The following is a 67,043-nucleotide window of genomic DNA, read 5'->3' on the forward strand; positions in this document are numbered from 1 at the left end:
CCTTATATTGATGTCAATTATATATATATATATATATATATATATATATAGCAAATATAAATATTCTCATTTTTTATAAATGCTAGACTCTTGTAAAAATAGGTTACATAATTATATTATTGGACATACAATAATAAAAAAAAAATATCACTTTACTTTATTTCTTCTATTGATTCCCCTTGCTTTCCATTCGTTGCTACCGACTTTTCAAATCTTATATCTCTTTTAGCACAAAAAAAAAAAATCACCTTGATTTGGGTGAAAGATGCGAGAGTGGTGGAATTTTGGGTTTCACATGTTTTTCCTGGTATGTAAATAAAAAATTGACATAGACATTGATTTGGGTGAAGATAAGAAGAGGAATTTTTTTCTTTTTTTATTTTTTTATTTTTTTATTTCCTTCTAATTTTTACCATTTTTTATTTTTTAAAAATTTATTTATTTTTCAAACACCAAATTCGTGAACTGTGTAGACAGATTTTCTTCCAAGCCACACCAATGAGCTTCATCTTCACCGGCACAACACTATCCATTGCCGGAGCAGCATAATAGAAATCCAGGTATGGTTCTACATCGCCAAATAATATCTCCATCCCCTTGCAACTAGGGTTAGGTCTAAGATGCTCCTCGACCTCTTCAGCGGTGGAGGTGGCGGCCGTGGTCATCGGAGGGCTTTAACAGGGGGTATTTATTTTCTTTTGGTTTACCTTTGTCCTTTTATTTGATGCTAATCACTGACTTCCATGGTTAATGGGAGCTTAGAGTGAGCGTGAATGAGGGAGCTTTCATTCTCATCGAAGGCATCACCTTAGCTACCTAAGGTATTGTGGACCCCGCCCATGATTAGATCTTGCTTAAGTTGCTAAACATGCTTACCCTTCCCCTTAATCCATTTTTTGGCTGGTTGCTTTGAAAATCTTGCAAAGGAGGAAAACATGGAGGGATTCTAGGATTTTAGTCCCATCTTTGTCTCCTAGCATTATTTCCTCATCCCATGCATTATCACTACCCTTCCTTGCTTCCTTCCACCCTCTAACCTCACTCCCCTCTCCATTAAAGCCTTAAGAGTGAAGAACCTCACTGGATCACTGTAGCGGTGACAATCAAACCGGGGAGGAGCTCTTCATTTCGTCATCAACCTAGAGGTATTTGTTGTAGGTTGCTCTTGTTGTCCGGAAGATAACTTCTCTTTCTTGAATGATGGTTTTTAGCTTGCTTCTTGTGTTTGCATGAGGTTGTTGTTTGGATTTTTTTTTTTGTGTGCTTATCCTTGCATGAAAACTCTCTCTTTATGCATGCTAAAACTTGCTCTTGTGCCTCTTAAATATCCTTAGTTCTTGGCCTCCAAGCTACATAAGTTTTTACTCATGGAACCATCTATATGTTTATGCATGGATGCTTGAAAACCCAAGCCAAAATTCCAGGTGTTTGCTTGCCAAATGAATGTTCAGTTTTGTAGTTTTGGCATGTGTGTTGGGCCTTAAAATTCCTGCACCCTTGGCATGAACTTCTAAGGCATTTGTATTTTTTTTTGTTACCAGAAATACCAGTAAACTTGATCCCTCTCTTGAGCTTTGCATCCCTACTTGTTTGCATGGAAAACAAAAGACTAGAAGCCTCCAAGATGTGGCCTGGTTGCATGTCATGCTTTGATTATTTAAGCATCAAGTATAGTATATATATTTGCATACACATTGACTCTTTGGCAGCCTTCTTAATATGGTAGCATATATATATCCACACATGTTGGTCCTACTACCTTAATTAATGTGATAATATATATATATATATATATATATATATATATGCATGCATGCATTGATTTGTTACTTGTGCTAGAAAACTTATTAATTTCCATCCTTGTTTCTCCCACATCCTATTCTTGTTCTTGTTAAAAATCATTCTATGTGCTTGTCTCACATCATTGTTATTACCACTAGTATTAGTATTATGTTAGGTCTATTTGTAGACACTTTCAAACTATTGTTGCTTTAATTAGGTATTTAGACTTAGTTCGATGTCTTTATTATAGGACCACCATGAGGAATTTATTTGGATCCCAATTGGGATTAGACTATTGTCAAGTAAGTAATCCCTTGAACTCTTGTGTTTAAAATTTTATTATTTTGAGTTTATTTTATATAAATGTTCGGAAAATTCATTATGATTATTCTTTGAAATTATTTTGGAAATGCCATCACATTTTATTACTTATGTTTTGCATAAATAAGCCTTAGACTTAGTTGAAAGCATGGTTTTTATCTTAGCAATATTTATATTTATTTATTATTATCTTACCATTATTATTTTTCTTATGAAATGTTTGTTTTAGTAAAAGCTTGGAATTTCTTATGTCTTAATGGTTGAATCCGACCAAAGCTGGAAGTTGGCATTTTCATATATATATATATATACATATGTGTGTGTGTATATTAATTATTATTCATTTATTTATTCTGTATTCTTGACTTGAAAATGGGTATATTCTTATACATATAATTTATTTATATTTTTTATTTTATTATTATTATTATTTTAATTTGAATACTTGGAAAATATCTGTGAATATTCTATTTTCTGGGCTTTGAATCTGTCTAAATATTTTGGTCTCCAAATGAACGATATGCAACCTTGTCAGTGGGGGGTTAAACCCTGACCTTGTCGACAAGTAAATTTGGTAAAATGAGACTGCAGTTTCGCACCGTGTCCGTTCGGTGAAATAATCAACGGCCACCTGGTATTCAGTCTCGGGTCACCGAGGGTAAATAAATGATTTTTGTTATATTTTGGCTCGGGTCTGTCATCGAGGATAAATAAATGACCTTTGGCACTTATAGTGAATTTGGAGACGTATTCTGGATTTTGCTATCTATGTCTTATACTTTGGTTTTGATAATTCTTTTTGGCGTTATTGATTTTCGTACAAATTTGATATTTGAACTTTTGCTTTCAGTTTGTTTTGGATTACTTACTGGGCTAGTGAGCTCATGGATTTATTTTAAATCCTTTTCAGATCAGGAGCAGTAAACCCAGGGAGCTTAGAAGGCTTCCAGTAGACGTCTTCTTTAGAATTATGTTTTGTGGCTTATGTCTTTTGCATTTGTTGTATTATTGTTTAAGAACCTCCTTGTAGGTCGTGTTGTATTTCATTTGCCTTGTAGTTGGGTTTGGTTGTAAACCTTAAGTTGTACTCTTATTTAGTATTTTGTCAGTTATTTTCTACTCCTAGTCTGTGTTTAGGTTTTGAGGCCTTGCAGGTTCACTGGGCCCCGCCCTGTGGGTCTGCGGCTGTTTGTCAGCGCACCATGGTCGGGGCGTGACAGGTATGCATTGTTTAGCATTGAGTGTGTGCAAATACTAAAGTTATAAAATGCTTGAAGCTGCAACATGCTCTGTAAGCTCACCAATTGGACAGAACATGTTTAGAAGAGTTTTACCTTTCTTTCCTAGGTCGCATCAGACTTTACCTTTATTTATTGCATGATTTTTATAATGCAAACATTTAGAAGAGTTTTGCTTGTGTTGCAACAAGTGAAGTGGACGCTGCTTGATTATTAGTGTACATTCGAAGAAGATACATAAGAGCAAATGCTAAGGAACTCATGCCTCTTCTTACCTGTTCAATCCTTCATGATGTGTTTATTTACTTTAAAATTTTTTATGGGCCTATTTTCATGTTTCTTTTTTAGGTTGAAAAGATGCTGTAATTTCATCCTATACCATCTTGATATCATTTATGAATTATATAATGACAGACGTTGGAGCTCCTTCAACAAGAAAAAAAACTTTACGTTACAGCAAACTTTGAAGATAAAATGTATTCGTCAGGGGAATTACTCTTATATTGTCATTGACACATTTCATTTTTTGTCTTAAGCTATAAATAGGAACTATTACACAAAAACCTTGGAGGATTTAGATGCCAAAGTACAGGAACAATAGTCAACAAGTCAGGGTGTTTTCCAATTTTATGACCTCTTGATTTATTTGCACTAAATGAAAAATTACATGGGTAGTTTTGGATGCAAGGCTGGCCCAATAATCTTAAACTTTCAATTACCCAATAGGTAAGCTTGCAGAGCATGTTGGAGCTTCAAGCATTTTATAAGCATGTTGCTTCCAAATGATGAATGTGTGCCACTTATTTGGCAAAATTTGGAGTGAATTGTATTTCTTGAAGTAATTTATAGATTTCATGCATATGCTTTGATTAATACATGTTGCATTAAAGTAGGCAAATAGACATAATTTAATGGTCTACTCATGGTGTATTATAATGATCCATGCATATAAATGACGTTTCAATTATTAAATTTTATTTTTGTTGTGTTGTTTTACCAACCAATGCGGATCCTTTTCTTCCATTGGGAGTGTTATAGATATCTGTGAATTTTAGCTTAGGTGTGATCATCTTTAATTTGATGCTACCTCATTCCTTTCATTGGTTGCTTATATGTGATAACCAGTTTGTTATGATGCCCAACAACAATTCAGACAGTACATACATCAAGAGAATGCTTGCAAGTTTTATACAACGTTCAAATTTTTCTATCAACTGATCAACCATTTTGTTATGATGCCCATAACATCATCAGTTCTTATTGTTGACAGATCTCCAATTCAAATCGTGATGTTTTGGATGGCAATCTTTTATTGGATGCTCTATTACTGATTTTTAAGAACATTAATATTTGGAGATCGTGAGTATTTCAATTACTAATTCTAACACCAGGAATAAAACCTATATATTGAGGGAACAGGAACTTGATTAATTAGAATAATAGGTTTAAGATCTATAATGTTATGGGCCAATTTTTGTTATATCCACTTACCTGATTAGGTATGAAGAAATAAGTTGGCTTATAAAAGGATAGATTTATCTAACTAATTAGGAAAAAGGAGTCTGCGCCTAATAAGAGCTTTTCATATTTTTTGCTTAGTAAATAATTACAGTGCAATGCTCTCTATGAAATAAGTTGGGATCCTATTTTATCCATAAATGTTTCACTGATTTGGTTATATCTTTCTTGTAATTTAGTTTCTCTTCAAGTGTTTTTTATTTATAAACGTTGGATATACACCTAAAACCAATTGCTTAGGCCTAGCTATTGGAATTTTTGTTCAGTTCATGGTTGATTTTAAATGGAACTTTTTTTTTCAAATAACTTTTTGTGAAGAAGGATGTTATAATGCAACCATATCTCTTTCAACTTCATATTAACAGTTGAAACAGAATTGACTAGTTATAGTTCTGCTTTGTTTGAATACTATCTATAATACCTCTTTGATTTCACTCTGTAGATTAGGCTTATTTTATTGTCCATTTTAATAATTTCATATTGGATTGAAAAAGTTTCATTGTCTAGAAGAGGGTGATGATAGCTCTGTCTTGTGATTGGTTGGTGGACTTAGAAATGTTAAAATATATTTACCATTTATCTTATAAAAACATCAAGTGAAACATGCATGTTTCATCTGTTTTCTAGCATTCCATTTTAATATTTTCAATTGTTTTCATCGGGGGCACACACATCTTTGGACCTTGCAGTGAAAATCACCTTAAGGTTATGAATTTCAAGATCTCCATGATCTCCTTCATCCCTTATATCTTCCTAGAGAAATACAAAGTTCTTTGTTTTCAAAACATGAAAGTTGCTTTTTTTTTCACTCTCCATGGTGCGAAAGTTGCAACTTGCAGCCAGAAATCTCACTCATGTGGTCTTACTGGCACCTTCCATGTCAGATATGGCCATCATTCTGATTGCTTTATCTGTTAGTTTGTATTAAAAGATACCTACTCAATAATATATGTTCTCATTGCCCTGCTTCAACACATACATGAAAGTTCCTAGTTTAGGGGTTGTACCTCCATGAGTGAGATTTCTAGCTGTTTTTCTTTCAACTGAGTTATCTTCTTTAATAATTTTGTTGCCTTGCTAATCTTATAACTTGACGTACAATTTGGAGAACAAGAGCCTGGAACAGGACAACCTCTGCCTATGTTCATCTGACCATTGTTTCACCGTCTCATCTTTGTCTCCAACCTGTTAAAACCCAATTTAAATGGTGTTAAAATTCATAAAGAGAAAAGGAAAAGAATGAAAAAATATATATATCTTTATATATATATATATATATCTTTTGGTGTGCAAAACATAGAGGGTTCACTAGAAACATGTGTCTGTGTTTAATTTCCGCAGAAATTCTAAGCACTAGTGGTGTTATGAGAAAAGAAGAAAGTGGCTTAGTGGGTAAATCAAGCAATGACAACTCCTCTTCTATATTAATTTGTATAATGTAAAATTTTAATAATTATCTAATCAATTGCTTCTTTTATGCATTTTGATTAGTCCAATTAAATATATGAATACATTGAATTTATTGATTAATTCATCATTTGTATGTAGATGGATATTCAACATATATTAATGAGTAGGTATCCTTTAATATCAATCCAAAGACTTATTTTGTTCTTAAACATCAAGGTATTATTCTCTTCCATTACCTTTCCTCTCTACGCAAAACACACACACAGATAATTAATGAATAAATAAATAGATTAGATAAAGGGTGGCAATTGGATTCATATATTTTTTTTATTTAATTTTGATTTCCTTATACCTTATGTTAGTTATTGCATATATACTTTAAAATTAATGTTGCACATACCATCTTGAAAATCTTTTTCTTTTGTCAGTTTTATATACCTCGCCTAATCAATTCTTGATCCTTTTTTATTATTTTTAATAAAACCTATATATATATATATATATATATATATATATATATATATATTAAATTCCCTATGCTAGTTAAGAATATCGGTTAGGAGCTTAATGAAGAGTTTGTGGATAATAATTTAAAGTGTGAAAAGCAGGAAGAATGTGCCACTGCTTTCCCTATGCTAGTTAAGAATATCGGTTAGGAGCTTAATGAAGAGTTTGTGGATAATAATTTAAAGTATGAAAAGCAGGAAGAATGCGCCATTGCTTTCTTTAATTGTTGCCCCATTAATTATTGATGGGGCAGGTGCTATATATATATATATATATATATAAATATATGTAAAAACCATTTTTAAAGATATATTGATATTTTACTATCAGGATATACATGTACGTATAAAATTATTTTTATATATCAATTAATATTTGATATATTCTCAATCAGGTTAAATGTAGCTAAATTTGATTCACATATGTCATTTTACTATCAGGATATAATAAAAATAGTGAAGCTCTTCTGTTATTTTCCATTATAAGTGATTGGTTGTTTCACATTGTTTGTACTAAAAGGAGCTGATGAGACCATTGTTCTAGCAATATTTGTCTTTTAGTGTGAAACATATTTTGCTTGAGAATTTATTACATGTAATTTTTGTTTCATTGAGCAGGTTCTCATGGGGAAGTGTATCGTGCATATTGGAATGGCATGGTGAGTTGTTAATTGTGATAACACTTGCACTCTTTGTTATTAGAAACCTTCCGAGTTAAATAAAAACTATTTGACTTTTTCCAATTATGTTTTTAGAGTTATTTCCTGCCTTTTTTTGCCCCAATACTTAATTGGTTTTAAGACTTTTGTCTTGTGGTTAACAATCTTCCAACTTTATTGTATAATGGATTTATGACATTTTATGAGCTACTTTCAGGAAAACTGGTCAATGGTTTGCAATTGAAATTGTAGTAGATGTGCAATGTGAGGAATTTCATAATAGGGCCTGATAGTTCGAGTTGAGGATATTGATCACCAAACTGTGCAACACGACTAACAAATAATTTTTGCTGTTAATTATATATATATATATATTATTGATTGATCGTGTTATGTTCCTATTTTCCATGTACGACAATAGGGATAGAGTCCTATTGTTTGAGAGTATCAGTCATGAAAGTTGTTTGATTATAGCTTGTATGAGGAAGTACTACCTAACTGACTTATTTAGAGATGAGAGAGAATTTTTTTTATATAGGTTTGAATCTTCTATAGTGCATCTATCCGAAAGGAATATTTTGCTCTAGTATAGAAATTGATGCAAGAGATTGATACAGGTGATGATATGGGTTGTGGGCAAATGTTCATTCGAGTTTGGCATATGTTGGTTTATGACTGGTAATGGAGTACACTTGATGTAATCATTAAAATAGGATGGAGGCTTCTTGATTATGATTATTTTAATAGTTCAATTCTTGCATACTTTTTTTTCCCTATATGTTGTTCTTGGTCTGTATTCTTCATAGTGTATGTCCTTTGGCACTGATCACAAGTGATCCCATAAAACAAGAGAGCTTGTCATAGTGAGAAGAGGTCACTTAATAGGTCATAGAAACAACTATCTATAGAATACCGTTTTGTTATTCATGTTATCCATTGCATAGCTGCTTTACGAAATGCTTTGGGCTTTGTGTTTAAAAGATGTTCTAGGTGATCCGGCTAAGTTTTATGTGAAGGATCTTTGCTTTATTATGCTATTTGATATATCTATAGTGTTCTTATCTTGTTTGCTTTGTAAATCTGGACATAGGATATGGCAGTTGGTTCCAATTCTCCAAACTTGCCTCTACTGCTGGTTTTCTAATCTCCTTCCCCCTTTGCTATGGCGAGTAGGGGACAAACTTCCCATCCCCCGCTTACTCATCCCCCTCCTCCTTCTTGGGCTCAGGTAGCTTCCTTAGCCACTCGCTTCTTTGAATTTTCTTCGCTCCATAATCCTTAGCTGCTGGACAAGTTGAAAAGTTCATCTTCCTCTTTCATCAAACTTGATGCTAAGTCTCTTTCTCTTACTCATCAAAAGTTTCAGAATGCCTTGTTTGGTAAGTTCTTTGGTAAACCTTCCCTATTTAACCAGATGAAGAAGTATCTGATGGAAAAATGGGTGATGATTCATGATCTTCAAATTTTGGACCTTCCTAATGGATTTCTGTTAATCCGATGTGCCTCCCATGATGATTTGCAACATCTTCTCACTGAGGGGCCGTGGACTCTTAATGGTTTAACCCTTCAGTTGACCCCCTGGCAACCATTCTTTGAGCCGGTGTTTGCCAAACTCTCCATAGCTGCTGTTTGGGTGCAACTGCATAACCTGCTGGCTGAACTGTGGGATGGCGAATCCCTTGACACTATCACTGCTCACTTGGGTAATCTTTTGAAAGTCGATGAGCTTACTATATCTTTATCTAGATCTAAGTTCACCAGGGTTTGTATTGAAACCGACCTCTCTAAACCTCTTTGCCAGGGTTTTTAGGTCGGCGACGATACTCATCGGTTGTTTGTTGTGGTTCTGTATAAGAGGCTGCCTATGTTCTGTTACACTTGTGGGATCATCGGTCACGGAACCAATTCTTGTTCCCATGCGACAATAACCGGGGAGGATCAGACTTCTCCACCTCTCCGTGTTCCATGGAGACCGGCGGTACGTCCAATTCAGACTGAGGATGTTGCTGCTATGAGAATGGAGATGGATTCCACTGTTGTTGATCCCCAAGAATTGATTAATCCTATTAATTCTACTCCAGATCCTGAGTTCGGTTCTTGGATGCTAGTCTCTCGTTGGCGCGGTCATGCCCGGGGCCGTGGAGCTGTCCCTCGCCCTGATCCGGCATCCGTTGGTGCTACAGACGAGGAGAACAGTGTTCTTTCCATTCCCAAGGCGTTCTATCCTGAGGTACTTGGGTAGGTGTGAAAAGTCATAGTAAAGGTGGAATTCTCTTTTCTCGGGCTTCTCATTTTCAATATTATAATACTGACCAAATTTCGATGGAGGATACTCTGGTCCCTCGAGACCCGAACGTTGAGCTCTCTAATTCCCTGACTCCTCGAAGCAATAGCCTCGATGTTTCCCCTGAGAAATGGGCTCATGTTCCTATGCAAGCTAAAGTTCCTAGTGCCCCTGTAGTTCTAAAGTCTTCTTCTTTCTCTAGCACACCTGTCGCTCTTGATTTCCTAAATACAACCCCTCCTATTACCCGCTCATGGTCTCCTCCACCTATCATTCGCTGCTCGATCTCGAATCCATCTAATTTGGACTCTTTCTTCTCGAAGAACCTTCATTCCATGGCTATAGATCAAGTTATCTCGGCCCTTGATGGAGGTAACTCGGAAGGAAGTGGTCAAGAAGACGATGACTTAGATGACTCGACGGATGCTATGATTGATGATGAAGGTCTAGGTGACTCCATGACGCATGTTCAATATCAGGAAGAAGTTTTGCAAAGAAACCTTGGTTAGAAAAGGTTCACACGTGATGGGTTCTTCCTTGAAGAAAGGAAGAATGGACATCGGAGATTTTGGTTCTTGAATCTTGATCTTTACAACTTCTGTCTTCTCTATTTTCCCTTACTATGGAAGTGCTCCTTCTTAAGTTCTTTGCTACCTTTATTTTAATCTATTATATGGCTAGCCCTAAGATTTTATGTTGGAATTGCAGGGGGATTTCCTCCAAAGAAACTTTTGATCGTGTTCTTAACTTGATAAAGACTCACCATCCTAAGATTATCTGCCTGGTAGAAACGAGAGCTAATGTGGATAGAGCAGATCATTTTTGTTCAAAAATTTCTAGAAACTGGGAGTGGGCTACTTTGCTAGCAGAAGGATTTTCTGGAGGTATCATTGTCCTTTGGGCTAAGGCCCTTGGTCAGGTTACCCTCATCGCAGTTTCTCGTCGTGCGTTTCATCTTGTCATTTCTTTGAATAACTCTTCTAATTGGGTTCTTTCAGTGATCTATAATTCTAATCGAGCTACTTCTCAGCGCCCCCTTGGATGGAGCTTTCCAGAATGACAACTTTAGGTCTCCCTTGGATCCTTTTGGGTGACTTCAACTCCATTGTCAACAGTTCTGAGCATTGTGGAGGGTCTTTTTACTACTACTCACGCAAGGCCACTGGTTTTTCTAATTTCATTGATAAAAATAATCTTTTTATCTTAATTTTTTAGGTTTCCATTTTACCTGGTGCGATAACTAGTCCGGGTCTTCCCGACGTTGGGCTCGTTTGGACCGATGCTTGGTAAACCTTGCTTGGTTATCGGCCTTCTCTTCTTACTCTTTAATTCACTTACCCGGTATCTTTTTAGACCAAGCCCCTCTTCTTCTTTACGGTTCTCCTAATCCTCATTGTGGTAAATATATTTTCTGCATTTTAATAACTTTTGCCTTGATTACATTGGGTGCCCTGATGCAGTCAGAGATGCCTGTTCTGTTTCCCTTCATGGAAATCCCATACACACTTTTGCCCACCTTTTATTCCATGCTCGATTTAAAGTTATTTCTTGGAGTAATGCAAGTTTGACTCCTTTAGATATCACTATCAATGAGATTGAGGTTGCTATTAAATCTCTTAAAGAAGTTGATGATTTTGACCCGGACAAAACCTCCTCGCTCTTGGAGTGTTATTCCAGGTTTGCTTCTCTTTAACACTGTAATCCCATTAAATGGGCTCAGAGAGCACATTTACTTTGGCTCAAGGATGGTGATCACAATTCCACATTCTTTCATAATACTGTTCATATTTGTTCCCATTACAATGCCATTTCTCAAATTTATGATTCGAATGGTTCTTCTGTTACTAACCAAGCCCGATATTTAGTGCGAGTTTATTAGCTTTTTATACCAATTTGTGGACTGATAATTCTAATATTAATTTTCTAGATGCTTTGTGCTCTTCCCCAAGGACTTTCCAGCCTCCTTTGATCTGGAATGGTTCCGGGCCTTACTCGGACAAGTGTTTCTCCTGACGAGGTTTGTGTTGCTCTTTAGGAGCTCTTCCCGTAAGTCTCCTGACTATATGGTTTTAATGTAGAATTTTATGTGTTTCTAGTTTGATTTAGGTGATCGCCTCAGCTTGTATCTGCTATTTCTTTTGACCACCCCACTATGTTGATCTCCTAGGGCAGGGCTTAGTCGCTTCTTATTCAAAAAGATATAATCCCTGTGCTCATAATGATTAACACCGGCTCACAGTAATGTCTCATGGTAAATTGTTTCAAAATCCTTGTGAATCGGCTTAAGAGTGTTCTTCCTAAATTTATCAATGTGAGTGTTGATTTGGTTTCTAGTCGCTGTAATTTTGATAACATTATCGCTTTTACAAGAGATTGTTCATTCACTGAGCACGCTTTCACACGACTTCTAGGATGTTAATTCAAATTGATATAGAAAAAGCATATGATACGCTTTAGTAGGAGTGCAATTTGCCACTTTAGCTAAAATGAATTTTCCTAACACTTGATTTCTTGGATTGCTACTTGGTCTTAAGTTCAGTTTTTCTATTCCTACTACTGATCCCTTCCTCACCGGATTTCCTCTTCCCGAGAGGTTTGCCGAGGAGATCCTATCTCCTCTTATCTTTTTATTTTGGTGTCTCAAAACCTCTCCTCTTTACTTAATTGGGCTATGAATTCTGGCATGCCTCCAGGTTTTGATTTAAATCTGTCTTATAAGTTTAATCATCTTATGTATGCTGACGATTTGGTCATTATCACTAAAGCTTCTAGATCACCTTGCTAGAAACATCAAACTTTGTTTGAAATTTATACCTCCTTAACTGGTCAAAATGCTCAATTCTTCTAAATCTACTATCTATTTACCTTCTTGGTTTAATTCGAGAGTAACTAGAAGTATTATTGCTATTCTGAACTTCCCTCTAGCCTCTTTCCCCCTCACTTACCTTGGTGTTCTGATATCCCCTTATAAGTTGAACACCTCATATTTCAAGCCTATGGTTGATCGGATCAATCGTACCTTTTCTAGGTAAAAAATTTTCAAACTTTCTTTGGCAGCAAAATCTACCTTGATTAATTCCTCCCTTCTAGCTATTCCTATTTATTATCTGTTTGTCTATCCTATTCCCGATTACATCCTTAAGGAAATCACTAAAATTGTTAGGAACTTTTTTTGGCACAAAGTGGCAATGGAAAGGGCATCCATGTAGTTTCTGGAGACGTATAACCTGAACAAAAAGTTGAGGAAGGTCTTGCTCTTCACAATCTTTTGATTGTCAAACATTCTCTTAAGGCTAAACATGTATTCAACTATCTGAATTCAGTTGATACCATTTGGGTAAGTATTGCTCATCTTAAATATGGGCGGCTTAATTTCGGGAAGGATGCTATTCTAAATTGCTCTTGGTTTTTTAAAAGGGTCCTGTATCAAACTACTCACTGTTATTAAGCCTTTTTGCTGGATTAAAACTGTTAACCCTTCTATTACTTCTTTGTTATATGATCCTTGGTGTGATGAGATTTCTCTCGCATTTAAACCTACTTTTTTTAACATGCATCTTAATTATGTTTCTCCCACATGCTCTGATCTGTGTAATGATAATAGTTGGGATCAAGATTGTCTTTATACTCTTTTTGGCCCCCATGCTTATGAGATTATTTCTAGAATGGGTCGTATTGATCATACCTTTTTCAATGAATGGGTTTGGGCTCCTAAATCGACTACTCATAAGATTGCTTCAACTGTTTATCATTTTTTGAATCACAATGTTTCTGAGCCTTCTCCTTGGGCTGGTTGGAATAAAATTTGGTCTCTTAAAGTCATGCCCAAAGTTAAAACATTTTTTGTGGTTGTTGTTTAATGGTGGAATTGCCACTGCTGAATTTCTCCATTCCATTAATTTGGGCCCAAGAAGGATGTGTATCCTTTGTAATCTTGACTATGAATCGTCTGAGCATCTTTTTCATTTTTGCTTCAAAACACAAGTTTTTTGGGCTCTCATCTTCACTTTACTTTCTAAGCAAATACAATTTCCTGATGGATTTGTCATGGGCAGATGGCTTACTCAACTCAATTATTCTTTACGGGTGAAATCTATCATTGCTTTATCTGCCTGGTTTCTTTGGAATGCTAGGTGTGATGCCATCTTCCGAGATGTTAAACCTAACTTCCACATTATTGCTCATAAAGCCATTTCCCGAGCTAAAGATATTTATTGTGATGGTATTGCATCTTGCAAGAAGTTGATCATTAGTAACTTTTACAATCTTGATGGTCCATTCCTCTTCTCTACCTCAGTATGGAATAGCATCAATCAGGTTTGCAAAGGTGGCTTTTTCATTTCCTCTTCTAATTTGTCCATTTCGATTGCAGGCTGCCATGTTTTTACTGTTGATGCTCATTCTGATGCTGAATTGAGTACCTTGATTACTGCTCTTCAACTTGCTATCAATCATCATTTGAGAATTCAGATCATCTTCGTCTGTGACTCCAACATTTTGGGCTTACTTAAGTCTTCGAATAATGCTTGCTCCTGATGTCTTCTCTCCTTGATCAATGACTTCAATCGCCTTTTGACTGCTGCGGGATCTCCACGTTTATGCATCATTCCTCGAGCTTGGTTGAAGATTGTCACTAAGCTTGCTACATTTGGCCATAGCCTCCACCAATTATCCTTATTTCATTTTGGGCATGACTTTCCTCATAGGCTTATGAAATCTTTCTTGGAAGCTGGCTTTGTCTTCTAGCTTTTAGATAGTTTAGACTTTAGTTCTCTTCTCTCTTTGTACTGGTTTTCTTCCTTTGTTTTTCTTTGTATTTTATCTTTCCTTTGTTTCTTTCTTTTTATTAATAAAAGCCTTTGGGCTCTTTTTCACAAAAAAATCTAGACATCTTTTTGGCAAAAGGGATGTTATAATTTACCTGAACTGTATATGAATAATAGGAAGTGGCTGTGATGAAATTCCTGGACCAGGATTTTGATGGAGATGCTTTGGATGAATTTCGGAGTGAAGTAAGTTACTTGTTTTCTAGAGTAATCATTACATGATTTTATATTGCCACTTTATGTTTTGATGAGGGAGCTTTAATTTTTATGTGCCATTAGGTGGAAATAATGCAAAGGTTGTGACATCCAAATGTTGTTCTATTTGTGGGTGCTGTGACTCGCCCTCCCAACCCATCAACTGTTTCCGAGTGTATTCCGAGGTAGGAAGAGAATCCCCTTTTCCTTTAAATTGAACCACTGATTAAGATGAATGAAATCAATTTCCATATTCTTACTTTGAAAAGATTATTAATATCTTAAATTGGTTTCAATGTAGTCATTGGCATGAACTCAGATTTAATATATTCCAACATTGTTTGCATGCCTACTAATTGATTGCAAAGCATCTGTTGGACTGTCTTTTGGTTTTTTATAAACTTTGTCCAAAATGGTCCTTATCTCACAAGTGCACTGATAATTTGAAAGAAGTGGTGGTTGTACCATTTTCTTGAAAGTTCTAGTAGAACAATCCCACCTCCACATTTTATATTTCATGGCAGAATCTAGCAATGAACTTGAAGCAAAGTTGTATTCAACATCTATTTGTGTTATGTAACAAGAATTGAACATTAGGGAAGCCATCTGATGTCCATGGGCTTATCCACTTAAGATTGGGGGAGCAAATAAAGGAGGATTTGAAGGGATATAAAGTTTAATGCAATGTTTTAAAGGATATATAGGTATTTATGGAGTTTTGAGAGATATTAGCTAAAAAAGCACTTATTATTTGTTGATTTTACTTTTAGAATTTCAAATTGTGCCAACACTATTTTTTTGATTTCGGTAAAGTTTCATCACTTGACTGACCTGGAACTTAATCTATCAGAGGAAGTTCGCACATAATTGTTCACTGTCCAAATAGTCAAATTGAGGAGAAGTGAAGAATCAAAATGGCCTTTGATGTGATATGTTAAATTTTTTTTAATAATTTCTTGGGAAGTCTTGTGTAAATTGAACTTCTATGTGCTATGCCACAGGCCAAGGGCATGAACTGTTTGCACACTAGCATACCAACAATTGTCCATCGTGATGTGAAATCACCAAATCTATTGGTTGACTAGAATTGGACCGTGAAGGTATTTAATTCTTGCTAACCTCGAATACATGGAAAGGTTTTAAAACTTGTTTTGCTTTTAATATCAAGAAAAGATTCTAATGTAATTCAAAAAGTAATAACAAAACCTTCCTTATCCAAAATTAAAACTTTGTATGAAACTAATTGAGTTGTGCACTTTCATCCTTAGTTGGTAGAATAATTAAAAACAAAAAAGATGATAATTTCCATCACTTTGGTTCCTACTACTGTTTTGGGAGCAGTTCTCCTTGGATTCGTGTGGGATGTTTGTTTATTGTTTTATCTTAGATTGATTGCTGGTAATGTTTTCAGCCTGGAGAAAGTGGACTTGGTGGGTTTTTGTTGAAATTATAGTAAGGGAAACTAGTGTTTAAGTGGAAAATTTGGATTGATTCTACCTTTCTATTATAGTGGCAGACTGAGTGGTGGAGTTTGACTGCTTTGGCATCCCAATGTCTGGGATGTATTGAAGTCTTGGAATTTGAACAGATATTAACTTGTTTTGGAAGAAATTATTTGTAAGTTGCCTACTAAGGCATTTGAACCTCTGATGGATAAGGCAGTAGGAAGTTTTATATATCCTATACTTGAACACGTATATATATATATATATATATATAACACATTCAAATGCAGTACCAAGAAACATAAAATCAATTAAAGTATAGCAATTTGACATTGTAGAATGTTGTTCGAGAAATATAAATGTTAACTATTAATTATATACACACTACTGGATCAACTTATAATAAGTTTAAAATATTAGAAGTAAGTTTACCTGAATTTTTTTTTTTATCATTATCATGCCTATTAGGCCCAATCAAAATGAGTCTTGCTTTGTTTCAAAAATGTATTGGAATGTGTTGCTATCTGAATAAGCTTGAATAATTACACTGTAGGATATTCGCATCCTCCTTCTCATTCTAAACTTGTTTGTCTAATGTTTATGTGTATATGCATGTTTTTCTTTGTGGTTTTTTTGTTAGTGTTGTCACTATGTTGCCTTCTTCATTGGGATTGATTACTTGTGTTGATTTGTTGGATATGCTTCCAGTTAGAATAAGAGGCCCTATGATTCAAAAGTAAGCACACTATATATTAATAATAATATGAACTGTTTCTACATAACACCTAAGTTTTATTAATATATTTATGTATAGATAGGTATTGCAGAATTGCGCTAACTCTGTTTTGTTCTCAACTTTTGCTTTTTGTGAAATGAACATGTAGAGATTCAAACTTGCGGCCTTCCGTTGCAGATGTCTGGAAAGCTCTCAAGTCTTTACAATGGCTTGTTGTCCCTGTATATTAGGATGTGCAAAACCCATCTTTGGAGAAAGAAACACCAGTAAACACAACAGTTTGAACATACCAAACGGTAAATAAGCAATAAGAGTATCCATCCATTTATTTCTTTTGCAGTGCTCAGTGGTGCCCTCAAATAAGGAGATGTGAAGTGAAATGCTTGTAAATGGAGTTTCTTAAGTTGTTTTCTTTGCTTTGTGCCCAATTGAAAACCAGTGACGTTATATAGACGAAAAATGGGAAGACCCTATGGCTGATTGTGATGGTACTTTGACTTATTGAAGAATTGTGTAAACCATTTCCTGTTGAATGAATGAATAAATGGAGGAAATGAAAAAGAGAATATGACATTGATATATTAAGTGCCAGTAGTACTGTTGCTGGAATTATATCTATACATATTAACGTGTTAATGTTTTTGCTATGTCATTTGATTTGTGAATATCTTCATCTGACAACGGTTTCTATTAAGCTTCATGCAAATTTATGCACTGTCTACTCTGTTTTCATTGTTGTGTTTTGTCAAAATGTTTGTACCGTCAAGTCTTCAAGGAAAATTAAAAATAGGAAAATCTGCCAAGTAATGGAGAGTAGAGGTGGGCACGGGCTGTCCGGCAACCCGGCCCGGCCCGGAACCGGCATGTCATAGAGACGAGCCGGTTACGGGTTGGGCCAAGCCCAACTCGTGACCCAGCAGGTTGGCCTGTCGGGTCAACCCGCCGAGCCAGACCTGGGTTGTAACCCGGCCCGGCCTGGACCACCGGGCCCAATCCGTTTTCTGAATTTTTTTTATTTTTTTCCTATTTTTTTAAAATTTTTCTGAATTTTTAAATTTTTTTATTGTGTGGGCCAACCCGACCCGGCCCGCCGGGTTAACCCTTGGGCTAGCCCGACCCGCCGGGTCCACATGGAAGCCAGGCCGGCCCGGCTTCCTGTGACTCGGACCCATTGGGTTTGACGAGCCAACCTGGCCCGGCTGGTTCTACACCTATCCGGGCGGGGTCCGGGTCAGTGGGCCGATGAACCGCAATCCAGCGGGTCAGACCCGCCAGACCGGTTAACCGGCCCATGCCCACCTCTAAGTGAGGTCTCATAAATTTATCATCTATCTAAAAGGAGCAATAGTGTTACAAATGAAAAACACTAGGTAAATACACTGCACCATTTTTAATTTTTAGCAGTGGATTTATTGAGGGGTTTTTAAAAACCCGCCTCGTTAACTGTATAAAATTTTTTTTGTAGTAATCTATCTAGCCGGTTAACAAAAACCCTTCTACTTTAAAAAAGTCACTCACTCACACACACTTTCTCTATCACTCACTCACACTCAAATTTCTCTCTCTCTCTCTCTCTCTCTCTCTCTCTGTCTGTCTCTCTCTCTCCAGCCAGCACTCACTCACATTCTCTAAAAACCTCCGTTCAACTCCCGATCGCCTCCCAGCTGTCAGAATCCAGAGCATGCATTGGATCTCCTCTCTGATCGCCTCCCAGCCGTTGGTTGCTAATCTTCGCCGCACCGCCACCGGAGACCCTCCTGTCATTCTCTGGTTGCTGATCTTCGCCCCAATCAAATTGGTGTTGAAAGTTCCATTCAAATTGGTGTTCTTTAACCTTTCAAACCTACTATTAGTGATTCAATCCCTCATTCGTTGCCCTAATCCGCTTCCCCAAATCGAGGTATCTAACTTCTGAGTTCTTGTTCTACAGAGAGCCTGTTTTCTTCGCTTCTCATCAATCTAGGGTTTGTTAGGTTTTTGAGCTCTGGATCAAAAATTCCTTGCTGGATAGTTGTTCAACTTGTTTCTGTTTGCTTGAATTATGGTCACAATTCTTGTCACAAATATTAGCTCCTAAATCAGGTATTTGATTTATTGGCATAGTCTTGAAGCATATGGAAACTTAAAGAGTTCAGCAGTAGTGTTGAGGGCAAAGGTACACATTACTGGTGGTTGTTCTTATTTCTGTCGATGAATGTGTAATCTGTTCAATCTTTGATATCTGTTTGAATTCTAACCTAGATTAAAAAAAGAAAGAAAAATCTGGGAAAGGTAGTAATTTAACTAGGATAGGCCCATTTCTGTTCAGGATTAGCTGCAAACATGAATTGTTATTAGTAAAATGAGCTCAGCAAGGGATGTTAGTGTAGTGTGTTACAGTCATGGTGTGTGATATTTATTTGGTAATACTGAATCCTCCTATAAGCATTTCTCTTTTTCCATCTAGGCTGGTGCACTTGATAAACTGGAGGCATTTACAAGTTTTCAATGGGCCAGATTTTTACGGTCTTCCAAGAAACTTATCAAAGATAAACCTAAGAAAGAATCCATGGAGAGTACCAGACTCATATTCATTTGCATCTGGAGAAATAATTCCCATGTTTGCAGGTGAAACACTTGATTGGCTTCCCTTAAACAATTGAACAACAATGAAGCATGGAAGGAGATAATAACCCCTCCTAAATTATTGTTAATCAAATAAACCTTTGTAGCTATTTCCAATTTTCCTCTCTTGTATTACACCAAATTCTTGGTGGTGATCAAATGCTTCATTAAATAACATGTCAAACCAAGAATGCTGATGAGTAATGTTAAGGAACTCATTGAGGCAAAACTACATATTCTTTGTGCATTTATCTGTTACTCATTTGTTTGCAGGCTGGAGACTTTGAAAAAGCTTTAGATGACTTTACTCAAACAGTGCTGTTTGATCCTGAAAATGGACATGCTTGGAACAATATTGCCTGCTTGTAAGTCCCCTTGTTATTTGACTTTTTTGGTGTTTCTAGTGTGTGTGCATAATTAAAATCTCATCTCCATCATGTAATTTTGACATTTGCAAAGAGCCTCATTTGCTTCCAGTTTTTGGAGTTGTTATTTGTCATTCTTTCAGGGATAATTGGAAGAATGTTTTATTTTATTTTATTTTTTAATTTATTTGTTTGAGGCTTTTTTTTCGAAGCATGGTTTATTTGCAACTTTTGATCATGCTCATTGAACATATTTTTGAAGCTTTATATGTTCATTGTACAACAGCTGGCTCAGTCCTCCAGTAACAGTTCAGTGACTGTCTTTAGACAAATCTTTTGCTCGATTTATTTAGTGTATTAGATGTTTAGGAGTTCTTGTTTCTTCTAACTTTTCAGATATAACTTATGAATGGCATGAACTGGCAGGCACTTGAAGAAGAAGACAAAAAAAGCTTACATCGCTTTCAATGAAGCACTGAAATTCAGGTATTTGTTGTTAATATTTTATTTTAACCTTTTGTTGATAGCAATCCTTCCATAATTGATGATGGATGTTTGTGTACAGGAGGAATTGCTGGGAGCTTTGGGCAAATTATAGCAAGGTTGCTTTTGACATAGGTAACATCGGGTAGGTATTTCTTCTTTTTTCATTCCAAACTTACACATGAATAATCTGTTTATTGCTTTCTTTTTTGCTTGCTATCTAAGTAGAAGGGTGTGTGAACTAATTATAAACTATGCCATACATGAGGGGTAATTTGCATCGTTTAGAGGATGCAATTTGCTTGACCAACAAAAGTGCTCCTTGATTTATTGAGAAGAGTTTCAGATACATTTTCTTTATAATGGTGTGATGTTCTTTCTGTCACTTGTTTATTCTCTTTTTGCATCCAGATAAATCGTTAGTTTATAACATGGGTATCTCATCATTGTTTGTGCTTGTGTTGTAGTTTATCACTGTACTTTCTGTATTGGCAAAATTGTCTTATGTCTTCAACAAGCATTTTTTTTAATGTCCTAATTGTTGTTAATCCAAGCCTTTCATGTTTCCTTGCCATGGCTTTGTTCATGTGTTTCTCTCATGTTCTTTTTTATCCTAATATAAGTTTTCCTGTCCACAACCCATAAGAATATGTGGGGAAATCTATAAGAATGTTTTTGACAGTTAGGTTATTTTGTAAAAGATTTCACTTCTAAATCTGTTAAACCCTTGATTTGAATATATTGTGCTTCTCGTTCAAACTATTCTAACCATATGCTCTCTTTGGAATTGTAAGTATAAATTCTGCAGTAGTTATTTATTTTTTTTTTTTTACATTCAGACCTGGAGGCTGTAAGGAGGCATTATGTGTATGAAATGTGCCTGGGAATAGTGAGCTTGTTGGTTGGTTAATCAGTCACATTTTAATTCATTAAATGGGTAAAAAAAAATGAATATCTTTATAGAAATTATATGACTATTTGAAAGACTGGTCACTTGAGTTTATTCATGCTAAAGCATTAATAACTTTGTAAGGCAGTTTAATTTCACAAGGCTGAAAAATTAGTTATTATGAGTTTATAATTTTTACGGGTATTAGGCAAGATGAATTTGGGTTCACTCTTGTAAATTTTTCTCACCTACCATATGTAGGGCCATATATCTGTAAGTTTGTTAACAAGTTAGAAAGCATAATCAGCAATGGACCAATGTTTTAGTGGGAACTTACGTCATGAAATTCATTCGGTGTGGCAACACAAGTAGCACTAATGATAATTTTTGCATTTCTTAACAACTCTGTGTTGAGCTTTCTCCACTTCCCGAGGAATGCCCGTAGGAACTTCCCTCTAAACATGTATATTTCAGATAAGGAAAAAGAAGGTTGAATTTGAAAGAACAAATTAAAGGGATAGGTGCTGTGTGATGGCCAGTCTTTGTGCTTTTTTTATATTGTTGGATGGAGTGATAAGCTGCAGAATTGGAACATTAAATGGATAATATGGAGGATTAACTTTATTTTACCATTCTTTTTATCTCGCTGATCTCTGTAGGGCCTGCCCATACAAATCCACAGTTGTGTTTCAATAATTTTAGATAAAAAGTTTGGCAGTAGTAATCTCAATACATTACACAGCACAACAGTGAATTTCTTTGATTATTAGTCATTAAGAAAATGTCACAAAGAAATCAATGACCGTGAGATATCTAGTTTGGCCAATGTTTTTTTTTCTCTTACTTTTCCTTTTTCTTCAAAAAATAGTTATGATGAGGTGCATGAGAATAAGTACAGTTCTGTGCCGCCAAGTGGTGTGTTATGATCAGCTTGGGAAAGGTAATCATTTGCTTTTGTTTTGATTGATTATGTGAGTAGGTATTGTCTTAACAACTTGGCGAATGTGAAAGCTTGTTCTAAGTCAATGGTTTTGGGGCTTACATTGCCTTATCACTGACATCTATATGTACTATTTGCTGTAATCATGAAATCGAACCTACGTCCTTTACAATGCCATCTCTATTTTAAAAAATATCTGTGTGATATTATTTTGCCATCCCTAGTATGTATCTAGATTTAAAATTTTTGTGTTACAAACTTGTGGTCTGTTACAATGCTTGTCTAAACAATAATGTAGTTATTTCTCACTGATTCATTAATTTGTGGTTAATGCTCTTTCATATAAGAAATAGATCAAAACATAGTTGTAGGTATATATAGGAATTGATATAATACATAGTGCCATAACAATGAGTAACATTAGCTCATTACGTAAATTCTTTTTGTGCTATGGAATGGGTTTATTGTGTAGCATTTGCTTGAGTTTAAACTGACAACATTGATGAACTGCAACAATCTAATCAAACAGTTTCTATACACACCATGTGATATGGAAAGTCGTAATAGAATATTAGAGTTGTTTGATGGCTAAGATTTCCATTATGAACTATCAAAGCGCTGACGAAGGTACTTTGTATTGAGTCCAGACTCACAGATCAGCGCAGGCCGGTTCATGCTACCTGGATAAACATGAACAAGAATTACTAATAATAACGGAAGTGAAGAATGTAGTTGTTATATTCAAGACCAATTGTGCTTTTATATGAACCCTTAAATAACTTGGTCATAGCATAAGTTTATACGAACACTAATTATTCATCTAGTTTGCATGTAGACTGATTTAATTTGGTATGTCAAGAGTTATCATAAAGTTTCAAATTTACAATGTCTGCACATTAACTCTAACTGACCTCCTAATACCATAATTATCTTATTTAAATCTCAAGTTATCATTTCCATGTACAAGTAAAAAAAGAATTAATATAAACCTTTCAAAAGCTTGTCAACATTGAATAGGGTTATGGAAACAGAGCCATTGAGACTGAAAAGAGTTTCAGTCTCAATGGCTCTGTTATGTATATTAAGTTCACATCGACATTAAACTTCAAATATTCATGTTTCACAAAAATCCAAGCTTTGCAAGTCATTTAGTAGGTTATGCTTGGACATATGAAATGCATTAGTATTTGCAAGTGAATGGATGGAACCACTATAAGCAGAGAAAATAAAATAAGACTGAACTGAAGTTTAAAAATGAATTTTCATACTTGACAATTTTATTGAGAACCAAAAGTCAATCACTAGCAAAACCTTAATTTTTGGACTTAGCATGTAAAAGTCTTCAGATACTTTCTATAGCAGCTATGCCTGATATGACTAAGTGGAGTGAATGTGTATGCCTCACAACATAAGTTATTGAGAAATTTTAACCTTGTACTTGCATGTATATGCCTACCAAACTTAAATCTGCCTCTCTCTCGGTGGAAATGAAATGTTGTATGGTCATGGATTTAAATCCTCAACTTTTGGTTTGGGAAAAGAATGAAATGTAAACCTTTTGTTATAGATGGTTGGATTATATTTCAAAGTATGCATGGTATGGGGTTTATAATTTAGCATTTAATAGTTTTTTATTTGATTTTAATTACAATTATAACTCTTTATTTGATAATTGTTTGTTTACTTATGTAGGAGAATTCATGGTTAAAGATTGAGAGGGTTGAAGATAAAGAGGATACATGAAGCTTTTTTACTTTGTGTAATTAAACCAAAAATTTTTTGTAATAAAAGTAGACAAATAGTGTAAAACTCTTTACTTGTCAATAAAAGTCAATGAAATTGAATGTAGGATACTTTTGAATGTATTGAAAGATTCATGTTTTTTATTTTCAGGTTAAACTTATTTATTTATTATTAGTATGAAAATAAATTAAAATTTAATTCAATTAATGAACAAATTTAGAGGTGGTTATAACTACCTCTAAAAGTATAAACATGTAAGAAATTATTAGCTATAGAGGTGGTTATAATTGTCTCTAAAACTTTTAATGAGTAATAACTATAGAGGAAAACTTTTGATGAGTAATAAAAATTATTAGCTATGGATACGGTTATAATCACCTTTAAAACTATTAAGGTAGCAATAGAGGCGGTTAAAATCATCTCTATAAGGTTTGAAAATCGTCTCAAAAATGCTCTTTTGGTGTAGTGATAGTTAAATAAAGATTTGGAGAATGGAGGTGACATTTGACAACATGGAGCTGTTTGGTTATGTAACTAAATAAATCATTTTTTAATGATCGGACAACAAGTGAAGAATTATGTTTGAAGAAAGTTACTCAATGTGTGATGAGCAATTCAATAATATAATAAATATTGATAAGTATGGCATACTAACAAATTCAGTTGTCCAAATTTTGCCTTATTGGATTGTTCACTCGATCAAAGTTATGCCTTGCCAAACTTATCCTTTTGTGTTCCCGAATCTGAATTCAACTTGAGAATTTGTTGGATCTTCGAAAAGGTAGATGACCTTGTTCGTGTTATCTTCATATTGTTGAATACTTGCTATCCTCAAGGAAGCTCCATGCACTTCATTTCCACTGCCATGCTTGCAAAATATTTGCCTACACCGGCTGAAAATGAAAATAAATTAATAACATAAGAAAAATAAATAAATAATATATCATAACACCCTTGTTAGAAATATGTGTCATAAATATATAGACAAAATAATTCAACCCTAAACAGACAAAACAACATAAAATTATGACAAAAGCATCACCTTATTATAAGCTGTTGTAATAAAAGACCCAATGCTTCTTTAGTATTAAAGATATTAAACTTTGGATCCTTCAACAGGTTTGCTTTGGCTTGATAAGTAGGTTCTTGCTATCACACTTAATACATTGGGACCCTCCACGCATCTTGATCTCAATGAAAATTCTTTTGTGACATGCCAAAGCTTACCTTTCGATATATAGTTTTACTAACAACAATTACACATCTACCAAATTAATACCTGCTTTGCCTTTGTTTTGCTCTTTAACCTGCTAAAACAAGAAAAGAGAAAAAGAAAATACAAAAAGCAAAAAAACAAAAATCACAACATTAGCACAAATACAAAGCAGGTCTGAAAGCCCCCTCATTTTAGACCATTCTGGACATTAACAAAACTAAGGCTTTCAAAGTTAGACAAAGTCCACAAGTAATCCTTAGCAATATGTAAGTGAAAATAACAAATAAGCAATATTTTACAGATATACATATACATATATATATATATATATATATATATATATATATATATGCTTCCAAATAAATCCAATACGCTAATAAAGCACAACTTATTTGAAAATATAGTTTGAATGAAAGATACAATCCAACTATTAATGTCTTCAATTGATCAACTTTCAAGCCAAACTTAACTTAGAATAATAATGGTAAACAGACCTCAAACTTGGAAACCAAATAATAATATTTCTTCACACCGGCATAAATAAGAATTCAATCCAAGTGTTCAAATTTGAGAAGAAACACCAGAAACAACACAAGAACAATCCAAGATGATATGCCAATCTTTGTGACGCGGCATGGCAAGACATAGTGACATAGCAAGGAGTCTTGGATTGGAGTCAAATATTTTGAAGATCTTGGTGAAATTATTTTTAGTATGTGTCACAACTTGAAGACAAAGATCATATCAAAACTATATTTATGGGATTTGATTGGAGACTAAATATGGATGTAGCTTAATTGAAGAAATATCTATCAATGGTATGATTGACGGCTATAGAAGGTATGATTTGAAAAAACCTTAATAGGTATGATTGAAGACTATTAAGGGTAAGATTCGAAGATATGCCTATTGTTAGTATGATTGACATGATTGATTGAAGATCTTTCTTGGGAAGATTTGAAAGCCAAACTTGGATGAATTGAAAATCAAGTTTGGTAAGTTTCGTGAAAACGCAAAAAAGACGTGTGCCCCTTGCGAAGGGACTGCATGGTGAGGAATTGAGGAGGTAGGCTAGTTGCTGATAGTCGGGATTTGGAGATCGGGTTGCACCGACTAGGACTAAACATGACCGGGAGGTTGATGGGTCTTGAGATTGTTTGCAATGTAACTAGAACTCACTCAAGTTAGCAGTTAGAGCCATGTTACAAGTTGTGTTACAACAAGAGTTACAACAGCTAATTTTGGAATGTTCTAAAATAGTTACGGAGATTCTAAAAGCGGTATGAGCTATATTTGGAATGTTGAGATGTTTATATAAACTATCTTACTCTGAGATTGGGGATGACTCTTGCAAAGGAGAAGGTGTGGGCACTAGACAATCTAAAGAGGGAAGTGATCTTTATTTGAGAGAGAAAGTGACAAAGTGTTTATACTCATGTATTTTCACCTCTTCTAGTGAATTGTTTATCTTCAGGCTTGGCCCCTAGACATAGGCAAGTTGACGCCAAACTGGGTTATTAATCTTATGTGTCTCTTTTTTGTTTTGTTTGTGTGAATTTTCTATAAGCGTTTGAGAGTTCTCTAAATCCACAAACTACATCGGTGAAACTAATATATATATATATATATATATATATATTTGAGATGGGGAGTTGAGGGCCAGAGGCCAGCTAAAAAAACAAACAAAAGACCAAGGTGGCCCATTGAAAATAAATAAACAAAAGAGGAGACGACCATTTACAAGAACACATCATGCCTCCTTGCGATATAGATTCTTATTCAGATCAGGACGAAGAGCAGGTTGGATGTGATGTAAAGTTTTTTAATTACTCATATATATGTCTTATGCACGATAATGAATTTTGGTGGGTGATCTCTTGAGACAAGTTTTTGCTCAATTAATTAATGTCAAATTCAAACATTACATACAATCATATATCCCCTTTGAAACTTTGCTAATTAATTATAATTATAATATCATAATTAACATTTTCTAAAACTAAATTCTATTTCAAGAATCAAAGCAATTGATTTATTTTTAAAAATTCATAATTAATGATATGTAAATTACTACTAATTAAATAGTTATTAATATGATTTTTCTTTTTACATAATAATCAATGTACCAACCATTCATCCTTATTTAATTTATTTTGTCATTCATGCTAGATAAATTTCAGAATTGAATTGAATTGAATCAAATTGAATTAAGACTAGACTAGGGTGGTTATTGCCAATTATATATTAGTATGATTGTTTTATTGTCAATTACATGAATAATTAGTGTTGTAAATTTAATGGTACTTGTAAATATTGTATTGTAAATATTATATTAAAATCTCTCATATAAATATTTATTTTATTAAAAATCACAAAATCTGTTAGTTTCATTTGTCGTCCATCCTACTCTCTTTTTTATTATTATGATTGTATGATGCTAGGAAGTTTGAAAAACAAAAGATTTTAAGAGCTTTCTCTAATCAAATGAATTTTTTTTAATTCGTGTTTTTTTTAATAGAAAATCCATTAGTATATTTTGTTTCATGTACGGCTTAGATAGTTTATGTAGTGAATGAAAGACAATAAAAGAACATATTAAAAAAAACATTTATTAAAAAGTGAGAGAAGAAAAATAAAATAAGGATAGTTTTTGATATTATATAAATTAAATAATTAATTTATTATTTATAATTATTACAGAAAAAATTATAGATAAAAAAAAACGGTCCACGATATAAATATTGAAAGACTAAGCAAACATCTTCCCTGTAGAATGTTTAATGGGATCCTTTGAGTGTAACTAGGGGTGTAAATGAGCGAAGCTACTTGTGAGCTACTTGAGATCGGCTCGGTCAGTGCTTGAATTCGATTCAATTTTTTACGAGCCGAGTTCGAGCTCGAGCTACTCATTTTACGTTATCGAACCGAGCTCAAGCCCAAACATACTCAGCTCGTGAAGCTCGAGAGCCTAAATGAGCTTATATATAATATTAAATTATTAATATATTAATTACAAAATATATAATTATATAACTATATTAAATTACTTACATTATATATATATATATATATAATCCTACCTTGAGCTTAAACGAGCCGAGCTTGAGCTACTTAAGATTTTCAGCGAGTCGAGTTCGAGCACAAAAAAATGGCTCGAACGAGCTGAAGCCGAGCTTGAGCCTGGTAATACTCGGCTCGTTTATAGCCCTAAGTGTGACTCAGAATGGCGCTATATCAATGGTGTGGTGCCCACATCATTAATCATAGTCACTTAATTTGACTTTTTTAAGTCTTGCTTTCACACGACAGCCCAAGAATTTTTGATATCTCATTCACAAATGCACCACCAATTTAGTTGACGTAGACCTCGAGAATTAGACCAGCTGGGTCCTGTCTGTACCACTTTGCATCAGTAAGGTGAATGGATTTCTATGCATTAGACAAATGAGATAAGTGCAATATAGTTCAGGTGCCCATCAACTAAGAATTAATTATCTTATTTATGAGTTTTCACCCTATAATATGGGATTTGGAAGATAGATCCGTACACACAATTAGATATTTATTATCACCACTATATCAGGTAGGATTTAAACTCAAAACTCTTGAATTTTCACACCAACATTTTCCACAATATTACTGATGTGAATTCAATGCACTTAAATTTCCATATTATGATATTATTGTCTTTCACAGTAGGAACAATGTTGTTGGGTTATAAACTATTTAACGCTAGTAAATTTTTTATACAAAATAACTTACTCAATATTGATAAAATAAAATTATTTAAATTAAAAATATTCTTAAAATAATAATATTTTTAAATGTATATATTTTTTCAAAAATAAATTTTTTTTTTTAAAGATTGATGGAGAAGCGGAGCCTCTTGGGAGACCTTTGGAGCGGCGATCCGGCCAGCTTAGAGGTCAGTGTGGCCACGGAGAAGGAGAGGAAGGGCAATACGGTGAAAGGAGACTCTGGAACTAGGCCGGGCTTCACTTACGCGCAGGCAGCTTGCTCATCTTCTTCGGGGGAGCACACATCGTCTTGGCAGCGGAGGATCGAGCCTCGCATGGAAAGGAAGGTGGTGGTGGGAACGAAGAGACCGCGATCACCGCGAGAGGGAGCATGTGGCAGATGTTTTTGTACGTCTCACTCAACGGCGGACTGCCGACACCAAGTGGTGTGCTTGCGCTACTCCGGGGTGGGACACGTTGATGCTCGGTGTCCGGTTGAGGATCGGAGAAGTCCACGAAGGCGGAAGGTTCATGTGAGATCGAAGCTGATGGGTGGTAAGGGGGGATCTTCTAGACCGGAGAGGGTGGACGGGAGGATTCCGGAAAAGAAGATGAAGGACCAGGAGAGAATGGATGGAGAGATGCCCGATAGGGAGAGAACTCACCAGAAAGTTAACCACGCTTCGCTGTCTCTCTTGCTATCACCAGAGAGTTACGAGTTGAGAGAGGAGTTGGCCAAAGTTGTTGTTCTATCGATAGTGGGATGGTCATGTGAATGAAAGGAGTGTGATGGAGGTCCTACCATCGATCCTCAACAGCAAGATGGCAGGGCCGGCGGTCCCCTTAAACGAGAACTCTTTTCTCTTACCGTTTGAGAACAGGAATGATGTCCGGGAGGTGGTGAAGCTCGGGACCTTCGACGCTCTAACAAAGGATGGCAAATGTAGGTTAAACTTGGCTCATTGGATGGCGGAGCTGGGGCATCGGGCCGTGCTGACGGGGGAGGGCAGTGGGTTTCGATATGGAACCTCCCACTCCATGGATGGTGCTGGAGCATCATAGAACAGGTGCTACGGCCGGTGGGCGAACTTATCACCCTATCTAAAGTGACTGAGCCTCATAAGAGGTTTGTCAAGGCCATGGTGAAGCGTCGATGGGGGGTGTTGTTGCCGCTGGAACTTGACTTCTTTTTCGGTATGAGAAGATACCATGTTCTTCTCACGGAGGAGAGAGGGGTGCTACCGGAGTTTTGTCAAACGTTGGGGAGGTACGTGTCTGTGGGAGACGACACGGAATCAGGGAGTCATTGCTGAGGTGCTACCAGGAGTTAAGCGGGAATCAGCTGGCGGAGCAAGGCAGGATATCGGCCACTGACTTAGCTGAACGACTGGGAGGAGATGTAAGGAGGAGGTGTATCACGGTGGAGAGCTCGGGGGTAGGTGGAAGCAAGCTGGGGGTGCCGGAAAGAGGAGCAAGGTTCATGTTATTGAAGCGCTGAGAGGATGACAAGAAGGAGAAAAGAAGTGAGCACTCGTTGCCGCCTCCGTCGGTTGAGCGTAGCTCCCATGGAGGGGGGCCAGGCAGCACTTCGCTGGTCGAGCTAAACTCCCGCGGAGAAGGCTCTCGGCTGGATATGCAGGGTGGTCTACCGGGGGGAGGACCCCGCCGTCCGGCCGACCTGGATCGGACCGTTGGTCACTGCGAGATATCCGGTGGGGCTCGGGTCTCCGAGCTTAAGGGAGAGAAGTGACGTGAGTTGGTGAAGGGGGGTGGCTCAATGGATGCACGTGTCGAATGGAGGGTGAGACGTCCTAAGGGTTCTGATAGGCCAACGACACGTGGCAAGCAACGGGAGGTCGAGGTTGTCTCTTTTGACGCAGACGTTGACGAGGTTGTAGCGGACGATGTGGACACCCGGACCGAGTTTGACGCGGATGTGGACGAGGTTGTCGTGACTCCGGAATTGGTGCTGGAGCAGGTTAAGGGGAAGGAGGTACTTAAGGGGGGCCAATTACTTGGGTCGGGCCTGTTGATGGGTCCAAGCACAGTTGGGCCATGTGCTTTGAAATTGATGGGCTTGGACCCAAATGTGGAGGAAGTGTGCCTTGATCTGGGCCTGATCCAAAGATGAGGGGTTGGATGATGTTACAAGTGGACTGGGAGATACACTCCTCTTATTTGAGGTGGATAGGGGCTTGTTGGGGCCTCTGCACTGCACTGGATCATTGGTAGGCCGTAAGGTGGACCCGCAGTTCAGGGGGGAACACTCAAAGATTGGTGAGGATCAGTTGACAGGGGATACAATGGGCGTTTTTGATATACCGGATAATATTGATCTTGGAGATGTCACGGTGCAACCAGAGGTTGTGCCACCTACTAGTTTTATTTGGAAATTTGCGGAGGGGGTGTGGGCCATATTCCCTGTCTGTCCGAGGAGAGATAAGGGTGGTGTGTCAAGTGTTCTAGAATTGCAAGAAGGTGTTGGGGACTCGAAGCCGGCGGACAAATTGACCTCAGAAGGGGATGAAGAGTTAGATGACTCGGTCTCAGAATTTGAACGGAATCTTCGGAAGCTACTCCCAGGGTTACATGAGAGCAGCTCGGGTGGTGGAAATGAACCCCCTTTGGGATCCAGAAGAAGTGAGAGACAAAAGAAGCCGTCCTCTTGATTTAATGCAGAGGCGGGATTTGTTCCTGAACCGCCGAGATCAACCAAGAAGAAGACAGTTCAAGAAGAGGTGCCGGAAGGTACTTTACCTAAACCTCTTCTTATTTCTGATTGGACAAATGAACAACTTATTAGTTACTGCAATGCTTGTGGTATTGACTTTACCGACTCAGCTAGTGTTAGCTTAAACAGTCTGCGTTTACTAGAGTTGGCTCGTACTAACCACGTGTCAGGTCAGGCGGAGACCTCTTCTGAGGTCCGCGTTCCAGAACAGTGTTTATGAACATTATCACCTGGAATGTTAGGGGACTGGGGAGACCGGCAAAAAGATTTCTCGTTAAAGATTTTCTTTGTCTCCACCACGCGGATGTTTGCTGCTTGCAAGAGTCAAAGCTCGAGTCGGTTTCGCAAGCTGTGTGGAGGAAGATTGGGGGATCGAGGTTGGACCAGTATGCAGTCGCCCTGGCTAATGGGACGTCGGGAGGGATGATTGTTGGGATGGAATGGTGCGTATATCGTGGGGAAACTTGAATAGGTAGGGGTCTTTAGTATTACACTGGAGTTTTGCGACAAAAGAGACAATTTCTGTTGAAGATGCACATTGGTGTATGGTTCTATCACTAGGGACCTGAAGCAGGGGTTCTGGGAGGAGTTAAGGGGCTGTGGGGGGGGATCCCCTAATTCCCTGGGTCATCTGTGGGGATTTCAACGCCATTTTCTCCATCGAGGACAAACCATCGGGGGTATTGAACTTTTCGGAGATTCAAGCTGCTAATCGTTTTCTTCAAGACGTCCATCTCCGTGAACCACCGGCGGTTGGGAAGGAGATATTCTTGGACCAACGCGCAAGAGGATCCAATTTGGGTGAAACTGGACAAATTTTTTGTGAATGTTGCATGGTCTGATTGCTTCCCTTGTTTGGTTCATAATAGCCTTCCTAGGCTTGGTTCGGATCACATTCCCATTCAGCTCGAAGTGGGGAAGCACTGCTCTATCCCAAGACACTTTAGGTTTGAGCAGGTGTGGTTCTCAGTGGAGGGGTTTATGGACCTCGTGCAACAATGGTGGAAGGAGATGACTCCTGTTGGTTGTAGTGTGTTCGTGGTTGCTAAGAAATTCGCTGGACTTAGGGAGCGACTGCGGAGTTGGGCCAAAGTTAGTTTTGGGTCTATCAAGTTAAAGAAGTTAAACTTACTTCATGAGGTAGAGAAGTTGAATGTTCTTAAAGAGGCTAGGAACTTGTTACCGAGAGAACTTATTCAAGAGCTCCAAATTTTGAAATCTTTAGAAGATATTCGCAAGCAAGAGGAAATTTATTGGCGTCAAAGGTCGAGGCTCCAATGGCTACAGGAAGGTGACGGTAAGACAAAGTTTTTCCACTCGGTGGCGAATGGGAAAAAATGTCAGAATCTTATCCCTGGGTTTTATCAGGAGGGAAGGCTCATCTCGGACCCAAAGGAAGTGGGTAGGATGTTTGTTGATCGCTTTCAGCAACAATTTGGAAGTAAGCAAACATTGCGTTTCAATGTGGACTTCTCTAAGCTTTTAGCAAACAAGAGACATGTGGATCTGGAAGGGTTGGAAAGGCCATTTACAATGATACAGGTTAAGTACGTGGCATTCAGCTTAGGGGGTGACAAAGCCCCTAGGCCGGAGGGATTCCCGATCCATTTTTTTAAAAAATTCTAGGAGACGATCAAAGATGACATCTTCAAGCTTTGTGAAGATTTCTATTTTGGAAGAGCTAATTTAGAGAGGATTAACTGGGCCAACATTGTGCTCATCCCCAAGATTGGGTCTCCATAAACCACGAGTGACTACAGACCCATCAGTTTGATCAATTCATCGCTCAAGATTATTTCTAAGATCCTTGCTACTAGATTAGCAAGGTGTTGGACGCACTTGTGGACAAGTCCCAATCTGCATTCCTGAAGGGATGATGCATTCTGGACAACGTGGCGACTGCTGAGGAGCTAATTTTTAGCATGAATAAAAGAAGACTTGCGGGGTTTATTTTGAAAGTGGATTTTGCGAAAGCTTTTGACCTTGTGGACTGGGAATTCTTATTGGACTTGCTTAAAGCAAGGGGTTTCGGCACCAAGTGGGTGAGTTGGATTGAGACCATTCTTTCCTCAACCAAAGTTAATGTGCTGATCAACGGGTCTCCGAATGGTTATATTCGTTATCTTCGTGGTCTGCGGCAGGGAGACCCGTTATCACCATTGCTTTTCATCTTGGTTACTGATGTTCTTAGCACAGTGTTTGAGCATGCCCTTGCATCCAGGGTTTTAGTGGGGGTGCCGCTTGGGCCTTTTAACAATAGATGCAACCTTCACTATGCATATGATCTTTTGATCTTCACTTCGGGTGGTTTGGAGGACCTCAGAATCATCAAGCTAATTTTATTCCAGTTCGAAGGTTTGTCTGGCCTTCAGGTGAACTTCTCTAAGACGTGTCTTTACTCGGTAAGGAAGAGGAGGTTCCCAGAGGAGGCGGCTGCGTTGACATTGAACTGTGCTGTTGGGCTGCTTCCGGTTCCTTACTTAGGCATTCCAATCTCAGGGGGAAGGCCTCACAAGTAGGACTGGGAGGACCTTATTGCTAAAGTGCGACAGCGTTTGACTTCTTGGAAGAGTAGGCACCTATCCATTGGTGGGCGTATTACCCTACTGAACTCTTGTTGTCGTCGATTCCAACATATTGGATGTCTATTTTTCGTCTGCCTGCGTGGGTAATTAAAGTAATAGATCGGATCAGAAGGGATTTTTTATGGTCGGGGCCGGACCTCGACAAACCCAGGTGTAGATTAGTCAGTTGGAAAGCTCTTTGCCGTACCAGAGAGCAAGGTGGTTGAGGCATTCTTGACCTTCATAACTTTAACCAGTCTTTGTTGGGGAAGTGGCGGTGGAAGGTAGCCAATGTTTGTGATTGGGGTGGGGCTGAGGTGATCCAGTTCAATTATGGTAGTAGATGTGGGCAACTGTTTCCTAAGAGGAGGGGGAGGGTGTCTTATTTTTGGCAAGGGGTACTAAGTGTGTACCCGGCTTTACGGTGTTGTGTCTCTAGTGAACTTCATTATGGAGCTGACACTTTGTTCTGGAAAGACAGATGGCTCAATGGTAGAGCGCCCATGCATGTTTGGCCTGAACTTTACAGATGTTGTGGGCAGCAGGACGCTTCTTTCAAGGATGTGGCCCATTTGCTTGATGTGCATCCTTTCGATGAAGATGCAGATTTAGTTCAGATCAGAGATAAGTGGCGAACTAGTGGAAATGGTGAAAGGGACAAGAAAATATGGTTGCTTAATGGCAACAGTGCTTTCTCTGTAAAGTCGCTTTACAACTTCCTTAACGATGGTGGTGTGAGGTGTGAAATCGCAAACTTTTATTGGAAAAGTAAATGCCCAAAGAAGATTAACATTTTCAACTGGTTGGTCTAGAAAAATAAGATTTTGACGATGGAAATTTTGGAAAAAAGACGATACAACAAACTCCCGACTGCAACTTGTGTCATATGCCATGAGGATGTGGAATCAGTGGATCATCTATTCCTACAGTGTTCAGTTGCTAGGGAGGTGTGGTGCTGTTTTGGCAGGCTGCTGGGCATTCCGGAGCCCCCGAGTTCAATGAATTGTGTGTGGCGGGAGTGGCGGGATCTGTAAGGCCCAACAGTAGGATAGCAGTGGACTTAGTTGTCAAGGCGTTAGTCTGGAATATTTGGATTGCAAACAATGATAGAATTTTTAATGATAAAATCTTGCCTGCGTTTGGTATTATGCTATGTATTAATTGTATGCTCCTTTCGTGGTTCGATGCTCTTGCAGATGGCATTAAGATGAGATTAGATGACACCATGGCTACCATCAGGCGTAGCCTGGAGTTCCTTGAGTCGAGAAACTTGCGGGACAGGGGGGATAGTACTGCCGAGGAGGCACCAGATCGGAGCACAGAGTAGTTGTTTTGTCTTCTGGTTTGCAGGATGATCATTCATCCTCGTGGGGTGGTTCGTTTTGTTTTCTTGTATCACTTCTTGTGGTACGAGTGGTTTTGTTAGCCAGATTTTTCTAGTTGGGGCTATGTATGGTGTTTTGATTAACAGAAGTGGTTTATCCACCTTTTCAAAAAAATAAAAAAAATAAAATAAAATAAAATTTTTAAAAATAATATTTTTTAGGATTGAAGATTTGAGTTGGCATTATGTGACAAGGCAAGAGGTGACATGGCAAAGGAAGATGACGTGGCAAATGATGACTTGGCAAAAAGGAGAAGTGACTAGGATGATAATGTGGCTAAAGCTTGGTGATATGACATGAGAAGATATGAGGGCTAGAAGATCATGATGGGAGACTATGTTTAGAAGAAATTCCTGTCAATGTTTCATGTGATGATTAACTAATTTTGGAAAGCGCATCAAGTTAGAAGGATCTCTTCAAGAAAGGTAAGTTTTATCTTAGGTATAATTGTATCTATCCTTAATAAGATCGGGAATGATAAATTATATCTTTGGTAAAGCTTCTTTTAGGAAAAATTTATTTAAAGGGAGAGGAATATTCTATTGTTGGCAAGAATAATCATAAAAATTGCAAGGAAAAACTTAGTTTAGTGTGAAGCTATTTGAAGACACAAACTATGATAGGCAAGGATAAGCCAATGTGATTATCAAGACCATATTTAGCAACACAATTTGAAGGAAGATCTAAAGCTAATTATGGGCAGAACCATTCAAGGAGACAAATCATATATGGGAGATTGATTGAAGATTACTTGAGATATGATTGAATATTTTAAGATCCAAGCATGGATGATTGAAGATCATGTTTAAAGATATTGGAGGCTAAACTTGGATGAGATGAGATCAAGTTTAGTAACAATATTTCCATGATTTAAATGAAGATCACATGGGAAGACCAAACTTGGACCAAGTTTGGAAAGAAGATCGGGAGATCTTCGGTGACCATCTTTGGTGAGATGGTTGCTTGTGCCTTGGTAGACGGGACTCTCAAGAGAGGGACTTGCTGAAATGACGTGAGGAAGGAAGCGATTGCAGGCAGGAGGAGCTCGGGATGAGTCAACTATTACGAAGCAGACTAAAGGAACCGGGAGGATTGAAGGTGTCGCAAGTTCAGTTGCAACTAGCTAGAACTCAGTCATGTTTAGTAAGGTGGGCAGTGTTGTAACTGGGTGTTGCAACATCTAACTTTGGAAGTTCTTCAAGTTAGGAAGCCGCGGAGAATTCTAAAAGAGGAAGGATCTAATGGACGTAGGTGCATCTATATAAGATATCCTGCTTGAAGATTTAGGATGAGCCACGAGTGAGAGACCTTTCGGTGAGGGTTGAGGAGAGTGGGTATTGGGCAATCTTAAGAGGGTATTCTTTGTCTTGAGTGAGTAAGAGAGTTTTGTACTCCTTATTCTATCACCTCTTTTAGTGAATTATTTCTCCAGGCTTGACCCCCCAGATGTAGGCAAGGTTGTGCCGAACTGGGTTACCAACTTTATGTGTCTTCTTTCTCTTGCATATGTGTGTGTGTGTGTGTTTAATTTCTCGTGAGATTGAGTGTCTACTCTCAACACACCTACCCCTCCGAAACTATCAATAATATTTATAACAAATTGTTTGATTGGAAATGTATTATTTATTTTGCAATTAGATATGGTGTAAGAGTCTTAAATACTCTTGAAATGTTAGCTCAACTAAAGTTTCTAGTTTATTTACACTAGTGGATACTGATGGCGAACTTATGACAAACTCTTTTAAAAGAATTATTATAAATAATTGGTACTTCAAAAAAATTTAACACAAAAATAGTAAATTTTTTTCTAAAATTTTAATTAAATAGTTTCTGCTGATTGGTTGATGACATACATTGAAAAAAGATATATTTTTTATTTTATAGATATATAATGAAACAATTATTTATTATTTTTAAAATATTAAAATTTTTAGGGGTTGATTATAAATTTGGTTTTGTTGATATTTTATACTACTTGTTTATGTAAAAGACTTCTTTTAAAAATAATTATATAATTTTAATTATATTTGAACTTTGATTTATTAAGTTTTATTTGTCCCCCTTCTTTATAGCCACTGGGTACAAAGTTTGTTGAATTTGATCCATGTTTGTACATGTTTTTATTTTTTATTTTTAAATTAGTGGCGTTTATCACATTTTTATAAAAAAATATAAAAAAACTTGTCCTGAGAAAAAACAATGTGTGTGTGTATATAGAGAGGATAGATAATCTAGGGACGCCACTAGATTTGAAAACTAGTAACGCCATAGTAGCCGTCGGATGGTAATCTGATGGCTATGATCATCATAAGCAGTACCACTACAATGTCATACAATAATTATGAACAGTAAAAGGTGTAAAGTACTTATATAATAAATAAACAGCCGTTAGATGATGATCCAACGACTGTAATTAAAACATCCCTAGAGAATAGTAGTCTAGAGACTTACTAGATTACCATTTCACACACACGCATATATATATATATATTACAATATTAAAGTCAGTCTTGGGTGGTTGTTCTCATTCTTGTTTTGCTTCCTTTTAACTTGAAACAGAATCACTGGAGAGTGGTTGAAGTATCAACACCGAAATAACGCTAGTTGCCTTGTCTAATACTATGCACTTAGTCTTTGCATAAATAATGCCTTGTAAACACACATTTGTATCCAGATAAAAATGTAACAAAGTTGATTTTCTAGAATCTTAAGGATAGTTTTTCCTATGTCATAAGATTCTTGCTAATCAACAAAATCACCAATCAATTTATGCGTTTGTTGTTTTTGTCTGGAAAAAAGCAATAAAAAAATAGCAATCAAGCCTAATCTCAATTTCATCCAGCACTCTAAAATTTCATGTTTAGATTTTCCTTGCAACATGTAAACAGATAAGAACATAGGTTATTGTAACTGAATTTCAAAATAGGAAATAAATATTCCTCGACAGTAACAACTGCTTTATTATTTGATTTTATTTTTGGATAACTTTAATTATATAAAGCACTATGATGTTCGAAGTTGTAAAAAGAATACTAACACAAATCTTGGATAGCAATGTAGTTATCCATGGTGTCTTATGTGGGGGTTGGTGACGATATACACACCAACCCATTACTGCGTGTGTGGGAACACTATTGAGCAAGCTACTTTGTATATTCAATTTTCAATATAGTGAAATCTCTTATCCTTTGTCAGTGGTTTTTTTCTTTTTTTAGGTTTCCACTTAAATTTTTCTGTTTCTCAGATTATTTTAATTCATTACCCATTATCATTTGTTTTATCCTAGCAGATCTCAATAAATTTTCCACTAGCTACTGGAGAGTTTTTTAATTCAACATGGTCTTATTAACTGGTGACTTCTAAAGTGAATGACAAACCATTATATTCCTTCATCATTTTCTTTGCTATTTTTCTTTATCTTTCATCTTCTCAATAATATCTGGATTAACTATCTCTTTGAAACGATCCCATAATTACACCATTTTCCACTTTTAGGTGCAATTTAGGGAAAGAAAAATAATCCAGTGGTCTCAGTTTCATAATACTACCACGTAACCAAGACGTGGCTCATTCTTAGCCATGGGTTTATAAGTTTTGTTATTTATTTATTATATAATATAGGGATAGGTTGGTAATTACATTAAAAGATTGTTACCTTTTATTTTAAAAATCATTAAATTGAGGCAATCCAACGGGTAAGGATGAGCCACATCTCGGTTCTATCCTAACTACCACGGACTTTTGTCTGTGGGATCATTTCTCATTTGGAAGAGGGGTTTTGAAAAACCCCCAATGTTTTAAAAATCAAACTAGAGTGGGTGATTCAACTAGAAACTGGACTCCGGTCTTGTCCAATAACCCTAATAAAACCGCTAATCCAATGAACAACTTTTAAACCAAGTTGGACCAAGAACCAATGAACTTGTTAGATCGGTTAATCGGAGGTTTTGAACTCATCTTCTTTTATAGTCCATAGCCCTCCTCCTGCCTAAATAGTTTGCATTTAGTCCTCTTTGGTCTTATCTCCCTCATAGCATCAAAGGACACTAACCAGATGATCTTGCTTCCTAGGGTTTATCAAATATTTAAGGTTGGAATTCTCCTCTCAGTTGGTTCTCTAACAATCTTCTTGAGGAAACCATACAAAGTGTCATGTAATCACAAAATATTGTCTGTCATAATTTGAGGATCAATAATATATTCTTTGACATGATTCAAAGGTTAATCATATGCTTAGGAGGCACTCATTTATGAGGAAATGGGGGAAGTGGTCTGACTTCCACCACTTTTGGTGCTAATTTGTCCTAAAGTGGATTTTGAATTAAACTCACTTTAACAATTTTTTTTAACAGATGTGGGGAGAAGTGAACCAATATATAAAAATTTACTTCCCTTCACTTTCAAAGTTCTTTTTGAACTCATAAAACTCCACTCAACAAATGAATTCTCTGGTTTTATTCTCACTTTCTGACAAATGAACATCAGAAATACTTGAAGTGATATCACTTCCCACCACTTCAGATAAGTGGCAGTTCCTTAACTTTCTCACTTCAAATCACTTTTCTCAAAAAACAAAAAAACCCAATATTGATGCCAATTATATTATATATATATCAAATATAAAAATTCTCATTTATTATAGATGCTAGACATTTGTATAAATAGGTTACATAATTATATTATTTGACACACAACAATAAAAAAAATATCACTTTACTTTTACTTCTTCTATTGATTCCCCTAATTGGTTTCCATCCATTCCTATCGACATCCCAAATCTGATCTCTATTTCCCCCAAAATATATATATCACCTTGATTTGGGTGAAAGATGAGAGGATGAAAAAAAAACCCAATATTGATGCCAATTATATTATATATATATATATATCAAATATTAAAATTCTCATTTATTATAGATGATAGACATTTGTATAAATAGGTTACATAATTATATTATTTGACACACAACAATAAAAAAATATCACTTTACTTTTACTTCTTCTATTGATTCCCCTAATTGGTTTCCATCCATTCGTATCGACATCCCAAATCTTATCTATATTTTCCCCCCCAAAAAAAAAATATATCACCTTGATTTGGGTGAAAGATGAGAGGATGAATTTTGGGTTTCACATGTTTTTCATGGTTTGTAAATAAAAAATTGACATTGACATTGACATTGATTTGGGTGAAGATAAGAAGAGGAATTTTTCCTTTTTTTTTAAAAAAATTTCCTTCTAATTTTTACCATTTTTTTACTTTTTAGAAATTTATTTATTGTACAAAAACCAAATTTGCGAACTAGCCAATTTTTTTAACACTGAAAATCTGTCTCGATAACTGTGCAAACAAATTTTCTTCCAAGCACTGGCACCGATGAGCTTCGTCTGCACTTGCACAACACTATCCATTGCCAAAGCCGCATAATGGAAATCCAAGTATGGTTCTACATCACCAAATAACATCTCCACCCCTTTGCAATTAGGGTTAGGTCTAGGGCTAGGATTAAACATAGGGTATTTATTTTCTTTTGGTTTACCTTTGTCCTTTTCATTTGATGTTGATCATTAACTTTTGGAGAGTTTTGCTTAAGATGTGTATGGTCATTGTTGGTGCGGCAATGAGCATGTTGGAAGAAATGAGAGATATGGTTCGGTTAGTTTATGCCAAAGTCTTGGCTGCTGTACTCTGGTCAAGCTTGGCTATAATGTTGGTAAGAGAACACATGACATCTTGTATAATACTTAGTTCTTAATATTAGTGAAATTTGCCATGATTTTAAATTCTTGGGTGGTATTGGATTGGAATGCATACAGTTTATTTTTATGTACAGGTATTTTTGTAAGTTTTCTATTATCTACAACATATGTGAAAAAAGTGAATGTTATTCTCATAGCATTGTCTAATGAGTTCTAGTAGTGCATATCATGTAATACTTTTTTTGTTTCACTTGGTATTGAGTGTTTTATTTGTTGCTTAGGTAAGAATAGTTATCGATAAGTTCGGTATACCAGCTATTCGTAATTCATTGTATGATGCAAGCCAAATCATTGATCATGTTCTACTAGGTTGCACAAAGGTGAATTTCTTTGTCTATTGGTTATGAATTTGTAACTTGTGATCTCACTGGAATGGAAAGTGTTTTGGTTATCCATTTATCCTCATAAGTTGTTTTAATCATATCTAAGCAGCCACTGAGGTGTAAAGACTGGGAAATGGCTTTTTTGGAGTACACAATAGCCATGCTTATAGATTCTACATCGAAATCAAAGGCACCACTAACTAGAAGACTTGCTGAGATCTCATGCCCTTCCAATTAGGGTTAAGGGAGCTTAGAGTGAGCATGAATGAGGGAGCTTTCATTCTCACCTAGCTAGGTTTGGATTTCTCATCCTCATCAAAGGCATTGCCTTAGCTGCTTGAGGTATGCAATGTTTAGCATTGAATGTGTGCAAATACAAAAGTTATAAAATTCTTGAAACTGTAACATGCTCTCACTGCAAGAAAAAGTGCTATTTGTGGCACATAAATTTACTGACATGTAAAAGTGTTGTAAATTTGTAACACCAATTGCAACAATCTGCTATAAAAAAACAAAAGTGTTGCAGAAACAAACAAATTGTGTCGCAAAAAAATGACCATCCAACAACATCACAAAATATGTCGCAAAATATGGGTACAATGCGACACATTATTTGCAACAATCTATTTATGTCGCACAATTTGGGTCCCTAATTGTAATTGGTTTGTGACACAAATTGTGACACATTATTTGCAATGATCTATTGGCCTCGCAAATTATGTCACAATGTTTAACAATAAAAAACTCATATTTCCTCAACTAAAAAGGTGGGTTTTGGTTTGTGGGTAATTGAAACACTGCTCCTTTATAAACACCTCATTTTCAGCCTTCTACTTTCACCCATATTCACTTTCTTCACAAGTTTTGATGATTTCTTGACTAATCAAGCATGACTATTTGATATTACTGTCTCCAAAACTTTATTCTTGGTGATTTAAGTTAGTTTGTCTCTCTTGAATTTGCTTTTAGGGTTTAATTTAATGTAATGAGCAATTTTGTGGTGATTTGAGTTATGTGTGTTGAAATAATCGACCTATGTTATATATTATTGTTTGAAATTAGTGATTATTATAGTATTATTGTATTACTTTGCATTGTTGGTTGATTCTACATGAGTTAGAAAAATGGCCTGAAGTTTGCGACGTTTTTTGGGATGTTTTGCGACACAGCTATTTTTGTGTCTCAAAATTCAGCAAAATGTGTTGCAAATTTTTGTGCATGTTACCCTCCCTAGTCATATTTGAAAAATATTTTTGATTTTAATAACAATGTCTTTAAGAGAATCAAGGAAATTGATGTATACCAAGAATTTGGCCGATTATGGTGCATTAACTGATGAATTTATTACCGGTGTGACTGAATTTATTAAGTATGCAAGTTCACAACTTAGCAAATGGATGGATCATTAATAAGGTGCCCATGTAAGAAGTGTGATAATTTGAAATTTTTTAGCCAAGATGATGATGCTTCACCTTTGTCGCAAAGGATTCACATCCAATTAGTTCAACTGGACATGTCATGGAGAGGCAACATGGCATGAAGAAGAACAATTTGTAGTTAATCAATTGCCATGATAAACTAATTGGTGGGATCAAGGATTTACAAATTTTGAAGACATTGGTTGTAGCTTTTCTCCACATTCTGATTTTGATGATGATGATGGTAATTATGGTCATGAAAATCCATCTATAGTTCATGATGAAGCCGGCCTAAGTATCCAACAACCACATGAAGAGGCAAAACCATTTGTTGATGAGATGAGGTATTTCATAGTCCTCAATGTGATGATACAGCAGATTTGTGTGATAGTTTCATTGGTTTGCTTAAAGATGTCGATAAACCTCTATATGATGGATGCAAAACTTATGCGCAGCTATCTCTGGTTGCTAAAATGCTAAGTATGAAGTTTGAATACAACCAATCAGTGAATCACTTCAATGAAAATGTGAGAGTATTTAAGAACTCACTACCTTGTGAAAACACATTGCCTGAGGAGTTTTATGGTTATAAAAAGTTAATACATGACCTAGGTCTACCTATGGTGAAAATTGATGCTTGTAGAAACGGATGCATGTTGTTTTGGAAATGTGACGAGCATGAGGAATTTTATAAGTTTTATAAGTTGAAAAAGGTATAAACAAAGGGAATGGACACTTAATATCCCTTTGTATAAAAGGGTTGCTCATGCTATATTAAGGTACTTGCCATTAACTCTGAGGTTGCAGAGATTATATGCTTCAAAGGTGATTGAGCCACATATGACATGGCATGCTACTCATGAAACAAATCAAGGGGTTATGTGTCATCCTTCTAATGCAGAAGCAAGGAAACATTTTGATAGAACTCATCCCATTTTTCCCGCAACATTCAGTTAGGCCTTTGCGCTAATGGGTTTTCCCCTCACAGTCAATATGGGCAAGCTTATTCATGTTGGCCAGTTATTGTTATACCTTACAATCTTCCTCTAGGGTTGTGCATGAAAAGTCCTTATATGTTTTTATTTTTAATATGTCCGGGGCCTAAAAATCCGAAGAAGAATATAGATGTCTTTTACAACTCTTGATTAAGGAGTTGAAGCATTTGTGGGAGGTTGGCCTTGAAACTATGATATCAACGTAGGTAAAAATTTAACATGAGAGATGCACTTTTGTGGACCATTAATGATTTTCTTTCTTATGGAATGCTTTCCAGATGGAATACCTCTAGGGTTGCTTGGGTGTCCAATATGCATGGATAAGTCTAAAGCTTTCTATCTACATCATGGTAAAAAAAGTCAGCTACTTCGACTGTCACAAGCAATTTTTACTGATGAATCATTCATATAGAAAAGATAAGTCAGCTTTCATTTGAGGTAGAGTAGAAATGAGTTATCCATCTTCAAGATTGACAGGAGATGAGATTTGGAACTGTGTATCACAATGTAAAACTGTTATTGAGGATCCTCAAGGTAAGACCCCTCACTATGGAAACAATCGCAAATGGAATAAAAAAAGTATTATTTGAAAATTACCATATTGAAGGACTAACATGATTTGACACAATTTTGATGTCATGCACATTGAAAAAAATGTATTTGATAATATCATGGACACAATTTTGATTTACTTGGAAAAAATTAAGGCTAACTTGAATGCACGAAAAGATCGTTATATTCTTTGTGATTGTCCTAGATTTGATGTTCCTATTGACAATATAGTGCCTCGTAAAGCCAAAGGCAAAGTACACATTAACAAAAATTAAAAAGTTAAGATTTGTAGTTGGGTGAGGGCCTTAAGGTTTCCCAATGGCTATACATCAAATCTTGGTAAATGTGTTGACATCAATGAATGTCGGTTGAAAATATGAAGAGTCACGATTGTCACTTGTTCATGCAGAGGATCATTCCGATTGCATATAGAGATATATTACCAGATTTCATATGGTCTACATTAACTGAAGTGACTTTACTCTTTCAGATCATATGCTCTGTACTGCTTGATTTACAAAAGCTTCAAGAATTGGAGAAAAATGTGGCTATATTGTTGTGCAACTTGGAAAAAAAATTTCCTCCAGTTTTCGTCAATTCCATGGAACATCTACTTATTTACTTGCAATATGATGCTATAATTGGAGGCCCTGTTCAATATAGATGAATGTATACTTTCAAAAGGTAATATTTTTCTCATCTCTTTTAGACTTTATGTATGTGTTTTATGTTATTAATTTAATTATTGAAGATAATAGATTAATTCGAATTATATATATATATATATATTAGGTTCCTTTGTGAACTAAAGAAAAAAGTGAAGAATAAAGCTCGTGCGGAAGGTTTAATATGTGAAGCTTACATTGTTAAAAAGATGCCATTCTTTGCAAACCATTTCTTTGAAAAGGATGTTCCACCTTACAAGAGAATGAGAGTTGGAAGAAATGAGGAGGGCGTAGATAAGAACATTCTACCTTGCTCTATCTTCAACTATCCAAGTTGAGGGCAAGGTCGGATGGTAGAAAGATGGCTATTTCAAAAAGAATTATATGCAGCACATACATATATATTATGATATTGTGAAGAAGCTCAACCAATTTACCAGTATGTTTAGTATCATATGTGATTTTGTGAGTTCAAATGAGTATGCATGTTAATTAAATACCATAACTAACACCGTTTTTTATTTTGTAGGATGTTTGTCACACACCTTCAACACTTAGATGCGACACTTATTGAAAAATGATCGATCTACATTTTGCTGAATGGTTTATTAGTTATGTGAGTTTCTTAGATATTTTTTTTATTGCATACTTACTTATTTAATCGCTTAATATATTGATATTCTTAACTTTAACTAATGTTGGTAGTATCACTTTGGGTTCAAAACTCAGATAATCAAGTTACTGATCAATTGTTGTTGACTCTTGCTTGGGGTCCAACTGGTTAAGTCAAAACTTGGTCAGGTTACTTTATAAATGGTTATAACTTCCACACCCTTGGACATGGTGAAAATAAGTCAACTATGAATAGTGGTGTATGTGTCAAAAGCTCTAGTGGTGATTTTTATAGCTTATTGGAAGAAATAATTCAGCTAGAGTTTTCAAGTAACACATCAAAATTTGTTGTCCTTTTCAAGTGTCGATGGTTTGATCCAATACATGGAAAGAAGATTCACCATAAGTATGGTAATGTCGACATAAATAAAAAGAGGTTTTACACAAAGTATGACCCCCTTTATTTTAGTACAATGGAGATTCAAGTGTGTTATTCAGAATATTTGAATTTGAAGAGAGATAAAGTTGATTGGATGGTTGTATGCAAAACAAAAGCAAGAAGAATAATTGAGGCACAATGACAAGAAAGGGACATTCCACCCTACCAAATGGATGAAGTTGAAGTTAGACATAATGTTACTACATTTGATGTTCTTCCATCATTACATGATAATTTCAATGGTATTGATCTCTTTGTTGACCTATCCGATGTTGCGGACCTAAGATCGCAAAGTCATCAACCAATTCTTATAACCGTGATGGAAGAAGAAGAAGAAGAAGAAGAAGAAGAAGAAGAAGAAGAATAAGAAGAAGAAGAAGAAGAAGAAGAAGAAGAAGTAGAGGATGAGGAAAATGACAATGAAGATGAATTATTATTTTAAGCCAAATGTAAGTTACATTATTTATGAATTTAGTTTATAGTTTTGTATTGTATTAAAAAATGCATTATATTCTGTAACTTATTTTTTGTAGACTGATTTGTAGTTTGCCAATGTATATTTTTTGCCTAACTTGCATTTGATATGATTTCTTGTTTTCTCTTTTCTTGTAAGGGTAGATGATGACTGCAAAAACTCTATGATTTCTAGTACATGGCAATGATGATTGCAAGAACTCTATAACAATACATCGAGGCTTATTCCATGGTATGACCTCGAATTAATGGGTGGACTGGCAGGGCAATGGGAGGGGCAATAGATCCCTAATCTTTGCATCCAGTAAGCATCTTGTTTGGTTTGAGGGGTACCAACATTTATTAACATGTAAATGCCTATGAAAACGCAATACTCCAATGATTTTTATCACCTAAGCCATGTCAATCGAACTGGACTTCCATCATTCAACTTCATCTCCTCGTCTCTCTCTCTCTCTCTTTCCTTCTCTTTTGGCATTCAAGCAAGATGAACAACCTTCTCACGGTACTAGTCTTGTTTTCCCATCTCCTGTTTGTTATTCTGTTCACTAATATTGATATTGATGTTTGTTTGAAGGTATCTTATTCAAAATATTTCATGATATATTCCTTATACAATGATTAAGAGAAATAATCATTTTGATCCACTATGTTTGTATAGGATTCGTTTGCTATGAGTATGGACTAGCAGAGTCCAAGAGAAAGGAGCATTGAACTAGAAACTCATATTCCAATAAATAAATAAGATTATGGAATAGAGGATTTCTTTAAAAAGATATCTCTCTTTTACCACTGATTCAGTACGATCAATTTCTTATGTTGCTTTGATGTGGAGCAGTGGTGGAAGGAAGGGGGGCAAGGGGGTGCTTAAGCACCCCCTTAGCCCTGGGAGTTCTTTCAATATAGGAAGGCTAGGGGCGGTGCAACTGTTCAAGCACCCCCTTGGAGCCTTAGCCTTGAGGCTTCAAATTAAAAAAGCAACATCGTTACAAGTTGCCTGCCAGCTGGTTGTGTACTTATATTTTTTTTAATTCATCTCCTAGGCAGCTAGGCATCTGATGTAAAATGAAGCATCCAATGTTTCACAATAATTGAGTAGATATTTTGCACAAATCTCAAAGTAAATCCAAGCATCCAACGGCCACAATTTAGACTTACTATTGGCTTAGCCACTTAGGAATCATGGATTCACTGATTCAGGATTAAGAAAATAATTCATCTTCTACAATTTGACTTCTAGGGCAATTGAGCAAAGCCGACACCAGCCACCAGGCGCCAGCAAAATCTTTATTAGTTTGGATTCTTTGGAGTTTGGAACTTGGAAGTAAATTTCTAAAACCAGGCTTGAAGCAACTAAGTGGAGTTTGGATTCTTTGGAGTTGGTGAGTTTGAATACTCAATTAGTCAATTTCTCATTTTTATTTTTTCAGTCACAACTCAGTGAACTCACAACTCACAAGTTGGCAAGTTGCTATATATCTTCATCAAAAAATTAGAAGACCATCTTTTGTTATTAATCTTATATAACATTTCAATGGTTAAGAAACTCAATATTATAATGTACACACCACACACTAGGAAGACACAAAGTCACAAATCATTTATCTTTCTTAAGAAACTCAATTATATAACTTTCTACTTAGTTGCAGCTTGTAACATGCCAATATGCCAGCATTACGTTTGATGTAAAAACTAAAAAGAGATTTTATTAGAGGATTTTGGCATTTCGGATATGTGTTTTCATAGTCACGATGGGCAATGTTTCCTTAGCAAACTAACAATTGATTTTTGGTATGCTAGTTTTGTTTATCTTGTTTTGTAATTTTTGGCAAATTCTTGATACTGAAGGTCTGGAATTTATTTTTGTGCCATGAGAGATTCTGGGGAGCAAATGTAGGCTTTTATTTTTGTACCATGAGACTAATTGCATTCAAAAGGTATTTATTCCAATTAGAGTCATTAGACTAATTCACATTCATTTATTTCAATTAGACTAATTCACATACTTTTCCCAGGTACTTTGCTTGAGCTTCCAACTCTCATTGGATTTTGGGGTTATCTCTTCCAAATCATCTGTTTTCTCCACCCTATTATTGACATCATTACCACTATTTAGGTAAGGTTTTTTTTAAATAAATTTTAGTTTTTATGATTTTATTAATTACGTTATTTGTTACTTACGGTGTTAATTAAGTTTAGTTATTTTTTTAATTATATTATTTGTTTCTTTAGGTTTTAATTTTTTGTTGAATTAAATATTATATATATAGATATGGAGAGGTTTTTTAAACCTAAACTAAAAAGTTGTGAATTGGGAACAAATATTTCTTCTGAAACTAGCACTGGAGCACAAAAGAGAACTCGTGTTGAGTTTAGTCTAGATGATATTATTGCTGATCCTGGAATTCACCAACCAATTGAAGAGTATGACGTGGGTATTAGAGATCAAGTTTGAAAATCGTATTTATTGAAAGGCCCATGTCAACCAACTGGATATGACTTCCCCAAAAACAACAAGGAAGAGAAATGCAACGCTTTCAAGAAGCGTGATTTCAAAAGTATGATTAGTTGGAATATAATGTGGCAAAAGAGGAAGCCTATTGTTTTTATTGTTATTTTTTCAGCAGGATAGAAGTGAAAAGGGAGCAAGTGATATTTTTACAAGAAAAGGATTTTCCAATTGGAGGAAAGCACTTGAGGCCTTTAATCAACATGTAGGTCTAGTAAATAGTGCACATAATGATGCTAGACAACATTGTGATGATTTTAAAAATCAGAGGCAAAGTGTGTTACACGTGTTATCTTCTCATGGGCGTCAAATGGAGATTAATTATCTCTATCATCTAACAGCTGTTCTAGATGTTGTACGAATTCTTTTGGTACAAGGTCTTGCATTCCGTGGTCATGACCAGTCTTCAAGTTCTAAAAATATAGGGAACTTTATGGAGATATTCAATTGGTATGCAAAAAGTGATGAGAAGGTTGGGAATGTTATTAATGAAAATGCTCCTGGGAATAATCAATTAACTTCTCCAATGATTCAAAAACAACTGGTGAGTGCATGTTTGTAGAGACAACATTAGCAATTATTAATGAAATTGGTGACAGTAATTTTTCACTAATGGTTGATGAGTCTTGGGATAAATCAATAAAAGAGCAAATGACAGTCATTTTGAGGTTTGTGAACAAGCAAGGTCAGGTTGATGAAAGATTTCTTGTGATTTATCATGTAATTGACACTTCAGCATTTTCTCTAAAAGTAACTTTAGATGAATTATTTGCTCATCATGGTCTATCAATTTCAAAATTGAGAGGACAAGTATATGATGGAGCCTCAAATATGAGAGGAGAATTTAATGGTATGAAGACATTGATTTTAAAGGAAAATCCTTTCGCATTTTATATCCACTACTTCGAGCACCAACTTCAATTAATAGTTGTTTCTGTTGCCAAGGGTATTCTGGTTATTTTTTATTTTTTTTTTTTGCAAATATGATTGCGAATATTGTGGGTGCGTCATGTAAAATAAAAGATGCATTTCTTCAAACACAGCATCAAAAAATTGTTGAAAGATTAGAGACTGGTGAGATTTTTCAGGAAAAGGAAAGCATCAAGAGACAAATCTTGCAAAAGAGGAGATACTCATTGTCACATTTTACAACTTTGATTTGCCTCCCGACAATGTGGGAATTAGTTTTGGAGGTGTTATAAAATGTGTGTCAAGATGGATCAATTGCAGACCAAAAAGGTTTGGCATCAAGTTTGATAAGTAAAATGGAAAACTTTGAGTTTGTCTTTGTCTTGCATTTGATGATGAAAGTATTGGGGATCACAAATGAATTATCAAATGCTTTACAATAGAAAGATCAAAATATTGTCAATGCAATGACATTAATTGATACTGTAAAAGATCGTATTCAAGATTTAAGGGATAACAAATGGGATGAGTTATTAGAAGAGGTTCAAAGTTTTTGTCATAGAATGTATATTCCAGTGCCTAACATGGAAGATAAAATACCAGTTCGAGGTCATTCTAGGCGTGAAGGGCAGTGGATTACTTATTATCATCATTATCATGCAGAGATTTTTATTGCAGTTATAGATTTAATTGCCACTGAGATGAATAATCGGTTCACAGAGACAACTACAGAGTTGCTAACTTGCATATCATGTATTGATCCAAGAAACTCATTTTCCAGATTCCATCATGCGAAACTACTTCGTCTTGCAGAAATTTATTATGATGATTTTTCTATACAAGATCTTCAAGTTCTAAAAGAGCAGCTTCACATATACATTCATAATGTTAGAAGATGTTCTAATTTTGTTGAATGTGATGATCATGCAAGTCTTGCTGTGAAACTAGTTGAAACTAGAAAGCATTTAGTATTTCCATTGGTTTATCGCCTTATTGAATTGGCTTTGATCTTACAGATGGCAACAACATCAGTTGAAAGATCCTTCTCGACCATGAATATCATCAAAACCGATTTGCACAATAAGATTGAAGATGAATGGTTGAATGATATGATGATATGGTATATCGAACGCCAAGTGTTTGAAACAATTGACGATGAAGCTATTTTGGTTAGATTTCAGAACATGCAAAACCGAAGGATTCAACTCCCACTTCGTTAGCGGTATGTATATTTTTATATTTTTTAAAAATTAATTAGTATAATCTTATATTTGGATTAATATAATTAATTTTTTATATTTATTTTTTAGGTTAAACCCAGCACCCCTTGATTTTATTTTGGTTCCGCCACTGATGTGGAGGAACCTGCACAATTGCATTATTATTCTTTTGTTGTATTCTTTGATGTTTTAACAGCTTGTTACACTTTTAGACCCCATCTGATACCATGAATCCATTGTTCTCACTGATTCTATTTATTTATCAATAACATTGTCTTTTTTTGTCTTTTTGTTTGGTTTTCAAGTTTCAACCTCTGAAATTTAGGGGTCGTTTGGTTGCAAGGAATGGAATGAAAAGGAGTGGAGAAGTAATGAAAATGAGAGAGATTGGAAAAGCCATGGGAATGAAAAACTATGTTTGGTTGGAAGCGTTGGAAAAGTAGTTTATTAGGAATGGAGGTGGTGGGTGTTGTTGGGTTCCAGTATGGTCATCTAGAGATTCCAAAAGTGGTTGATCCTCTTGTGGCCAAAATATTAATAATGTTATGAACTGTTCATGCATAACACCTAAGTTTTTTTAATATATTTATATATTGATAGGTTTTGTAAAATTGTGCTAAATCTGTTTTGTTCAACAATGATTGTTCAACAATGCTTAAAAGAAGGAAAACCCAAAAATGCTAAACTACGAATGCTCGGGATGAACAGTAAGTATTTCCGGCCATGAGGTTTCTCAGCAGCTCTCGGGGGAACATCGCTGGCTCTCACGCTGAGCCTCGTAACTTCCGGCATTCTCGTGGTGGATCTCGTGGGGGCTTCTCCGGTAGAATCCGCAAGAACTCCCGCCCCTTTGGTTCTCATCACAACCCCTGCCCTCGAACTTTCCCTCTCCAGCGCACCCAAGACTCACAAGACCAACCTCTGCCCAAGACTTCTCCGGTGAGAGATGGAACTTCTTATGCTGATGCTGCCCGCGTTCCACCTTCCTCTGATCCACCACCCTCCTTCCTCCCTGCTTCCTTGAAAAGAAGAAGAACTCCGGACTCCGCTGACTACTGCTCGAAATGCCTGAGAACTGGGCATAAAGTTGACGAATGTCGGCACCTTCTCACCTGTAAACGTTGCTCCGGCGCTGGTCATCTCGCCATCCGATGCTCGCTCCGCTCCCCTCCTTCTCGATCTGACCCCAAGAAACCCAGGGTTCGCTCCAAGCTTCACACTCAGGACAATCCATCAAAATCCAGATCTCCGGGTTCCATGTCTAAACTCAAGCCTCTTCTTCATGTCCCTGCAAGAAGAAGCAAAACATCCCTGTGTGTATCCCTTCCAATATCTGAAGCTATTTTAAAATCTAAAGAAGAGCTCAAGAAGATGGTGATCATCAGGGTTATCTCAGGGAATGCAAGCGTTCGCTCTCTCCACGACTCCATCCCTCAGTGCTTAAACGCTGACCTATGCGAACACATCACTCCCTACAACAACGACTTCGTCCTCACTATGACCTCCACCAGAGATGCTTCCATGGCGGTGAAGAGAAGCCCTTTTACTCTTAATTCATCACATGGCCAATGTTGCATCTCTCTCTCCCACTGGACTGCAGAATTTGGTTCACATGCGGTGGCTGCCGGCAACTATAACTGGATTAGAATCTCTAACCTTCCTCTCCACTGTTGGAACTGGGATTCCATCATTGATATCCTCCGGCCGATCGGTGATTTAATTTATGTTCAGAAGAATGAACATGTCACTTTGGAGCATCTCCGAACCCTAGTTAGGCTTAAGCCTTCGATTACCTTTCCGTTGGAGATCACAGTCGACGTCGGCGTCAGAAGATTTATTGTCAAACTCGAAGATGATAGAGTGCACGTTCTCCGTTCCAAGGTCGTTCATGGCCTGGCGATCTCCCAACCGGCTCAACAACGTTCAGTCCCGTCTTCTAGTACCGTTGCTTATGTTCCTAAGCCCGATAAGGGCAAAGCTCCTATGTTTTCCACTCCCGTCGATGATCCCTCTGGCAAGGCTGTCGAGCTTAGCTCCAGTCTTGGCCTATCAACAGGGACCGGAAGTAGAGGATCTCAGGGAGACATTTCTCCTCCTCCTGGTGACCGGCCGATCGCCGGAACCCCTGAGATTCCTCCGGTTCCTCTCGCGAGAACCGAGCGACAAGTTACACTGTCGCCATGCAGTGGAAACCCGACGGGGACATCTACAACGGCCGTGCAGCTGCCTCGAGATGAGAACTCAAGCATCCAATTTGGATCCTTGCCCGCGTCTCTACTGCATCGAGATCATCTCGCCCGGGATTCCTGCATAACCCATGAACCTGCATCTGGAGCAATTATTACGCCTCGTGATGATGCCACTCTTGGGAGATCTCCTCATCGCGATCAGATCCTTGATCCAATCACCAGCCATTCATCTGTTGAAATTCCTAGAGATACTTCCATTCCTGATCTCAGCGCACTCCCAGTTTTGAATGCTTTATCTCGTGATAAGCACACACCTGCACCTCCATCCGACGCTCCATCTGATGTAGATTATATTCATCGAGATAAGCAACCATCTAATGTTACTATTATCTCACAAGTTAAGGCATCTTTGCCTAGTAATACCCACATTGACCTTGATCAATCATCTGCTATTGATCCTAAACTCCCCTCTCATCTGCAAGCCCTCCCACCAGATATACCCATCCCCGATGGTTATAAATGGATTTTCGTTCTTGGATGGGTGGACCTTGGTTCCAAGCATTAATTCAGAGAAATTCTACGACCAAGATCCAACATCTCTGAATACTCCTACGGAGGTTCCTTCTGATGAAGAACTTGTCGACTGGGAGGACGATGAGATTATCCTCTCCCACGACATGGTCGACGAGGATTATATTCCTGAGGAAAACTGCTTCGATCAGGATGACCTTAATCCTCATCTTATTGATCCTGATCCAGAAATCTCTGTCACCCTGGAAGAAATCCCAAAACTTCCACAATCTGACCCTAAACAACTTCGAAGAAGTGACAGACCCAAGAAACCCTCTGGGCGTTGGAATGAAGAAGCTGGGTTCGTTCCCCTTCCACCTCGCTCTTCCAAGAAAAAAATACCTGAAGATCCACATGAAGGTACGCCCTCCTTTATTAATTCAGTATTCTCTTCTTGGACTGATGCCCAAATAATTAAATACAGTAATTCTTGTGGCATTAAATTTCTAGGTTCTCCTAATCATAAAACCAAATGCCTAGAAAAAATCAGAACTCTCGATTCTGATAGGGATTCCAACTGCCCTACAACTCATGGGTCCCCCCAGAGACCTACCTGGACATTTTCTGTTCTTTAATGATTATTTTATGCTGGAATGTCAGAGGTCTTGGCAGACCCTCTAAATGCCATTTAGTCAAAGAAGTTATTTCTTACTCCAAAGCGGACATTATTTGTTTCCAAGAATCTAAACTCCAAAATATTCATAGTTCTCTCTGGAGATTAATTGGAGGTAAACGCATTGATTCTTTTGATTTCCTCCCGGCCCTAGGCACTGCTGGAGGAATTATCCTCGCTTGGGATAGCTCGCAACTCATTGGTAATTTAACTCACAAGGGATCCTACTAGATTTCCGTCAAATTGACTAATCACTCTAATAACTCTTCTTGGACCTGTTCCTGCGTCTATGGACCAAATCCCAGATCTTTAAGACCTGATTTTTGGAAATGAACTCCGTTCTATTAAAAATCTCATCTCTACCCCCTGGATTATTTGTGGAGATTTCAATACGATTTTTTCCTTAGAAGACAAAAACAATGTCGTCTCTAACCCTAGAGACATCATCATTTCCCAGAACCTTCTAAGTGAACTTGAACTTCTTGATCCTCCTATCTGGGGGAGAAGATTTACTTGGACCAATGGTCAGTATAACCCTATCTGGGTTCGTCTTGATCGATTCCTTTACTCCCACGATTGGGCATCGTTATTTCCCAGATCAACTCAGTTCGATCTTCCTAGAATCGGATCTGATCATTCACCTATCTGCCTCGAATTCAGAGCACATTTAAAGCGATCCCAAATATTGAAATTTGAAAAGTTCTGGTATTCCAATCCTCAGATCTTTGATCTCATTCATGATTGGTGGTCGGAAATTAATCCTGTTGGCTGCGGAGCGTTTATCATCTTCAAAAAACTTACCTACTTAAAATCCAATCTCCGCACTTGGTCCAAAAATAATCTCTGTGCTCCTAAGATTCTCAAATGCAATCTTCTCGCTGAATTACATTCCATTGATATCATCAGAGAAAATAGACCTCTTTCTGAGGTTGAGTTTAACCGTATTTCCCATATACGTGTTGAACTTCACAACATTTTACATCAGGAAGAAATTTACTGGAAACAACGTTCCAGAATTACCTGGCTTAGAGAAGAGGACTCTAACACTAAATACTTCCACCATATTGCTAATGGCAGGAGATATAAAAACCACATCCCTCGTATTCTTCATAATGAGCAATGGGTTACCGGCAACGACCAAATCGGTAGTATCTTCACTGATTACTTTCGCTCAGTCTTTGGTACTTCGTTACCAAACAGATTTCTCCTTGACTGGCACTACCTTTTCGATTATAAGGAAAGAATCAATCTTTCCCATCTTGAATTACCTTTCACTCCTGAAGAAATCAAGCAAGCTGTTTTCGACCTTAACCCTGACAAATCCCCTGGACCAGATGGATTCCCAATTTTCTTCTTCCAAAAACACTGGTCCACCCTCCAACCCTCAATCATCAAGCTTTGCGAGGATTTCTACGAGGGTTCCATCAACCTTGAATGGATCAACTGGATTCATATCGCTCTTATAGCTAAAAACAACACGCCTAACAATGTTGGGAATTTCCGTCCCATCAGCCTTATCAACTCCACCTGTAAAATCATCTCCAAAATCCTTGCCAATCACCTTAGCACCGTCATTAATTTACTTGTTGACGACTCGCAATCTGGATTTATCAAGGGCAGGTGTATAGTGGATAACATTGTTGGTGCTCAAGAAATCATCTTCAATTTACAAAAACGAAAACGTCTCGGTTACATTTTTAAAGTGGATTTCGCAAAAGCTTTTGATTCTCTTGACTGGAACTTCCTACTTGAAATCCTAGCCGCAAGAGGCTTTGGACCTAAATGGAAATCCTGGGTCAAATCTATCCTTAACTCTGCCAAGGCACAGTTCATTATCAATGGAACTACTCAGGGCTACATTCGTTGTAAAAGGGGCCTGAGGCAAGGTGATCCCCTTTCTCCTTTGCTCTTTGCTCTCGCCTCTGATGTCCTGAGTGTGATGCTCTTCCATGCTCTCAAATCTAAAACCCTGATTGGAGTTCCACTGAATCACTCAGATAACATTTGTCACTTCCAATACACTGATGATCTCCTAATTTTCTCCACTGGGGGACAGGAAGACCTTCATATCATTAAACTAATTTTGTATCTTTATGAGGGGTCCTCTGGTTTGACCATTAATTACTCTAAAAGATGCTTGTATTCTTCTAACTATGGCTTCCAACCCCATCACACATCTGCTAGTATCTTGAACTGCTCCCGGAACTGCCTCCTAATTACTTACTTAGGTGTCCCCCTTTCTGGTCGTCGTCCCAAACGAAATGATTGGGCTAACCTCATTGGCATGATTCGTTCTAGGCTCACCTCCTGGAAAGCAAACTATTTATCTCTTGGTGGCCGTTTAACCCTTGTCAACTCTGTTCTCTTAACCATACATGTTTACTGGATGACGGTATTCAAGCTCCCTGCTTGGGTGATTAAAGATATTGACAAAATTCGGAGAGACTTCCTCTGGAGAGGTCCTGATTTGGGACCCAAAGGTATCAGACTAATCGCCTGGAACAGGATCACTAGACCGCGGGAAATGGGCGGATGGGGTATTCTTAATCTTCAAACTTTCAATATCACTTTACTTGGAAAATGGTGGTGGAAATTAATTTGTAATCCTAATTGCACTTGGGCCAAAGTCATTCACGCTAATTATTCTATTAGAGACATATACGGAATCCTTTTTCACATTCCACCTAGAAATAAATCCTTTTTCTGGGCGGGTGTGACTACCAATCTTCCTCCCTTCCGGTAATGCATCTCAAAATTGGTTAATAATGGTACATACACCTCTCTCTAGTTTGACCGCTGGCATGCCGGAATTCTTCTTAAAGATCACTGGCATGATCTCTTCAATGATTGTCTCGTCCCTTGGATATCCATCAGGCAATTTTCCCAGTATCTAAATCATTCCTTGCAATTATTTCAAACTGCCACTCCGGATATGTTAACTTCTCTCCTGGATATCATCCCTGATTGTTCCAATATACAGAACGACAATTACAATTGGAATCTCGACAAAAGTGGCACTTTCACTGTCAAATCCTTTTACAGATTCCTCATCGATGGTGGTACTCGCAGCCCTCTATATTCTCTTTTTTGGAAAACTCGTTGCCCTAGCAAAATCACTCTTTTCTGTTGGCTTGCAGGAGAGAACAAAATTCTCACTCTCGCTAACCTCTTTAAGAAAGGATGCAATTTTCAAAACTCTACTGATACTTGTGTTCTCTGTCACAATGCCTCTGAGAACCTTCATCACCTTTTCCTAGACTGCGACTTCTCTAAACGAATATGGGCATTCTTCTCTCAAATCCTAGAAGCACCCTTTCTTTCACAGACCATCCCTCTTCTGTGGACTTCCTGGATCCCTTCTCTTGCCCCCAAACTCTGACTCCTTTGGGACCTCATTTCTCGTGCAATTTTATGGAATATCTGGCTCGAAAGAAACTGTCGTATCTTTCAATTGACTGATTTGACACACTCAAGTATTATTTATAAAATTGCTAACATGCTTCTCTCTTGGTTCCCTACAGCTGCTGACAGACATCAACAAACTCTCACTGAAGCATCACAGAAAATTAAATGCTCTCTTGATTTCTTCAGCACTAGAGCTTCGACCTCTACCGGCAATCCCGATCTCGACGCGGCACAGGAGTAGTTGCCCCTCCTGCTTCTCTTATCAGGCCTGACACACCAGATGGGGTCTTCCGTCTGATTCGTTATTTATCTCTTTTTGTTCCTTTGTTTTACTACTGTACTTTGTTTTCCCTCACTTCTGGTGAGTGCAGTTTCCTCCTGTTTTGTTTACTACTTTTTCAATAAAGCAGTGGTTTATCCACTTTTATCAAAAAAAAAATCTGTTTTGTTCTCAACCTTCACTTTTTGTGAAATGAAACATGCAGAGATCCAAACTTGGGCCTTCCTTTGCGGATCTCACAACAGCTCTCAAGTCTTTACAATGGCTTGTTGTTTCTGTTTATCAGGATGCGCAAAACCCACCTTTGGCACAAGAAATAGCAGTAAACACAACGCCTTAAACATACCCAACGGTAAATAAGCAATATGAGTATCCATCCGTTTGTTACTTTTTGTAATGCTTAGAAGTGCCCTTGAATTAGGAGATGTGAAGTGAAATGCTTGCTTAGTTTGGCTTTTGGACAAGAGCAAAAAGTAATGCCCACTTGGCCTATGTCAATGTTTTCCTTCTTGAGATTGTACCGGAATGCTCTTTATGTCTATAAAGTATATACTAGTATTCACAAGTCCGAAGAACATTCAGTGGTGTGTAAATGCATTTTCTTAGGGTGTTTTCTTTTCTTTGTGCCCAATTGAAAACCAGGGACATTATATAGACCAAAATGGGAAGACCCTATTGCTGATTGTGAGGTCAGGGAGTGGCATTGCGTTGATTGTAATTAAGTTGTGTAAATAATAGTAATGGTACTTTGAGTTATTAAAGAATGTGGTCTCAGGAATCTTTGAGAACTAGATTAAATTTTTCCGATTTGATTGAATGAATGAATGGAGGAAATGAAAAAGAGAATATGACATTTTTATATTGGTGCCTGCAGTACTGTTGCTGGAATTAAATTTATATATGAAACATTGGATGTTCTTGCTGTGCCATTTGATTTGTGAATATTTTCATCACAATGGTAAACCATTAAGCTCCATGCAAACTTATGCATTGTCTACTCTGTTTTCATTGTTGTGTTTTGTCAAAATGTTTGTACCTTCATGTCTTCAATGAAAATTAAAAACAGGAAAATCTGCCAAGCAATGGCAAGGCCTTGTAAATTTATCGTATGGTTATAACAGGGAGTTGTTTGGTTATGCAACTAAATAAATCATTCTTTAATGATTGGACAACAAGTGATGAATTCTGTTTGAGAAAAACTACTCAATTTGTGATGAGCAATTCATTCATATAATAAATATTGATAAGTATGACATAGTCTTTTAGCTGTTCAAAATTTGCCTCATCTGATGGTGGATAATCCTCTGATTATTCACTCGATCAAAGTTATGCCTTTTTGGGTAAAAGAGCAAAAAGCTACAAAAAAAAAACAGAAGAAACACCACAAAAAGTTCGGGAAGAAGAGGTCAGGATCGGCACAAAGCTCATCAAGCCCAGAAGGTCGGGTCAAGGCCTCCAAAAACAGAGATAAGGAAGGATTGAGAAGCCCAAAGGCTGCCGCTCATCGACAATAGAGTTCTTTTTCCCTTAGAATCGAAGAGATGGAGATGTCAGGGAAGTCCTTCATTAGTTGCTTCAGTTTGTTGAGCAGATTGCTAGCTCGCCAGGAAATGCAGGGGTGAAAGTTTTTGCTTAGCTGCTCGACCCCTGGGCAATCACAGCAGATGATCGTAGGTTGCCAGTTGAAATCTTTACAATGTTGAAGAGCCAGGCAAATAGCATCAATCTCAGCATCAAAAGGTGTGGAATGGCATGTGCGAAGCACCGCAAGCAAAAACCAGGGCCGGGGTTAGCAACAATGATGAAACCAAGGCCAGCACACTTAGAGGCCGAGCTCCAAGAGGCATTGGCATAGATAAATATGGATTTGGGAGAAAGAGAAGGCCCAGAAAACTCCCTGATATTGTTGTCCCTGAAGAAATTGTTACAGTGGTTAATAGCCCTGGCGGGAATAGAAACCAGATTAAGATTGGCGTTTTGAAAAATAAGATTGCATCTCTCTTTCCATATGATCCAAGCCATTGTGGCAATCAAAGCTTTAACCTGATCACAATCCATTCTATTCCTGCCATAATACTCCAACCAACGGCGTAACATAAGTAATTTAAATCCAAAGGGTCTCTGCTCATCCCGATGAGAATTGGGGTCCAAAGCAGGTCTTGAACTTTTGAACACAACCAAATGAGATGGGAAAGCGATTCATCATATAATCCACGTAAAAGGACTGACTAACAAAAAGGTCCAATGTTTAGATTGTAAAGATAGGCACCCGTCGTTAGTTTATCATGAGCAAGTTTCCAAATGAAAGTTTTAATACGAGGGACAACAGATAATTTCCAAATAAGATCCCACCCCATCCAATTTTCAGAATCAGCACAAGATGAATTGATATGGTTGTAGACAGTGGAAGAGATAGTAGCATAATGCGAATGATAGGCCCATACCCACTGATTATCATTAGTCTCAGTAATACTGACATTCGAAATAAAATCAAGATCCACAGAGTTACCAAAAGCAATTCTCAGATAATTCGCATTGAAAACATTATTATCCAAGAAATCATTGATGTTTAAGTTTTCAAAATTCAGGTCCATGTTTAGAAATGTAAGCTTATGCGATATAGGAAGATCCATAATCCAAGGATCAGTCCATAATCCAAGGATCAATCCACCAATCCAAGCCATTACTATTGAGGGAGATGATTTTAAAATTGGCTCGAAGGAAATCAGAAGTATTACAAATAGATTTAAAGAACCAAGAGGAGCGGGCAGGAGAATGATGCTTCCATGGATGCCACCCATGATATTTGTCTTTAAAAATGTCCACCCAGATCTTGTTATCAGAATCAAGGATAGCAAAGATGTTCTTGGCCATAAGTGAGTGTTTAACAAGTCTTAGATTTTTAATACCAAGCCCCCCCTCCTCCCCCTCAGGCTTAGATTGAGTCGTGAGGGCCCAACCAACAGAATGGAAACCGCGTTTATTGCCGCCATGACCCCAGAGGAAATCCCTGGCCAGTTTGGAAATGGAATCAAGGATAGTAATAGGCAGGTTCATGACTGAAGAGATGTAGATAGGAATAGCAAATAAAGTGCTGTTAATCAGAACAGAGCGACCAGCAAGAGAGAGGTGCGATCAAAGTTATGCCTTGCCAAACTTATCTTGTTTCCTAATCTGAATTCAACTCGAGAATTTGTTAATGCCCTTTAGCAGCATTCCAAAATCAAAGCTTTGATTGATCATCAAGTTATTGAATAGTTGCTATCCTCAAGGAAGTTCCCTGCACTTCATTTCCACTGTCAAGCTAGCAACACATTTGCCCACACCTGCAAAATAAATAACTAAATAAATAACATGGGAAAAGTAAATAAATAATATATCCTAGCAACCTTATTAGAAATAATTGTCATGAATATATATAAAAAATAATTCAACCCTAAATGGACATAACAACACAAGTGTGACATAAGCATCACCTTATTATAAAATATTGTAACAAAAAGACACAATGCTTCTTTAGCATTGCGATAGTAAACTTTTGATCCTCTAACAAGCCTACTTTGGTTTGATGAGTAGATTCTTGCTATCACACTAAATACATTAGGAAACTCCACACATCTTGATCTCAATGAAAACTCTTCGATACTAAACTTTTGCTCCTCCAACAAGTCTACTTTGGCTTGATGAATAGGTTCTTGCTATCACACTAAATACTTGATGAGTTAGTCATCTTATAGTAGCAACACATCTACCAATTAACACCTGTTTTTGCCTTTGCTTTGCTCTTTAACCTGCCAAAACAAGATGAGAGAAAAAACCAAAACAAACATCACAATAATTTTAGAGCATTCTGCATTTTGACAAAACCAAGGCCTTCAAAGTTAGACAAGGTCCACAAGTAATCCTCAGTAATATATAAGAGAAAATAACAAATAAGTATTTTGCAGATATATATATATGCTTCCAAATAAATCCAACATGTTAACAAAGCACAACTTACCTGAAAATATAGTTTGAATGAAAGATACAACCCAACAACTAATGTCTTCAATCAATCAACTTTCACCAAACAACTTAGAAAATACATAAGATAACAATGATAAACAAATGTCAAACTTGGAAACCAAATAATAACATGTCTTCACACCGGCATAAATAAAAAACCAATCAAAGTGTTCATATTTGAGAAGAAAAACCAGAAACAACATGAGCAATCTAGAGCATAATTGCACAGTAAATTTGGTAGATCACTGATTCATCGCAAAGAGAAGTTGTAGTTCTGAGAAGTGTATGGAGATGTAAAACCCGGAAATTAAAGACCTGTAAAAGGTATGGCATGATTTCTCAATGTTATAAGTTGCACATTGAATCTGAAAACAAAAAAGAGAAGAGAAGAAAAAAACATTTTCTCCTAATAAATGTTGATCTTACTTGGTTTGAACATGAGATGATCTCTTAACTTGTGCAGACAAAAACATAGAAAACTCGAAGACCTTTCATTTACTTCCACTAGTCGTGCATTAATTCATTAGGGTTCTCGTCCTGTAAAGACAAGAATATTCAACAAATTAATCAGTTTTAAAAAGGTAATGTTCCTAGTTTTAATTACATACTTGTACATATTCTTCCATGCTTCCAACATTGTCCATGCGCTTAATAATAATAATCCAATTATCATTAGTGTTATAATGGGTGCATATTGATAAACTATATATAAACTAAACATTCAAACATAACAAGGTAGGGAAATAGGCATACATATGCTTGATTAATAAATGCCGCTTCCAAATTGCGATCCTATAGAGTTAATTATGCAGATTTAATGACTTTTAAAGCTCCTTTTATATATATATATATATATATATATATATATATATAAAGAACTCAGCAGGAATAGTAAAAAAGAATTCTATAATTTAAAAAAAAAATCATTATGTTATAGCGATTGATTAATGAATTGAAAATTATATTAATAATTTGTTTCAACATTCATTAATCCACAGTACATGTGAAGAAGTTAGAAATAATAAAAGCATGAAACTTACCCCGATGAAAAATGGCTGAAGATGAGATGGGATGGTGACATTATCCCACGGTTTCCCATCATTCACTCTCCCACACGAATTAATAAAATCTAGTGCAGCTTTTTGCACAAACAAAGATTGACATATTTGTTCCTGCAAGTCCTGCAAAGACAATATTCACCAAATCAATCATTCTTAATTAGTTAATATTCCTAGTTTTAATTACATACTTGTTATTTATACTTCCATACATCAAACATTATCTATGCGTTTAATAATAATAATCCGATTTTTGGTATTATAATGGGTGCATATTGATAAACTATATATATATCTACTAACGTTCAAATATGATAATGAGGTAGCAAAAGAGGCATACATATGACCGATTAATAAATGCCCTTTCAAATTAAAGTGAGATCATATCGAGTTAATAATACAGATATAATGAATTCTAAAGCTCCTTATATATATATATATATATATATATTCAAAAAAAATTCAACATTAGTAAAAAAAGAATTATATAATTAAAAAAAATCCTTATGTTTTAGCGATGGATTAATGAATAGAAAATTATATGAATAACTTGTTTTAACGTTCATGAATCCACAGTGCATGTAAAGAAGTTGAGACTAATAAAATAAAAGCATGAAACTTAATTACCTCTATGGATTCCATGGATTTTGGTAAAATGGGACATGGGATGGTGGCATCATCCCACTCTAAGCTTTCCCACCATTCTCTCTCACAATCAATGTGTATCATTCTCTCACAATCAATGTGTATCATTCTTTGATTGTTGTTAATGCGACCCTTGAATGGTAACTTCTTCAGATTATGACATTGATTCACTGTCAGCCAGGAAAGTGGGAAATCCAATGCAAAATTGCTTATGCTCACTAATTTTGGTAGATTATTTATAAGTAGAAATTTCAATGAGGGGAATGTCGGGCGGTGTTCTAAGACTTTTTGTTGTTGGATTTCTCTCTCCTCCTCGATGTAAAACAATGTTTCTATTTTTGCACAATCTTTTATATCTAAATATAAAAGACATGGGAGATGCTAGGACCCATGCTAAATTATCCAAATTACATCCTGATATATATAACTTCTTCAACACATGAAAAAATTTTGGAGGCGATAGATCTGTGAAAATAATGTTCTGCAATTTTTCGGCATTAAGGATTTTGAGAATATAGAGATGACTCCCACTTTCCATTCATCACAAGCTCCTTAAGCTGTGGGCATGAATGAATTTGTAGTGACTGCAAAAATCCATGAACTTTGCAGCTTAAAGTGTCAAATGAAAGAGAGATCAAGTTATCCATATTGGCTAGATAAAGCTGAGTAGTTGGCAAACATGAGAGTTGTTGGAGAACCTCTTGTGATACTACACGCATTCCAATTGCTTTGATGCTGTTATGTTTCTTCCATAGCTTTAACTCTTCCGGTTCTACCCACCCATACGGATATATGTCAATGACCTTCAACTTCTGTAATCTTGACATGAGACCATCCTCTACCTTGCCAAGCCCTTTCAAATTTCTGCATATCAGATATTGCAATTTCTTCAAATATACCAACTCCTTTGGAAGTGATGAGATATTTGTTTTTGAAATGTTTAGGTATTGCAAATTAGCCAAACATTTCATGCCCTTTGGAAGCTCTTCGATGCCAGTTTCTTGAAGATCCAAATATGTCAAATTTGGCATCGCACTAAAAAATCTTTCAGGAATATTTTTAAAATAAGAATTAATTTGTATCATTAAACACAATAAGTCAGAACACTGACAAGACAAAATTGGCAAAAGCTCCACCTTGCCACTTACAATCACTCGGTTCGCGAATCTCCAATTCTCTGCATTGATTGATGTTATTTCAACTTCGAACGAAGAAAATCTTTTCACTATCCATTTATTCATGTTCATCCCACAATCTGATGCTATCCACACTGCCATCTCATAAATTACATCATGTGACCTCACGTAAACATCATCAGAAGAATACAATAAACATGATTCCTCTAGATTCTTAAAGATATGTCTTGCTTTGCCATAAGCTTGCTGTAAATTGACAAAATCACCGATCAAGCCTAAACCCATCCATAATTCCAACAAATCATCTTTTCTTAACCATTGCAAAATGGAAGCACACAAAAAACACTCCTGAATATTTCTAGGTAGATTATCATAACTGAATTTCAAAATCGGAAGTAATGATTCCTGCACACCTTGAACTACTTCAGTACCTGAATTCTTTAGCAAGCTCAAAATATCATCCCACTCTTGGACAGTATTTCTGTTAGACATGGCCTTACCAACCACTTGCAGAGCAAGTGGCAAACCCCCACACTTGTTCATCACTTGCCAAGCTATTTTCTTGAACTTTTCATCTGACTCAATTACTGCTAGATTAACATTGTGCTTGAAAAGAGCCCATGCTTCATCTGGTTCCAAGCATTCCACTTTAATTCTTTTGCTTGCTCTCATCCGGGCACACACATTTTCTGATCGAGTAGTAAAAATCACTTTATATTTGTATGGTTTGGTGGAATCATCATCGTCCCTATAAGGATTGATAATTCCAAGACCAACAAGGTCTACTGGCTCCCATATGTTATCTAAGAGCAATACAATGTTCTTAGTTTTCAGGGCATTGAAGAAGTCTTTTTGAACAGAATCAGGGGCCAAATGCAATTCCTTAGCAATCTCTTTCTGAAGTTCTTCCAACTGAGAATTTTGTGAAGCTTCAATAAACAACACATGATCAAATCCCATGTTTGCATTATCTAACAATCGTTGGTTGATTTTTTTCAAGAGTGTGGTCTTGCCTACACCTCCCATGCCCCATATGCCAATTATGTCGTCTGTTTCATCTGCCAGGTAACTGCAAGCAACATCAAGGTTGGACCCGATTTTTTTCCCCGCTATTTTAGATGATTCAGGGACTGGTTTAGGCGGTGGTACGCCAGTAAATTTGATTTCTGGCAGTTTTGTTGTCAACTGAGTTATCTCCTCTTTCAATTTGAATGCATTCCTGCCAATCTTATACCTTGAAAAACAATTTAGAGAACAAGAGCCTGCTGGAACACAATTACCTTTGTCATATTCATCCAATAATCGTTCTACTTTATATTCCTTTTCTCCAACCTGTTCAAAAACAATTCAAATGGTGTAATTAGAAATCTTTGTGGGTAACACAACTTACTTTTTCTATATTATAACAAACTTGAAAAGCACAAACATAAAATTCTATGATGTAATGATTTAGAAGTAACCAAGGAAAGAAAAAGTCATCCTATAGTTATGGTAGAAGAAGCTTTACATCGCGAAGCCAGTCTTTAACTTGATGTTGATTATCGAGTAGTTTGCCGTTGTGTTGAGGATCATCAAGCTTTCTCTGAACGTCCTCCTTCGTGGCCATGAGATGTTTCATGGCGTTCTTCAAATCATCAATTTTCTCGTTGGTGCGGAACACAAAGCTAATGTCCTGACGAGTAACAAAGC

The 67,043-nt window shown here is 36.6% G+C and overlaps 2 protein-coding genes and 1 long non-coding RNA gene across 10 annotated transcripts; 2 read left to right on the forward strand and 1 right to left on the reverse strand.

Moving 5' to 3' along the window:
- The first annotated feature begins 8,596 nt into the window (after positions 1-8,596).
- LOC120274667 lies at positions 8,597-9,676 on the forward strand. Its single transcript, XM_039281196.1, has 3 exons — positions 8,597-8,662; positions 8,849-9,196; positions 9,245-9,676. The coding sequence occupies exons 1-3, from the start codon at positions 8,597-8,599 to the stop codon at positions 9,674-9,676; spliced, it is 846 nt and encodes a 281-aa protein (XP_039137130.1).
- An 8,811-nt stretch (positions 9,677-18,487) lies between these two features.
- On the forward strand, positions 18,488-24,016 carry LOC120274726. Of its 8 annotated transcripts, none has more exons than XR_005540969.1 (6): positions 18,488-19,075; positions 19,367-19,527; positions 19,798-19,889; positions 20,316-20,375; positions 20,455-20,517; positions 23,894-24,016. It is a non-coding gene; the product is annotated as an uncharacterized LOC120274726 (long non-coding RNA). The 8 variants fall into 8 exon arrangements; XR_005540966.1 differs by having other exon boundaries at positions 20,455-22,201; positions 23,894-24,001; XR_005540972.1 differs by lacking the exon at positions 23,894-24,016 and adding an exon at positions 21,212-23,673.
- A 38,420-nt stretch (positions 24,017-62,436) lies between these two features.
- LOC120274688 (disease resistance protein SUMM2-like) lies at positions 62,437-67,037 on the reverse strand. The gene is made up of 5 exons (XM_039281216.1): positions 66,862-67,037; positions 64,201-66,686; positions 63,556-63,696; positions 62,942-63,052; positions 62,437-62,830 (listed from the first exon to the last, which is right to left on the reverse strand). The coding sequence occupies exons 1-2, from the start codon at positions 66,970-66,972 to the stop codon at positions 64,716-64,718; spliced, it is 2,082 nt and encodes a 693-aa protein (XP_039137150.1). The 5' UTR covers positions 66,973-67,037; the 3' UTR covers positions 62,437-62,830; positions 62,942-63,052; positions 63,556-63,696; positions 64,201-64,715.
- Between the last annotated feature and the right edge of the window lie 6 nt (positions 67,038-67,043).

Source organism: Dioscorea cayenensis, chromosome 13 (genome assembly GCF_009730915.1).
Source record: "Dioscorea cayenensis subsp. rotundata cultivar TDr96_F1 chromosome 13, TDr96_F1_v2_PseudoChromosome.rev07_lg8_w22 25.fasta, whole genome shotgun sequence".
In the NCBI taxonomy this organism is placed as follows: Eukaryota; Viridiplantae; Streptophyta; class Magnoliopsida; order Dioscoreales; family Dioscoreaceae; genus Dioscorea; species Dioscorea cayenensis.

Coding starts and splice junctions, on each gene's coding strand:
- LOC120274688 (XM_039281216.1), bottom strand. CDS start 66,972: ATGAAACATCTCATGGCCACGAAGGAGGACGTTCAGAGAAAGCTTGAT. Junction 66,687..66,861: donor TTAAAGACTGGCTTCGCGAT/GTAAAGCTTCTT, acceptor GTTTTTGAACAG/GTTGGAGAAAAGGAATATAA.
- LOC120274667 (XM_039281196.1), top strand. CDS start 8,597: ATGGCGAGTAGGGGACAAACTTCCCATCCCCCGCTTACTCATCCCCCT. Junction 8,663..8,848: donor CTCCTCCTTCTTGGGCTCAG/GTAGCTTCCTTA, acceptor CTATTTAACCAG/ATGAAGAAGTATCTGATGGA. Junction 9,197..9,244: donor CTAGATCTAAGTTCACCAGG/GTTTGTATTGAA, acceptor CAGGGTTTTTAG/GTCGGCGACGATACTCATCG.